This window comes from Gasterosteus aculeatus, chromosome 11 (assembly GCF_964276395.1).
Source record: "Gasterosteus aculeatus chromosome 11, fGasAcu3.hap1.1, whole genome shotgun sequence".
Lineage (NCBI taxonomy): Eukaryota > Metazoa > Chordata > Actinopteri > Perciformes > Gasterosteidae > Gasterosteus > Gasterosteus aculeatus.
In genome coordinates, this window is record NC_135699.1 from 3614074 (window position 1) to 3686162 (window position 72089).

The following is a 72089-nucleotide window of genomic DNA, read 5'->3' on the forward strand; positions in this document are numbered from 1 at the left end:
TTGCCTATTCCGGCTAGGGAATGTGTCCTTACCCCGAGTGAAGGAGTTTGTGTTGAAAGGAGCCAGTTGAGGTGGTTTGGGCATCCGGTAAGGATGCCCCCATCCGGGTGAGGGGAAGATGGAGTGTCAGTTTGGCCAGAGAATTGGAGCAGCGAGGGCGGTACTGCGCTCGCTTTACCGCACCGTTGTAACAAAAGGAGATCTGAGCCTGAAGGAAAAGCTCTCGATCTTCTGGTCAATCTTTGTTGATAGCCTCACCTGTGATCATGAAGGACGGGTCATGACCCAAAGGACTAGGTAACAGTACAAACGGCCAAAATGGGTTTCCTCAGGAGAGTGGCTGGCCTCATGCATAAGAAAGGGAGTGGAATTGCTATTTTCTCTTAAATGCAAGCAGAGGGCCTTTGGTCATTTCACTTCATTTAAATATGTGGCTCTCACATCCACACACGATTTATTCCTGGACATTTCTAGACCACCTAAATACTGTGCAACCTTCTTTGACGAGTTTAGTGAACTGTTGTCTATAGCATGTATTGAATTTGACTGTATTGTTATTGTTGGTGATTTCAATATCCATGTTGATAATCCCCAGGACAGAGGGTCCATAGAACTATGTTGTGTCCTTGATAACTATGATCTGACTCAGCATGTGACAGGACCCACCCACAACAGGGGGGACACTCTCAACCTAATCATCACCAAAATCTAAACATTTCCAAGGTTGTTGTGACTGACGTTGCACTCTCTGATCATTTCTGTGTTTTCTCCTTGCACACAAATGTCCAGACCAAGGTTGTGAAGAAGCGTTACATCACTGAAAGCACCAGTGAACTATTCAGACAGAGGTTTTCCTCCACACCGGCTCTCTCCTGCATCTCTAGACAGCTTCAATTCCAAAGTAGAAAATATTATTGATGACAATGTACCCACTAAAGTAAAAGTTGTCCCAAGTAAGCAAAGATCTCCGTGGAGAAATGCCCCGCTGGCCAGAAAAGAGAAAAGAGAGTGTCGGAAGGCTGAAAACAAATCTCCAGGTCTACTGTGACATATGTAAAGACAGACTTCGTAATTATAATTCTGAACTTAGAAATGCAAGACAGGCCTTCTTCACTGACATAATAACTAAAAATAATACACACGCACCTTATTTGCTACAGGCTAACAAACCCTCCAGTGTCAGTGGCTGCTGAGCTCCAATCCACCTGGGCATGATTGAATTCGCTTCCTTTTTTACTGATAAAATTCAGACAATTAAACAAGCAGTCAGTGCCTTCATATGTTGTATCCCAATCTCAGAATAACATCTGTTCAAACACCATGACACAATTTCATTCAATCAACCATACAGGTCTAGATGACATTATACAACATCTCAAGTCATCCTCCTGCTCCTTAGATATTCTTCCAACACACTTATATCTCAAAAAATATCTCAAACTGCATGGCCATCAATCTTCTAAAAATTGTAAACACATACCTCTTCTCAGCACTTAAAATTGCTTAAAATTGTTATTAAACCATTCCTAAAGAAGGCTAATCCAGACGCCACAACAAGGAAAAATTATAGGCCAGTATCTAACCTTCTTATTTTTTTTAAAAAGCGTTTTTTCAACACTACTTGACCGCAAATAACGGTTTTGATGCCTTCCAGTCAGGCTTTTGACAGCACCACAGTACTGAAACTGCTCTTGATAAGGTTTTCATCGAGATCCACTTAAACACATACAATGGCCGAATTTCGGTTTTAGTTTTACTGTATCTCAGCGCAGCATTTGACACGGTTAACCATGACATACTACTGGATAGACTAATCAACTAGGTGGGACATCTCTGGAACAGAACTGGTTTGAATCCTACTTGAAAGACCGGAAATACTTTTTGTCTGTAGCTAATTACACACCAGAGCTGAAGAAAATTATATGTGGTGTCCCCCAAGGTTCAATACTGGAGCCCCTTCTGTTCAACATCTACATGCTTCCATTGGCTCAGGTTATGGAAAACAACAAAGTGTGTTATCATAGTTATGCAAATGACACACAAATCTATATAACTATATCACCAGGGGTGTCACAAACGGGTAGGCAGAGGCAGGACTCAAACGCAGAGTTTCACAAAAACAATACTTTTAATAAAACCAAAAACCAAAATTCTAAAACACCAGGGAGGGGAAAAAAACGCAGACACGGACGGGGACCAGGAACCCACGAATCACAGGAACAGGATTGAGGATTGAGAAGACATGAAGACTTACATTCAAGACATTCAAACATTCAATGACGCGACAAAGGACAAAAGACACACATGACTTAAATACACTGGGAAGGTGCAGGTGATTGGACACAGGTGGAAACAATCAGAGACATGGCAGACAATCACAGGGGATGACAGGACAAGGCAGGAAGGGAAGTTAACCCAGGGACACATGAGGCAGGAAACTACAAAGTAAAACAGGAAATAATCCCAAAACCATGACCATGATGCCTCCTCCCAGACGGACCTAAGACACACATGGGCGGGGCAGGATGGGCAGAAAACAGGGTTGGAGGGAGAGGGCAAGGGGACGAGGGTCGGGCAGCCAGGGGAACTCCAGTGGACGACCCGGGGGTCTGCCGGGTTGGCGATTTGACTGCTGGTGAACCTGAATGTATCAATATTCTTAACTGTTTATAAATTTCCTTCCTTTATGTTTGGTTTTTAATGGTTTTATGTGAAGCACTTTGAATTGCCTTGTTGTTGAAATGTGCTATACAAATAAAATTGCCTTGCCTTACCTTTGCCTTTGCCTATCACAGGAGTAGCAGGTTAATAACGATAACCAAAGCATTAAGGCTGCGTCGTTGCTTCGACAAACTCGTTTCAATTCATGGTTCTAAAAGGCTTGCGTGTGTTGCAGAGCAATTCACCTCCAGAACAACAGGTGGAGTAACATGTTTTTGTCAAGGACGACCTAGAGAGTCACGTCTTTGTGTGTGAAAGTCGTTGGTTGGTTTATTTATTTATCATAGACTTTATTGCCCCGTGCATCGTCACTGTTGCTTTTCATCGCGGACACATTTGTCCCGTATTGTCCTCCACAACTTTGTGCACCTCTCGACCAGCAAACCGACGTTTGCGGCGATCTCCTTCCATGAATCCAACCCGCTTCTACAACTAGCGTCATCTAGCCAATGACGGGTTGTATAAGCGGTCATATTTACGCATTTATTCCGACAAAAGCTCTTCAACCTGATCCGTTCTCTCGTAAACATTCTTTGTTTTAATAATGGCGGTATCGGCCTATGAAAATGGAAATGTGAGACTCCGTAAAGGATGTAGTTAGCAAACCAATCGCAGCCATGTGCTCTGCGCGAGGCTTGCGACGCCCTCGACGCAAGCCTAGAAAAATGGGTCGACACACGCAAGGACGCAAGGAGGTGTGAAAAGGCACGCAAGGGACACGCAAGGGGGTCTTGCGTCTGCGTCGCTCGGAAAACGCAGAAGCATAAACTAGGCTGGGTTCAATGGGTTCAGCAATAGTAATGGGACTAATGTAATCCCAACCCTTCGACATAGAAAAAGCATCCACGGAATATGAATAATATCAAGAGGAGGAAATTAAACAGGGTTTATCAAGAGCCTCAATGTGTAAAATTACAATGTTATAGATATTATAGGGAATATAAAATAAATGTATATATAAGATATGAATGCATTAAATATTATCAACAAGATGTTTTCACAAGATATGATTTATATAAGTTAAGATGGGAATAAAATGCATTGGTGCAACACTCCTTTACATCCAGTAGATGGAGACACATAACAGTTGCGCTATGTGCACAACTGCTGTATAATGTTATTGTAGCTGGGCTTTAGGGGGGAAAAAGGGGAGATTACCAACAATGCCACCCGGGGAGTTACAGCCCAATAAATACCATGTTTAACAAGCTAAATAAAAAACATAAGGTGACAGAGATCCATCACATTTGTAATGAATAGAATATAATGAAGTGAGGGACGAAGGAAAATCAATATAAACAGGTTTAAGATAATAAAAATGAACCTAGTTGGGTCAATACTATACGTAGTCATTAAAGAGAACCAGGTAAAACAGAACACAGCAGTCTCTCTTCTTTTCTCTGTCTCAATCATGACCGTTTAAGCTATGGTCAAAAGTCAATACGAAGCTGAAACATAACGTTTTTGTTGACGCTATTATATCTTTTCTTCTTGTAAATATCAGAATTAATAATGAGGTCTTTTTTGATTTAGATCAGGCTACTAACTGGCGGTGGTCTGGATCCGGACCAAAAGAAAAGCAGCACTAAACCAGTGTCTCATCTTCTCAGAACACGTTAAAACACCGCCATAAGGCGCAATGTGCTCCTCCACATGAGGGAGAGAACGGGCCTGGTTTAAAATTCTGGCATTGAAAAACTAGATATTAATTTTCCCACTTAACAAAAAAGTGGGGGAGTGGATATATGTATATATATATATATATATATATATATATATATATATATATATATATATATATATATATATATATATATATATATATATATATATTCTATTAAACTGTTCAATTGGTAAAATGTGTTTAGATTTATTATTTATAATTTACTGGGACTGTCAACTCCAAATGTGAAGCAGAAAAGTGGGAGTTCAAGCTTATCTTCCCGTTATTTAATTTTTACTGAATAGAAGCACTTTATTTGAACATGCAGACATTTTCATTTAATTTTCTTTAAATGCAGCCCAACTTTTATTGAGTTAATTGAGAGATTATTATTTATATTTGCAGGCACACATATATCGTCCGACAATAAATATTGGGAAAAGAGTTTTAGAATTGTACTGAATACATTTTTTGATTTGAAAATCAAACAATCAATCATTTTGCTAAAATGGTCCTCTATATTTTTGACACCGATGAACTTCTTCCCAATCAGGTAATTTCCTTTTGGTTTGTATTACTGAAAAACCTTCCCTATCTGCTTGCTATAGAATTTCAAATTTCTTCTTGAAGCTACTTCGGTCTGTCAAACATAAAGTGCAAAGTGGTGTTCAAGATCAACATCCGTGCCACATATAGCAGCTGTTTATTGTTGAATTCCAGAGGTCTTCTTGTTTCTTCTGCCAACCTTAATCCTCACTGCGTTATTTCCCCCAGTGACAATACCAGTCAGGGAGCTTGTTGAGGTTGAAAAGAAGATCTTTCCCAAAACCTCTTACTGCTTAAGCACCCTTGGATTTTATTTCCGTCATACAGGTGACCAACATCCCAGCATACATCTCAAATGCCTAACATGTGATGTTGGTGACAAGAAGTTCTTGCGCAAAGTTCCAAAGATATCATGCTTGAGATGGAAGTGCTAAGTTTGAAATGGTATCACATGAAGAAGTAAAGGTCTGACGTCTAAAGGTGATGTGGCGCCAAATACTGACGATGGTGTTGACGTACCGCAAGGTCGAAATTTTTGTTTCACTTAATTTATGTTTAATTCAAAAGGTATTTCTAAATAAACCTTTAAATTAACAAGTTAACATTATTCTTCCCAAATATCAGCATCTTGCTATTTTCATTATGCAGACACTCCTCCCGTTCCCTTACTGAAAAACTGCTTTGTGAATCACGTTAAGGGGAAACCAGTGTGATCTTGGTTGAGGTTGACGTCAGGATGCCAGTGGAATATAAATAAAGGAGAATGTTGTTTGTGTCCAGAGTGAGCCAAGGAGTTTGATCGCCTTCACATAAGCCAGAACAAACCGTTTATGAAGCTGATACCATCATCCTCAAAGGAACTGAGAATACAGTTTTATTTTATGTAATTTTATAGGAGACAGCTTTGCATCGTAAACCCATTGACATGTGTGCTACTAACATGTAGCTCACTGCACCACTCTAGATAATTCAGTTCAATTAAATTCATTTTGGACAGCTCAAAATCACAGATTTGCTTCAAAGGAATTTACAGTCTTTGCACATGTCCCGGAACCCTCTCATTGGCACAGGAAACCCCCCATCCAAAACCCCCTTTATCACCGAGGGAAAAGAAAGAAATCAGGGAGAGCTGTGGAGGGGGATCCCTCTCCAGGGATGGCCTGAAGTGCAATAGATGTCATGTGTACACAAAGAATAACGTAAAAACTGTACAACACGTTGGATATGATAGAAAGCTATCTAAATCTGTTAATTTATATTTAGATGATCCCACAAAAATAAATTAAGTTCCCAAATGGCGTCTGGTGAAATTGCTTGGTTTTCATTTGATTCTTGGGATATCAATTCTTGAAATGTGTCCTTGAAGGCATGATAAACTTACCATAAAGCACCTAAACGTATTGTACATCAGACATTTACATGTCACCCAGCTTCTTGGTAATATTTGGGGGATGACATTGTTTTCAGTGATGTATTAGATCAAAACCATCTTCATGACCAATCACTACTGGGAGTTAACTGCTCGAAAATAGGTTGTTTTCATGAAATCCAGTCAAACTTTTGTATCGGCTTTTACCTGGCCTCATCTCGTCCTCGTGCCTCTGATGTTCATCCCCAGTGTAAAGTCAACCGCTGAGTCCCACTCGCCTGCAGAGGGGCCTTCCTCTCAGCAAACAGAGCCTCGTCTGTGTTTGAAACCGGAGAGCATTCCTCTGCCCGGGCCTCAAATAAAGATTCTATGCAGGAATAATCCAGATTCCTGCTGGGAACACAACATATCCCTGGGAAGCTGCCTCCCTCAAGGTGGACAATCAGTGTCTTTGTCGAGTTAATGCCAACATTCGGAGCCCCGCACCAGCTCCACCCGGCAGCCCTCAGTCTGCCAGAGCTGTGCAGACGGGTCCACCTCACTTTGAAAAACACTGGATTGTAATGGGACAAATCTAATCATCAATGCTGGATTTTCATTAATTTCTTGATGGATTATTGATCTTTTACATCCCGCGGATTCAACATGTCATCGACTCCTTTGCAATAGCACAACGAGGAGTCCACACCAACTGAGAGGTAGGCCATGATTATTTGTCTCTTCTGGACAAGACGCTTTGTCAGACAATATGTTTTCTTTTTTAAACATTTGCATTTTAAGAGATCATTTAGATTACAGGTAAAATGTCACAGTGCAAATCAGACTAATCAAATCAGTCTTTTTTTGCACAGTTGCATTTTTTCCTCTTCCCCAAAAATTCCCACTCACTGTCTCAATAAGTACCACTCTTTCTCACGATACATCAAGCATTTCTGAGACCATTTGAAATAATCTCTCAAATCAAGTTAATATTCAACCTGTAAAACTGTTTAAAAAAGCTGATTTAATTCAAGTCCTAAGGGGGCAGTCAGTGAGTCACTCAGGGAATTAGGCAGAATTCAAATGTCAGACCACTTAACATGCTTTATTTCAGCATTCAAAATAATTAAAAACATCTCAATTTATTATACATATACAAAATAGGTACAGATTCTTGTGGTGTTTTCCCCCCATGGGTGTGTCTGTCTGCATTGCCTCACAAACTCCTTTCTGATGCCTCTCTTTCTGTGCATTGTTTGAAAAAAATAAAATGAATATGCAATTTGTTTTGTTGAGAAAAATCACCCTTCGCATAAGAAAACAAGAAACAAACTACAACAGATGTGTCTATGGGGTTTGGGGGAGGATTTTTTGGAGGACAGAAGAGGTGGGGGTTTAAAAACATGAAGCCAAAAAGTATGAGAGGAGGAAATGCGGATACGCTCTTCACTTTGAACTCAAACCTGGAGGTTTGAGCATCAGCGCGACCACGGCTGAAAAAGAGAGAAGAAGTCTGTCTCATTCTGGGCGCCAAGAATAAAACAATACGGTGGTTACGTTTTAGCACCAAGAGGTCCCTGCCACGCCAGAGAGACCGTAACACTACACAACAGTATAGCCATACTGGACAGCCAGGAGACCTCAAACAAAGTATAGCACCTTAAGTTTGAGCTGTTTCCGCTTCTGCTAAAGTGTTGGTAAAAGTCGACCACCGCAACGAGAGCCAAAACTACCGCAGGCTTCACTTCACAGACACTGGGCCACCCTTATTGGGTACAGCTGATTTTCGTTGCTTTTCTGAGGTAGCCATAGAATATTTTTTTTCTCTCAAAAAAAAGGTTGCAACCCATGTTTCTCTGCTTGTGGTTTTAATGTGACTTTTCTTTAAAAAAAAAAAAGGGAGAAATAGAAAGGAAACAAACAAGAAAGCAACCACAACAACAAACAAATGACCACAGCCACAAAATCAGCGGATGAGGAAGGGGGAGTTGTCAGTGTTGTCTGTGGCAGGTTGACTTGGTAGTGGGGGCAGGGGGGCAGAACAACAGAGACAAAAATGGCTGTCAGTTTCACCGTTTATTCGTCATCACCTGAAACGTGGTACAAAGCAATTGGGTTCTGTCTGTTGGGGACTGTCCTTTCATTCCTCTCGCCACAGTGGTGTATAAAAAATACAAAAGTCACCTGTGTGTTTCTGTTAACTCCAGAGAAGCCTGGTATGGCTGGATGAAGAGGGGAAGTCAATTTCTTTACACTTTACAGAAGCATATATTATTTTCTTGTTGCCAGTGAAACAAAATGTCTTCTCTGCAGGATCCTTGGTGTTGGCGATGGTAAAAAAAAAACAAAAAAAACAAAACCAAGAGTCAGAAACAAAAAAAAAAAAGTAGTGGTCCCAAACGCGACGAAGCAGATGGCCGCATCGCTGCCATCTTGTTGAAGTGCAGGTTTTAGGCAAAGTGGACCATCGGAACAATGGCCGAATGGAAATTTGTAGAATCAGGAGCGAGGGGTTAGATTTTTCAGAAAAATTGCATTAGAGAAATGTTTTGGTGGGCTTTTTTAGAGAGAGATGACTGCTAGAAAAAATGAAACATACACACGCACACAACAACAATTTCAAGTCCAGATTTCTCTTTTTACAAGAAACAGACGGGTCCAACTTCAAGGCCAAACTCTTGATCTGGAGCACCAACGTCCATAGGAGCGATATCAATGATGGGCAGGCGAGATGTTTTCGATGTCTTGTAGTCAATGACTGTCTTGCCCCATGTACCGGTGTGTGACTGGAGGGAGGGAAGAAAAGAGGGGAGTTAGGACCATCATTTAAATTAGCTGCTGGACTGTTAAAACTGGACTTTCGAAAATGTCTCCAGTTCTGCCTGGAATTTTGTTCAAATCCAACAAAAAGGCAATTGGAGCTACAGTAGCGAGCATGCGTCTTGGCGATCGCACTCAAAACCAAAATTGCTGTGGAGTTTTCTCACCGTGCATCCATCTTCCAGGACGCTGTAGGTAAAGCGGCTGTTGCCCTCGGCTCTGATCTCAATCTCGTTGGAGCCCTGGAGGAGCATGGCCTTCTTGAGGTTGCCGACGGTTGCGTCCATGTAGGCGACGCTGTTCTTGCAGTGGTAGGTGATGTTCTGAGTTGCCTCAGTGGACATGAGACGCAGGAAGGTCAGCTGGATGTTGACATCCTGTGGCTTGGAACCCTCGCTTCCGTACTCAAACTGTGTAGGAAAGAGGAAGGAGATGTTACCGACTGAACAGCGAAGACAGAGCAGGGGCATGAAGCGTAGAAGGAGGAAGGAATTGAGATGGAAGATAGAGAAGGCAGGTAGGGATGTATTTTTCGAGGCAAGATGTGAGGAAGTGCTCTCGTTGGTTGGTTGGTTAACTGGATTACCTGGAAGCCGTCGTTCATTGCCTCTCCGAACCAGACGTGCTTCTTCTCCTTGATGTTCTTGCTCATGTACCAGTTCTTCTTGGCAACCTCAGGCTGAGTTGGGGTTACACAGGTCTCTCCAGTCTCCATGTTGCAGTAAACTTTGATGGCATCAAGAGGGCAGCCCTGGTCAGGGTCGATCCAGTACTCGCCTAAAGAGAAATTAGTCAGGAGAGGAAAAGTTCAGAAAAACCCAAAATGCTATTTTAGATTCCTATTCCTATTTAGACCTGGATGGATGGACTATTGCTGGGTAAAAACTCACCGCTCTTCCAGTCAGGGTTGCACATCTTGAGGTCGCGGCAGGTTCTGGCGGGGTTCTTGCGGGTTCCGTCGGGGCTGCGGATCTGCTCGATCTGCTGGCTCAGGCTCTTCAGGGTTCCATCCACCTCAAGGTCGCGGTCACGGAGAACATTAGCGTCATCAGCGCGGAACATACGGAACGGATCGGGGGCCTTCTCCTGAGGCTGGGAAATGAATCCGAGGTCAAATCCGCCACCAGGGGCACCTGGTGCTCCGGGAGGTCCAGGAGGTCCTGGAGGACCCTGAGCGAGAAGAAGGGCAAGAGGAGGAAGAGAAGAAGTTGGTTATTTTCCCTCAGTTGGGATACAAAAAGTAAAGGAATGTACTCTTATCTATTTGTTTGTTGGTTGATTTGCCATATTTTATTCTAAAATTGTAAAATTTCTATTTCAAAATACTTATTACACATGACTGTGTTTTAATGTTGAGCCAATCCCCAAGCAAAATTCCTTGTATGTGTAACATACTTAGATGGGTAGTTAGGCAGCTAGACTTACAGCAGGTCCCATCTCTCCAGAACGTCCACGAGGTCCAGGAGGTCCAGTGGGTCCAGGCAGGCCAGTCATACCGTCCTTACCAGCAGATCCAGCAGATCCAGATGGGCCCTGCAAACAGAATAAAGGGGAATTCTCTGAATGTCAAAGTCCCTTTAAAGTCCCACCAAATATTAAAATACAAAAATACAAGCACTAGAAAATGTTTGATGTGTTAACTCACTCTAGGTCCAGCAGGTCCAGCAGAACCAGCAGGTCCTTGCTCTCCAGAAGATCCCTATGGGTTCAGAACAAAAACAGTAGTTAGAAATTAAGTATGTGTGTTGTTCATGTAGTTTATGTGTAGATTTGTTTGTGAAGTCACATACGGCTTGTCCAGGAGGTCCCTGCATGCCAGTGAATCCTCTGTGTCCCTTCATGCCTCTCTCTCCAGCCTCTCCAGTTTCTCCCTTGTCTCCACGAAGTCCGACAGCTCCCTACAGAGGGTAAAAAGGATGATGAACATTGTTTCCTATTCTGTTGATTGATTTGATCAATGGCACAAAGTTGTTACTCACAGTAGGGCCACGAGGTCCAGCGGGGCCAGCGGAGCCAGCGGGGCCACTAGGTCCCTGAGATACAAAAAACAGTTTGATGTAAATGCCAGGTGCCTCGAAAGACAATTTGTGTGTTACAATGTTATATATTTCATTGTGATAAAAGGCAACAACTAAACTGAAAAACGGTTTTAGTGTCACTCACAGCCTCTCCACGTTCACCGTTCTTTCCAGCGGGTCCAACGGGTCCGGGTGCACCAGAGGGCCCAGGGGCACCAGTAGCTCCAGATTGTCCGCTCTCACCGCGGTCTCCCTAAAATGCAAACACCAAATTTTTGTTTTAATTCAAAATATTTCCTTGTGAAAATGCTCAAATGTCTGACACCAGGGTGTCACATAGTCTGTCTGTGTTCAATTTCTGTCGCAATAAAGATATACAGCAATGGGTGAAACAGGCCACTATCTAGGCTGTATAAATTATTACGTGCAGTTATAACTCTTTCCTCTGGCAACCAAATTTGTGTTTCTATCATTTCAACAAATGTATTTTCGGGCACAGAAGTAGCTCTAATTGTATGTAATAATGGTAGATGTCAGCTTACGAAGCTGGTGCTAAGCTAAGCCTCACTGGATCTAGCGGAAACCATTATAGTTAGCAAATGATTTGCTAAATTACCTTGCTGGCTGCTTTAGGTTCAGGTCAACCTAGCTGACTCTTCTCAAGTTCAGTTTTGCAGTAAAGGCTGGAACAGACTAGTAAAGTTTACTGTGTCACTGTGACATTTGTAAACAAATCTAGCTCAGCAAACTGTTCACATGGGTGATCATGGGTGGAATATGGGACAGTGCAATAGGCCTAACCATTGTTTGTGTCTCTTAGTAGTTATTTTGTGCCTCTGTATCTCTTGTGACTCTTGCTGTCCCTTTGCAGCTGTTTTGCATATCTTTATAGTTGTTTTAGTGTCTTTATAGTGTGTGTCTCTTTGTAGTTGCATGTGCTCAGTACAGCTATTTAGTGATTCATCTGATGCTGAGGACTTGGACAATGGACAATGATGTCATGAATTCACCTTGGGTCCAGCAGCTCCATCGCGACCAGCTGATCCCTCGTTTCCGGGGCTTCCCTAAAACACATACGCGAAAACAGGTTAACTGGTGAAACTACATCTACACCGGTATCAAAAGTCAGCTAGGTAGATAGTCGACAGGTGCAATTGTTTTGTCATACCTCACGTCCAGGCTCACCAGCGGGTCCAGGCTGTCCAGTGGGACCCGTGGGTCCGGAAGGTCCACGCTCACCACTGGGGCCAGAAGGTCCAGGCTTTCCAGTTTCTCCCTACAGTTGATACAGGCAAAGTCAGTGCAGTCCTAACAACCAAATTCAGGTTTCTAGATTCAAATTTATATTGGCTTGTTAAGAGTACCATGCTCATTCAGACTCATTCCACCATAACACGTTCACATGTAATAAGGCATATAATTGTTCTCGTATTGTATGATACATTTCCTTTTAGCGCCTGTTTCTTTAAGTGATATTATCCCAGGTTGAGAAAATGATTTTCGCTTTTTCCCAATTCTTGCCGTGACATGATTTTCATATATGAAATTAATCCATTTGCTTCTTGTGTCATATCTTCTACATATTAACGAGTAGAAGCGCTATCAAAGTGGAATTTTCATAATATGTCCCCTTTAATGTTAAAGCTTTTAGCCAGCAAGGTGCTGTTTTTTGAAAATAGACTTCCTGGGCCCATAGTTTTGCAACCAGATCAGCAGACAATAAGTTTAATGTATTTACGGGTCATTCTCAGTGGTTTTGTTTTATTATCACGTTATGTAAACAGGATTTTTGATCACTTAATATTTCTGGATTTGAGTGATTGTTTAAATAAAAACATCATATTGGCTGGTTAAACAGGTTTGGGTATTCTAGTTCCATTAGATCCACTATGCCATTTGTAGTTTTGCAGTTTAGAGTTTTTACAGTATTAACAGGAACTTACGGCAGGTCCGGGCATTCCAGAGAAACCTCTCTCGCCTCTCTGTCCAGGCAGACCAACAATACCGCGCTGTCCATTTACACCTTTACTTCCAGGCTCACCAGTAAGTCCCTGCAGAATTGGACAGAGAGACAAAGTGAAAGAAACTTGAGACATTATACATCAAGGTGTGGGAACAACAAAGAATGGCGAAATAATGTCTGTGATGTTACTGAAAATGAGAAAACTCAATTTAGTGCTACTACAAGAGAATAATTTAGTTGCAATGAAAACACCAATCATTTGGTTTTGTAATAGATTTAGATGGAAGGGGCTCCGGATTATATTGATATTGAACTGTAACTTACGGCAGGCCCGTCGCTACCAGCGGAGCCCTTCTCTCCAGGAGCTCCTGGTGCTCCAGCAGCACCCATCTCGCCAGGGCGACCAGCGGGTCCAGTCTCACCACGGTTTCCTTTGGGTCCCTCTTTGCCAGATGGTCCAGAGGGTCCAGGAGGTCCGGAGTTGCCCTATGGGAAAGAACAAAAAATTGCTGCAAACCATTGAGGATGGTGGGCCCTGCACAAGAACGGTGCCAATAACATTAGAGGAAGACTTACAGAGGGGCCAGGAGGTCCGACTCTGCCAGCAGCACCAGGGAAGCCAGTAGCACCCTAGGGATAGATACATGGAAATGAGCTGATTGTGGCTGGAAGCATTTCCGTATTACATTAGCACAATGAATAAAAAAAGGGATGACTAATAAACGCCATCCTCGTATCCATGGCGGATACAAGTAATTTATCAGAAAGAAAAGATGTTGGACAGTGGATTGTCTCCAGAAATATCTCTCTGCTTTGGCCATGGATATTGACCCATCTAAAAACTACACTACATCTTATGATGATGTGAAGTTGAAGGTGGCATTAATGTAAATGTATACTGGTAGAGGAGGACAGAGAAGAAGAGTGGTGACTCACAGGAGGACCAGCGGCTCCGCGGGCTCCCTTAGTGCCAGAGTTACCAGTGGGACCCTGACAAGTAAAAGCACATTTTTAATCAACGTGAGAGAACCAGTTTCCGGGAATGCAGCCTCCATTTGTAAAGTTCACCCTGAATTATCAGATTGTCTGTAAGAAAATATAAATTCTTAGAAACCTGAGGTCCAGGGCCACCAGTTGGTCCAGAAGCACCGGGTGGACCTGCATCTCCCTTAGCGCCATTATCTCCGGCCTCTCCCTTAGCACCGGGCTGTCCATCAGCACCCTGTGGTGGAATGGATGGGCAAAGAGGCTTAGTAAATTCTGTGTTGAAGCGTCAAGCTAAAGAAAAACATTCTTTGAGAGGAGTCAGGAGGAGCGAGGACATTCGTGTAACTTACAGGAGGACCAGCAAATCCAGCAGGTCCAGGTGGTCCAGACTCTCCACGCTCACCCTAAAGAAAAAGGGAAGGAAGAAAAGTCAATCAATGATTGTAAAATTCAAGCAGCTCCCTCTTCTGCTCTGGAGAAGAAAAGACTGACAGGTACTTACAGATCCTCCGCGAGGTCCAGCAGGTCCAGGAACTCCGACAGGGCCAGACTCTCCCTTGTCTCCGGTGGCACCAGCGGGTCCGGGCAGTCCAATTGGTCCAGTCAAACCACGGGGGCCATCCTTACCAGGAGCTCCATCAACACCTTTGCCTCCTTGCTCACCCTTTTGTTATTGGATAGAAAGAGAGAGTGAGGGATGTGTATACTGGAAAGTACGGTTGAGGATTTTGCTTTAGTCGGGCCTTTCATTTAGATTCAATAGGTCAAAGTAATGACAAATTTTACACAATGGGAATGTTGGGAATACTAGGAATATTGTGTTCGTGACTCACTCGGTCTCCCCTCAGTCCTGGAAGGCCAGCGGCTCCACGCTCACCAGGCATTCCCTGCAGTCCAGGAGGACCCTGGGCTCCGGAAGCACCGGGGGCTCCAGAATCTCCCTGGAGAAAACAGGAAGAGAACGACAGCAGTAGGGTCACTTAACAATCAATGAGGTTGAAGTTTGAAGATTTCTTTCTTTCACATTTCCGGAGGTCTACCTTGGCACCCTCATTTCCAGGAGATCCAACGGATCCACGAGCACCAGAAGGCCCAACAGCACCAGGTGCACCACGCTCACCGGGGAATCCTCTGTCACCCTGAAGGGACGAGGTGAAAGAGAGTTATGGAAATCGTCAAAACATGGTCAAAGAAGTCACTCATCTTTGATAAGTCCTACCCCGTTAGCTTGTTATTAGCTAGCTTTAGCCTGTTAGCATTAACATCCATATTCATTCCACTTCCAGCAAGGACATGTAGGTTTGTTTGTTGCCTCGTTCGTAATAATATACTTGGTTAGCAAACTCTTTAAAGATGCTTGGATAGAAGATCTGATTCTACTGGGAGCAGACTGGGAACATTGCAATGGCAATAAGTGACTTACTCTATTTCCAGCAGGTCCTGGGGCTCCAGCTTCACCGGGCACACCCTAGATAAACAGAACGGCAATTCATATGTTATTTCACAGTATGACTATCAATTTATTCAGGTATTTAAATCCACCGTTTCTCGGTCAGTACCTGCTCTCCGGACTTGCCACTCTCACCAACAGCACCCTGGGGTCCTGGGAGACCTTGGAATCCGGGAGCTCCGCCAGGTCCCTGTTCTCCTCTCTCACCAGAAGGACCCTGAGGTTGAAGAGGAGAAGGATTGTTAGTGCAACCATAATATATCCAGGAGTAAGGTATAGAAGTGTACTGTACTGTCAGTAGCTATTAAGTTTAGTTTGTAGTGGGAGACCATCAGGTTTATGGAGTGGGTCTCAATGCGGGCATGGGTGTGTGCATTTTACGTACAGCAGGTCCAGAGGGTCCTGGAGCACCAACATCACCGTCCTTTCCAGGGGCACCCTGGGTAGAGAGATGGTAGGCTTTCAGAAACCCAGGCTCAAAAAGCAGTAAGTCATAGTCGATTCAAAGAGAAGCAGAGTGTGGACAACTCACAGTTGCACCAGTGGGTCCCATTGCTCCTCTCTCGCCAGGCTTCCCACCTTCACCCTACAGAGTAGAAGAGCACTATTATAAGAGATGCTTACTTCTCAGTAGTCGACTGGAGTCAGAAACAAATGGTCGATGATACTTTGCAGCAATTAAGACCATTACTTACAGCAGCACCCTTGGGTCCGGGGAATCCCATGACTCCAGGCTGGCCTCTAGCTCCAACGGCGCCAGGGGGTCCGGGGCGGCCATCTTGTCCAGTTGCTCCCTGGTGAGGAGAATTTATGAAGGATTCATTTAATCAAATGCAACTTGTCTGTTTTTTATTGAGATTAACATTAAATACATTGTCCTAAGCGTGAACTTACAGCAGGTCCCAACTTGCCATCAGGTCCAGGGCTGCCAGGGCTACCAGTCATACCCTACGACGATAGGGCAGAGGTTAGAGGACGGCCTTTGCAGTAATTAGATTATGTTGCTGATAATTATGCGATGGGCAGATGGTAGGGAAACTCACCTTGGCTCCTTGCAAACCAGGCTCACCATTGCGGCCAGACTCGCCGGTTGAACCTTTAGGTCCAACAGCACCGGGGGCACCACGCTCGCCATTGGCACCCTATGACATGGAGGAGTGAGAGAGAACAGCGGTAAAAAGGCAAATCTGATTTGAAGTATCTCTATTTAAGGTACCTAGGTGTGAGTTTATGTTTTATACTCACTTTGAGTCCAGCAGGGCCATCAGAACCAGGGAATCCACGACCACCAGGGGCACCCTGTAGAGAGAATCAAGCACTATAAAAAAGAGAGCTCGATAAAAAAAAAGACACCGCATTCAGACAGGGGTAGCCCATTTTAACTTGCCATGTACTTTACCATTAAGTAAACTCCCTGGTGGCGGCACAAGGTATGTTTGCATTATGTGCACAAAAAAAGCTGTGTCAGTAATATTGTGTAATATATATATATATATATATATATATATATATATATATATAGTCTGCAGTTTGGATGATCGTAATAAGCCGAAAGGGCTTCTGTATCATTTGTGGCCTACACTATGCATACTTGTATTACATTGTTCGGCCATTTCACAACCTTTTCCCTCATTAATGTGCTCATAACATTGATAAGATATTCACATTTGCACCTAAAGGTAAATCAATCACTTTCCTTGCCAGTTAACCTTAATAATGAAGAAAGTAGAAAGTGAAATGCATACTCGTTCTCCAGGAGCTCCACGGGCTCCTGCAGCTCCAGGCTCTCCTCTGGATCCTCTCTTGCCTTCCTCACCGGATGGTCCGGGGGCTCCTTGAACTCCTGCAGCGCCCTGAAGAACATTAACATGCGAATATGGCATAAGAGATGGAACGTGTATTTGTACATTTGTATTACGGAGCTAAGCTCCATTCTGACTGTGGTGAACTTCAACTTACAGCCTCTCCCTTGGCACCGGCCTCTCCCTTGGCTCCTGGGGCACCGAGGTCTCCCTGGGGGAAACAAGCAAATAAGCAAACATAAATAATCAATACTAATTCATCAGTCGTCAAAATCAAACAAATAAGCAATCACTGACTCGGATCTGAACAAAAAAAATAAATAATATGAATAAATATAATCAAATAGCTGTCGACAACAAGAAAAACACTGGCACAAAGCAAAAGTATTTTCTTGTGATACATTCTCTAATTGTGTGCATTACAGGCTGGACAGAAAATACAACTTTTTACTCACAGTGTTACCCTTGGAACCGGGGGCACCGGCAGCACCCTGAGGTCCTGGGGGTCCACGTGGTCCAGGGAAACCAGGAGCTCCGGCAATTCCAGCAGCACCCTGCAGGGGGCGGCAGCAAACAGCAGAAACAGGGTCACATCATGCAGGACTGCCAAACACTTTTTTTGAGCAAGAATGGGATTTAAAAACTCATCCCTGTCGTGCTAATCAGGTAAATGTGATGAGAAAGATACTCACAGGGGTTCCCTTAGCTCCAGCACTTCCATCAGTTCCGGGGTTTCCCTGGGATGAGAAAGAAGGAAATACATTTTCATTGACCAAAAGATTTCTCAGGAATTATTTAAATGCCATTATATTATCAATAAAGTGATCCTATCTAGAACTTGAGCAGTCTGTCATAAGAGGGGTTACTGATTGTACTTACAGAGGGTCCTGCGGGGCCAGCAGGTCCGGGGTTACCGGGCTCGCCTCGGGATCCAGCAGGGCCTTCGGACCCACGAGCACCCTGAGGTCCAGCATCACCCTGGGTAGAGAGGGAAACGAAGAGCAGTCAGACAATCAGTGCACAAAGTGAAAGCAAGGCTGTGATATCTTCACGGGGGCAGCTTGTGGAGGGATGTCAAATACCATTAAAAACCAAATCGTGAGGAAAAGTAAATATGAAGTTGGAGAATAGAGAACTGTATGTTGCGGTTACACAGTGTTCATCGTCAAAATATGTTTAAAACGGCAGCTTGTTATGGTTTCAAACTATATTGAGGAGTTTTCTGATATTTAGTAATACTTGATTAATTACAATACAAGTGGGGCTATACGTTAATAGTGTCCATCAACAGCACATACAAAATAAAATAAGCAAATGTGCTATTGAAGTTACTATTGTTAGGTATCTTTTTACATGCTACTGCAATCCACGGTAAGGTAATCTGCAATCTGTGTTAAAGCTGTTCTAATGTCACCTTAAAAGGACCGATATGTTACAAGACAGAAGTAACTTTTTAATGACAGCTGCAAGCTCTCGTAAAAATGGAAAAAGGGAGCACATATGTGTGGGGTTGTTTTGGATGGCGACAGCCATGGAAGATTGAAGATGTTTAATATAGAATCAAACACGTTTTGAAATAGAAATGGAGGCTGTTCAACAATATTGCTGTGGATCACAATGGTCATCGTTGTACCTTGGATCCAGGGCCACCAGGGAATCCGGCAGGTCCAGCGGGACCAGTGGGTCCCTGGGTGAAAACAATAAGACAAACAGAATCAGACAAATCTGGCAAATCCATTGTTTTTTATTTTCTTCATTTTATAGCAGGAAAGAAAATATGTCTTCTTGTCTGAGAATCCCCCTGGGGTTTAAAACAACTAGGGTCACTGGAAGTTGTACATTAAAAATGTTTATCGTGAGAACAGTTTCAATTTGAGCAAAATGGAAGACTCACGGGAGGTCCGGCAGCACCAGCAGCACCATCGTTACCACGAGCTCCCTGCAGCACACAAAGAAACACAATTGGTTGATTTGTTCATTGACTGACTGGCAGATCGATTAAAGTCATAGCAATTCTGTCAAGAGTGGACTTACAGCAGCTCCAGTAGCACCATTGCGGCCTCTCTCGCCGGGCAAACCACGAGGTCCCTGAAATAGAGTCAGAGTCAGTCAGCTATCCAAAATTGTTGATGGCAAATTCATGGTAGAAGTGATTGTTTTACTCACCATAGCACCAGGAGTTCCATTCTCACCCGCGGCTCCAGTCTCTCCCTAAACATGCATAAACACACAGGCGGGTAAGGCGGTGAAAATGACAGAAACTAGAATTGTTTGTCTACATTAACCTCAATAACCAGCTAATATTGCCCCTGCTAGCGAATAACTAGCCAATATGGCTGCCGCTAGCCAGTAACTGGTCAAGATGGCTGCTACAGCTAGTTACACAAATTAAGACCACAACTGCAAACTGTAAAACTAAGTACATGGAGTTTGTAGATCTTAAAGACAAAACTAGTTGAATTATTCGAAATTAGGAAGCAAGTTTTAGCCAGTTTTAGGCGCTAAAAGTCAGGATAACTCAGCTTAATTTGCTTCTATTTGTATGATTATTTAAGAATCCACCTCTCTTGCAAATGTCACTGAAGGACAGCATAAACAGGCACGGATGACAAACATTACATCTTTTACATTTCTTTATATCCAATACCCTCTCTCTAGTGTCTATTACTTTTTTTATCCAATAAAGGTTTAGGGTGTCGATTTTCCCCATACGGACTTGAGGATGTTAAATGTGTACTAAAGCCTTCCGAGGGAAGTTTTGGGCTCTACAAACTTAATTGAAGATTCAAATTTTTGTTCACTGCAACCCAGCACGGAGGAGTGAGGTATCAAAAGGCAGGCAGTCACCTTAGGACCCGAGGGGCCAGTGTCTCCCTTAGCACCATCCAGACCACTGAATCCCTACAGAAATGGACAGACATACCAACAGATTAAGCCCACGGTTGTTAAAGATACAATCATATTTAGTTTTTCATTTGGGGGTCTAGAGTTGTGACTCACTCTGTGTCCCTTGATGCCGGGCAGACCAGGTGTTCCTGGGAAACCACGAGCTCCCTGAAGGAAAGAAAACAGACAAGAGATTTTTATCTATCATGGCTCTGTTTTTCTCTTTCACTAGGGATAACAAAACAACACCGCCATGGGGACTTACCTGTGGGCCGGAAGGTCCGCGCTCACCACCACGACCAGGTTTACCAGACTCGCCCTAAGAGAAAAGTGAAGGGGGTGAATACAGTGAGTAAGTCATCCTCCACTCCAAGCTAAGATGCAGATGGTAAATACAAGCAGATCCAGTCGACTTACATCCTCTCCGTTCTTTCCAGGTGGGCCGGGGGTACCACGAGGACCCATGGCACCCTGCAAAGAAATACACACACCAAGGCGAGAATGACCACAAGCTACTGAGGCACAATGCAGGCCTCTAGCTGTTGTATGTTCCTAATACTTACAGCAGGTCCGGCCTCTCCAGGCTCACCAGGAGGGCCATTGAATCCCTGAGGTCCCTGTAGGTAGAGAAACACATCAAACACCATTACTACTACAATCACACAAATAAATTGTCAACAATTAATCTAGCATGTGTAAAATCCAAAAAGGCTTTTGCATAGACTTGCAAATTGATTTCCGTTTAATTATCCTTTCTGGTACCTTTCTGGTGCTCGTCAATAGCTCTATCCATGTTTGTCTATGTCTTTCCATTGACTATATATGCAACCACTGCACTATAATTCTGAAAGAAGGCAGTTGTTCATTCTTCAGGCATTGAAATCAATGTTCTATTCTTTTGGGAGTTAGAATTGTTTTGCCACTGTGTGTATATTTTGGAATTTAACACCGGTGCAATAAATGGGAAAAGAGTGTTTGGTGCTGGTTTAAAGCAAAATGGGCACCAAGCTTGGGGTGACATGGTCATGGTGATGAGTATTAAACTATTCGCTTTAAAGAAGGAAGCAGTGTACTTACACTAACACCGGGAGGTCCGGGTGCTCCACGGGATCCCATTGGGCCCTGTCAATCAAACAGAGGCATTGTAAGATTTGGCATCTTGATTTGTGATGAAATAAGTGTCGGTGTGCGTCTTACCATTGGTCCAGGCACACCAATGTTAGGAGATTTATCCTCGTAACCACCAGACATCTGAGGGGAGAAGTTCTGGAAAAAAGAAAATTAATATGAATATGATATAAATATTACATTCCCTTTTTAATGTCACACACGTGACACGTGTGTGGAAATCAACATTCACACAGAAGCAACCAGAAGTAAAACATGCCAGTTTCAATATCAAAGTGCAGTTTGGTTTGCCCATGCCGGTTTATGACAAATACATATATGACCAGAGTAGTCTTTTGATTCCAAGTTCGATATATCATGTCCCATATATTTTCTGTTGACAAACAGGTTTGTCCGCCAGGAACATCCCCTGTCCTTTAACCACATATACTGTTGGTGCTGTAGAATTTGTCGAGCTCAATGAAGGCATTTTGGATGCTACTACTATTATCTGACGACAGAGGCTTTTTTTATACCATTCAATCGGATGAGAGGTTGATGAGGCTAATGTTAGGAGGATAAGGTTAATGTTGGAGTCAGTTTAGCTTGGTCATTTAGAATGGACATGTGTTGTTAGTATATAATGGCCAGTTTGAAGTCAATAGTAAACTTTATCATAGCATGATTGATTCGATTCCAAAACCGTTAAAGCTATTTATGGGAAATAAACATGTGAGTTGTTGGTAAATTCTACCTCAGTATGCTAAATCAGACCAGGGTGGTATGTCAGATTGGCCTAGGATAGAAGTCAATGGTAAAGTGAATTATAGCATGCTAAGTTGTGATACTATTGGTCATATGATGTCAAGCAGTTAGTTAACAATAGCTTCTACATTATGATGGTAAATTAGACTAGGGTAATATGACTTGATAGTCCAGTTAGCATGTGAGGCCATACAAAATTCTACATGGGAATCCAAAATAAGTCTTGGGATGTTGGCTCTACACTACCAATAATAACTACAATTAAAGTCAATGGAAATGTAAGTTCATTTAAAACTACAATCGTAAGAAATCTTAATTTATTTTAATAAGTTAAGATAAAAGTGAAACAAGCAGCAAGCAGGCAAAATTAGATTGTGAAGCCTTTGACTAATCAATTAACCAGCTATCAAACAAGCATTCGGGACATCTCTGCATCCCTTTCCTTCAGAATCTAACTCCAATTACCTTCTGACCTTCTGACCCCAGAATAAAATTCAAACTCCAAGTCAGAGACAATATGTCTTATCCAAAGCCAGCTAGCTGTGAAATGGGGTTCCGTTTCCCAGCTTGTCCTGATATACAGGTGTATTTCAGTGCTTTACCAAAAAGACATTTGGGAATCCATTTTATAAAAGAAGCAATGAGGTGGTATAGGCATGCAATCCAACAAACTACAAGAAAGCACAGTGATTATGGGCAGTGGGATATGAGGGCTGGGAATTACTTTTTCCAGCCACGTTTGGCTTTAAAAACCTTTTCAATCCTAACGAGTCAAATACAAAACAAATCTACAACTTACTCCACCGAGGCCAGGGGGTCCAGGGGGGCCGGGAAGACCGGGCCTACCAGGCAGGCCGGGCTTACCATCCCTACCAGCAGGACCAGCAGGACCCTGCAGGTTGGAGGGCAAGAGATAAAGAAAGAAAAAAGAAGGGGTCAGGATCTGACCAGACGTCTGCCTGGATTTTAAACAGAGCAAAACGTTAGGGGTTGATCTATTCACATGACTGCGTGGACTCTTATTATATTGTCAGAACAGATCGTTGTGTGTCACCTTTGATTTCCTATGTGTGTCGTGGCAGGCTCACCGGCTCCCTATACTGGTGACAGCAGCATTAAACGTGGAGGATGTGCGGTTTATTCCCCTGGGAGACTGACTAGATCACTAACCAAGAATGGAGTGGTGGTCATGTGATTTGGGTAAGAACTGCTTTTATAGGAGTCTACACATTTTATAAAACAAACTTCAAAATAAATTATCCAAATATCTTCTACCTATTACATAACACCATAAATGCATTATTAAAAGCATTACTGAAAAGTCATAATTAGATGAAATGTGATATTATATTGTAATAACGAATTATTATTAGCTGTAGGGTTTGGTTTTGGTGACAGAGATGTCTTTGCAGCACCCTGAACCAATTCCTATTATGATTAAAAAGATCCGTTGAAAAAATATATTAAAAAAAAAATGAATTGTCCATTTAGGTTATTGGCACCACCAATGCAAAAGCAATACCAAATCATTTGTACATCTCAATTTAGATGGAATTACACTTTTTCACAGTTTTTAACATTCCTTTGACCAAGCAAAGTGTCAACTTCCTCCTCACTACCTACGCGTCTCAGCCTGACCTCTGGATATTTTTCCCAGCTCCTCAGTTCAGTTGTTGTGTCATAATGGTTTCCAGACACAAGATATGTTGCTCATATTCAGAGGTGCACATTTAAGGATGTATATGCTTTACTGTAATAGTGTTTTTTTTCAGGGTATTTTTACATCATTCCTTGTATCTGATGTCAGTAGTTACTTTGATAGCAAACTATCTAAATGCCAGATCCATCTCAAAATATATTCACAGGAATCTACTGTGTGACAGGCACTGAACGCAGCACATGGTGACAAGAAAGAGAGAATTGACAATTGTGTGAACCTACCCTTTCTCCCTTGGGTCCCCGTTCTCCCACGGGTCCCTGTGAGTAAAAAAAACATTTTTTTTAAAAGACAACAGTTTACGATCAAACAGAATTATGTAATTAATCTATCTGAATAGAATTCACTGGATGTTTTAATGTATCTGATCTAATTAATACACGTACCACAGATGCTAATTAGTTGAAGGTACAATCTGACATTTATGCATTAACAATACATTTTGTCATCTTCCACTAGATTATCTAATGTCCTACTCATAAATGATACATTCTAATGTCAACAGGTACATAAAACTGATTCCGTATTTCTTTGAAATATATATTAGTTCAAATGTATAGGGATCATTAAATTGTTGATGATATATGCAATAATAATTATTTACCTCAACCTGGGGCTCCTGGAAGCCTGCAGAGAGAGGAGACAAATTATAATAATTGTATAAAACATAAGCAAAAGTGGCAATGACAGATAGCAAGATGGGGGAGTGAGCCTGTGGTGCTAGATGAGAATGTGTGTGTGCATTTGTATGGTTATATTTGTAAAGAACAAGGTTGTATTTTCTTGGTCCGCTTTTTTTGTGAGGAACAATTTGAGTTTTAGTCCTTCAGAGGGAGGACAATCTTTCGAACTTGTGGACAGTTTGACCAAGCCTCACTTGGGACAGACCTTATCCGTCCCGTTTGAGCATTGAGGGTGGAATTCGATTTAGCCTAACAATAACTCCTTAATTTAAGTATGATCACGAAGATCGAGGTACAAGATAGTGTGTTATTGTGTGTGTTATCATCTGTGGGGTTAATCGGTATCTGTGGGGTTAATATTGTTCCTGTTGGAGCAATATATGAAAGAAGGAAAGGAAGGTCTAGAAGTGTTTAAATGTCTTGGATTAGTTTTGTTTTTGTAAGGAAACAAGGAGAACAAGGAACAGACAGTTCAACGCAGGTGACATCAGAGACACAGAATGCAATGTAGCGGAAACACCTGGTTAAGATAGACAGAAGAGAACAGATGAGGTGAAGGGGGCGCAGTACCGTCGTTGGGGCAGATTGGGCAGCACTCGTCGTGGGGAATGAAGGGGTTGGGGCAGTCAGTTGTGTCCTCGCAGATGACCTCATCGCACATTACCGCGCCATTGTCGCACACACAGAGCTGGCATGGCTCCGGCTTCCACACGTCCCGGTCAGCAAACACCTGTCCGTTCAAGGTGCAGCTTCCGCCCGTGCCTGATGGGGGGCGATAGAGAGCGAGACAGGTGAGATAGCTGGACACGCTGGGACTACATGTGAGTAGGTGAGGTCATTTAAAACAGCTGATTTTTATTTTAGATTTCATGATAACAAAAACACAATATTTATCTTTTTAGAAACTTTAAGTTGTGTCTTAACAAAAAGTAAAACTTACAAAAATAACAATATCATATACATTAAGAATAAATTACAATACATATATATATATAATATATACAATTAGAATAATAGAATAATAACTAACACAATTAAAGTTAAAATAAATAAAAATCAATTGTTAATTTTTGATGACAGTTCTGTCTGACTGACTGTTCCATGGAGCTCTCATAGCAATAAAACGCAAAATGCAAACATAGGAAATGGTGACCTAGAAATATCAAGCAGGAGAACTGCGTGTTGTGAAAGGTTTGGAGCTGTTGGCCTCAGAATGGGACCAGAGTGAGGACAGAGGGACGTGGCAGAGAGAGTGCTTCCAGTGGACGCATTTATCCTCAGCAAAAAGATGGACTGACCAAACGCGTCCCCATGTGACTTCAATTCCCTTTAACAACAATAAAAACACTAATCTCTCCCCCAACCTGCAGCTGCATCACCGCCACCGCTGCTGTGGCATTTTCTAAGCAAAACTGAACTCAAAGGGGGCTCCCTGCAGGGGCTAGAAGTGTTCCACAGCGGGGCAAAGTGCTGAGCTTCGAGAGAAAAGCAAGCCGACTGCGCGGCAGACTTTGGCAGCAGCTGGTGGAAACATGGCCGCATGTGTTTGCAATTAGAGGAAACCGGAAAAAATGGGTGGAAAGATGAAGAGGAGGAGGGAGGGAAAAAAAGGGAGGCGGTGTGGGGGGACGTGGCGGCCAGATGTGTACGCAGGTGCCAATTCGAGCCTCTGGGTGGCGCTGTGAGGCTGTTCAAAGGGGTCAAACAGAAGACAGACAGGCAGCTGAGTCCTTTCAAGACAATTGGAACATCTGGAAAAATTGAACTGAGTTTCTTTGTCTTCTTTCAGGAGGAAAAAACGCTGTTGTGTCTTAACCACAACTTCGGCTCTTGTGCTCCCCAATGCACTATCACCCAAATTTGTTATGGAATTACATATGAGCTTTTGTAGATTATCAAACTAGGGCAGAAAGGGGATCATTGGGCTGCCAAGGTCAAATGTTTCTGGCGGCCCGAATCTCTCCTTATTCGACTCTCCCACTTGGTCACCTGGCCAACTTGACACTAAGCTCTAGGCAGTGGATGACTGCCACATCATTCCAGGCCTGAGGGAGAATTCCCCCTTACTGCCTCGTCCTGCCAGCTGGACGCAGCGGGGACGGGGTTTCTTCCTTAAAATAAAATGTTTTTTATCCACTCTCCAGTCTTACATCCACAACTGTTCAATGTCCCACATTTTCCGGCCAGGGTTAACCTTTAGAGGTAGAGGGGTTAAGAGTGTTGAGTTGATAAAATGCCACAAGACATTTATGGCTGTGTCAAATTCAGAAAAAATGCAGATGTTAACCTGAAATTACTGCTATTGTCTAAATTGGATAAAAATGCAATTCTGCTATTGGAGAAGGTTCGCCTGGAGAAAAGCCTGGAAAACCTGCAGCAACTCGCTCCGCATGCACTGGTGGGAGGGGGGTGGTCGAGAGACTGAGACAAACACAAGGAGAAAGAGAGAGAGGGGTAGAGAGGGAGAGGGGCCTCCTTGACATGCCCAATGCATTACGTACACCCTGTACTGTTTAAACTGCAAGTTGCAGGAGCTCATCCATATACCATCTATTTATCTGTTGGAAACAAAGGCAGCAAAGTTTCCACTTCTACTTCAAACTTCTCCCTCTCTTCTCGTCCCTGTCTAAGATCTCAGCAGCCGTCCACCCACGAAGAGAAAGTCCACTTTCGAAAACCAGTGCAAAAAACAAAAAAAGAAGACAAAAAGAAATGGGTTGAGAAGCTCCAGCAAACAGTGATGAGACTTACGGTCGTCCTCGCCCTGCGCCCTGACCAAGAGCACCGCTGCACCGAGCAGCAGCGCGAGCCGCAAATCCACAAAGCTGAACATGTCTAGATGTCACCAGACATGTAGACTCTTTGAGGCGAGTGAGGAAAAAAAAATGCTGGGGGATGTTTTCTCTTGCTGCTACACTCCACTCATACACGGGGTGTTTTTGGGGCAGGGTCCGCTCGTCTGTTCACAATCCTCCTGACCCCAGCAGAAAACTCCCTACTGCCTACACTCACTTTCTGACGGGGTTTTTATATGGGAGCCTGAAGAACTGGGAGGTGCTGGGGGGGGCCTGGACGGACTGGGGACGCACCCTCATTACCCTGCCGCTGCTGCTGCTGCTGCACGTTTAGGGAAGAAGAAGAATGGACCCCTCCTTCACAAAAAAAAACAGAAGAAAAGAAGAAGAAAAAAACCCAACAGTTCCCTCCTTCTATAATTCCACAGCCAAACTGTTGGAACTGGGATCAGAGCTGGAAGGGGGGTGGGGAGGCGGGCAAGCAAGAAAACCTTATCCTAAAGGACATCCAGGGGTTCAGAGGACGGTTTATATTTCTGGTTCTGGTCTACATCCTGATTCCCTTTGATTTTTCACAGTGCTCCTGGGGACCTGGCTTCAGCTTGAGGTCTAGTTCACAAGCAAAATTACAGTAAAGAATTGGTCAAGTTTTATTTGGAGTGTGTTTCTTTCATGTTCAGGTTTAGCTTGTAGATGGGTTTGATATTGCAAATCAATTTGTGATCAAAGTTTTTAACCCCGGGTTGGGAAAGGCTCACTACTTGTGTCCAAACAACTTTACATGAATTAGTTTCATGTTTAGGGTTGTCATTGTGTTGGAACCGCGGCACCGCAGCTCAAAAATGTCTTCTCCCTTCGGCCGCAGTGACAGTTAACTTTACTTACTATGGGCACAAGCTGGAGTGCGAACACAGTGCATTAGAAAGAAGTAGGCCTTTACCACAAAGGGAGCGTCCAGTAAAAAGACGCCATCAGGTTGCATTTGGGGAATTGTAGGATTCATCTTTTTTGGAGCATCATCCGTCCAGGGGAGTAAAGGTAAGGATAGGATGGCCTCTGCCCTCTTTCAAAAATCTGTCTTTTGTGAGTCGTCCAGTTTCATCAAAGTACGATACAACATTTGTTTTAGGCATTGGTGAGTGTCCTCTTAATTTCACTTGGGAAAGTCAGTGTGGTGGGGAATTTATGCTTAAAGTGTCACAGATTTGTGCTCCACAGACAACTTAGATCTTAATTAGTGACGCGTCAACAGAGAATGTCTGTGAGACAACGCCACTGTAGGTACTTTGTGTTGTTGAGTTCTCCCGAATCAACTCTCAGTTCCATATTAGCATGTCAGCTGACCCTGTGGTCATGTGACCTGAATCAGTTCTGCGTCAGGTTATGTGTCCTGGTTGCATGTTAGAAACACTTTCTGAAGTCGGACCTCTGATTGATAATTTGGTAAAAATCAAAGATGGCGTCAACAGAAGGAAAAAGCTTTACTTTACTTTATTAGACTTTTTGTCTCATTTGTGTCTCACTAAAACAGTCGTACACACAGTACAGTCCAACTTCTATCCGTGGATATGTTGTTACATTGTTTGCATATATGTTATAAACTGGCATTGTCAACGAGGATCCAGGCAAAATTTCCAACTTGATGTACAGGAATGTGCTGAACTCTGGAGTGACGTCATTCCCAACTTCTGACTTATGAGGTAAATGGAATGCAAAGTACAGTAAAGATGCACAACATTTAAAAAAAGGAAAAAGCACCACCAATAAATGCATCAGATTTTTTTGTATCCACTCTTCCTCATCCTACATTACCCACAATGCAACTTCTGTGTAGGAGATCCGGGTGTGTGGCCAGCGTGGCCTTAAAATAGCATTGTTAGTTGGGCAGGTTCACTTTCCCAGAGTGCAAGACTCAGTGTTCATGTGTGTTGCTTTTGAGAGATGCACGAATATAAGGTTTGAAACGCTTCCTTCTGAGACCCGGGCCACAAAAATGACCACCTTATTTACATTGTTGTGATGGAAACGGATAGAAATAAGAACTCTACGGTGCTGTGAATTTGTCTCTACGTAATAACGTAGAGCAATAGATGGATCTAACTGACGGAAAGAGGAATAAATACCGTACAGAACGAAGCGGCTGAGAGTAAAAAAAAAAACATATTTCTAAGGAGTGAACCAGATGTTTGCATTTTTTTTTTCAAGCGAGCGACTGCAAACGGCCGGAACAGCCTCTTTTGAAATACCTGCGCAATTGCGGGGTTTGCCGACATTATGGTTGTTATTGGCTCTAAATAATAAAAGCCTTTTTTAGCGTCCCCCAGTCCAAATAAAGGTGTACACGGGCTATTCCTCTGGTTACCCCCCCTTGCCCCCCGCCCTCCTCATGAGATGGCTGTGTGCAGCGCCGGCCGGGCTGCAGGTGAGCTGTAATTAAGCAGAAAGCAGACATTATGGAGCAGAAAGAGCTGCAGGGAGACGCAGCTCTTTCTGCCATCTGATCCAGCAGCAGCAGACACGTTGCACACTCTGGAGCTGGCCAAGCAAGCCTCTAATTCCCTCCTCCTCTCTTTCTCTCTAACACACACACACACACACACACACACACACACACACACACACACACACACACACACACACACACACACACACGCATACACACGCATACACACGCATACACACATACACACTTGCAGATACCTTCACATTATCCATGTGTCTGCCTGTTCCTTTTTTTTCACAGGGAAGAGGCTGGAATGCAATCTGTATTTCAGGAAGGAGAAAGCAAAGCAGAGAAGACGAAGAGGAAGAAGAAAGGGAGTAAAGCGCCACCTCATCATTCCATGATCGGACCTCCAGCTCTGATCGGATTCTTGCAGCAAACAACACCGAATTAACTCGTGGCCATTCAACAATAACTTTACTGTGTTCCTATTCAGTTGACAGGCAGTGAGCAGCCTTCCTTTTGTCGAGTTTGGGCATGTTTAGAAAAAGTATTCCGGCAAAATCTTAGAACACACAGATCTTATAAGTTATATTCGGGAATTATGCATTATAAATTACCAGATGTAGGCAAGATTCTGCAGCCAAAAAGAAGAGCCTCTGGGCTCCATTAATAGACTAAAGCTTAGTTTTGCGGATTGCCATGTTTAAAAAATCCAAAGTTATGACGTAAAGAACAAGCTATACACAACCAGAAGTTGCAGTGTTTCTAAACGCAACACAAAACTGTTGTTTGGAATTAAATGGGTTTGAATGAAGTGGGAAAGTTTAGCACAACTGATATTTTCAAATAGCTCAACTTCATGCAGGTTAAAAAAGGCCAAAAGGGGATCCTAAAACATGAGCTTTCTTTCAGCATTTCCTCTAGACACACTCCTTATGTGAGGGTACAGATCTAGGGCAATAAACTTCCTTCTTCTGTATAGTCTTGACCAAACATGTTGTTGTGGAGCTGATAATTGAGCACTAAAACGTAATGGGGATTAAATGAAAGATTACAAAATCATGTGCATTTGCTCTAAAACTGTACACAAAGGCTTTGATTCCTAAAAAGCCATTCCTAGCAAACATTGCCTTGAAAGAGCTACCAGTAATTAGTCGACTGATCAGTTGTCTTCGACAGAACATTATGTTTGACGCGCTAAACAAATCTACTCACACATAAGTGTGATCCAATTTAAGTAATCGCACAGCTATGAAAAATCTGAGTGACCAATGGAACAAAACTTTTAACTCTGTAATTTCCAATGTTTTCTTGGGAGAACAAAGATGGAGAAAAAAAAATGTTGGAAACACGGACAGGAGGGCGTAGGAAAAACAAACATTTCTGTGATGAACCATATTGTATTAAGTCAAACTGTGATCTTTTCAGAAAGCAGCTCGTGCTTTAAAGGCCATGGCTCTGGACTTGATATTAAAAGCTTTGGTTAACGCAATGAAAATATTGCTCAGGTTTGTCTATGCTGTGTGAAAAATTAACTCAGGATAACGGATTGCTTAAATCTTGATCCTGATTAGTGCAGTCCGTTCTCAGTCTCTCCGGTTTGTTCCAATGAAGTGGTTAGACGATGCTGTGTCTGTCAGCGTTTTTCAATCCATGAGATTTTATCCTAAAAGGTTCTTAAAGTACTTGAGCATTTGGTTAAGGTTGGGGAAATATTCATTACAATGAACGGAAAGTCTTGTCTGGACCTATGTAGACATTTTCTGATAGATAAATGGGAATTAATAGTAATTTTAAAGCAGATATAAATGCAGAATGTGGTTGCACCTAAACCACTTAATTCGGCAATATCTTCTTATGATTGAGGCAATCCATTCGGTTATTTGATAATTGTTTGCTGCTGGCAAAAAATGCAGGACTTACAACAAGGAGACCAACGTTTGTGATGAAAAGAGTTATTGTGAACTTTTTTGGAAACATACTTTAGATACTAGTTTATATATTATTTTATATTTTCTTATTTAAGCCCAATATGATGTTTTTTGTTTGTATACAAAAACCTGTATCTGTATAGACTAAATTATCTAGTAAGGGTTGTTTTTATGATTCTAGTTGGACATGTGTAAATCAAATTTGGGCTAGAAGTAGGCAAATATCAGCACATCGCCTCTTATCTTTCCTGTCTGAACCCCAGGTTGAGAAACATTGGTGTGAATAATGCACTTTTATAATGACTTTATTCATTTTCTTGTCCTTTGAATTTAGGCCTTCAGTTGGATTTTATTCAAAGATGTCCATTACAGTTCAATGTTTTATAAAGTACATTACAAACAGTTGTGTCATTTGGTGGGACGGAGAAAATTATCATTCCGGCATGTGGTTATGCACTTACCTAATAAGCATCTCACCCACTTAAGTGATGGGCGGCTGTCCAGGTGTTAGCACTTTTTTTGCTTTCTGCTGCTCATCTTTCAGCAAAAGCAGGTTACAGGGGGTCCCCAGCTGTTTCCCCCCTGGGAGCGAGGCTCTTCGTCCCTTTAGTTTGCCCGACTGCGTTGTAAAAGAACAAACTCGCTTGTGCAGAAGCAAGGAGGCGGATGGAAGAATGTGGAGGGGAGGGCTGGACGGACGAATGACAAGCCGCAGAAACGAGGAATATGGAAAATGGACTCAATCACTCTCAATAAATCATAGTTACAGATGCAGATGTCTGAACAGGAAATAGCTATACTCATATATTATTACCAGAATTTTTGAGAACCTCCATCAATCTGATTGGCTGGAAATCACCTGTTGTGTAACCCTACATATTTGTCTTTTCACCTTTGCAAGGTAGAATTGAGGGGTAATTCTGCAACATGGAAGAGCGGATCTGTTCTAGCACGGCATGGCTGAAGAACTAAATGGGCCTCTGAATGCCTTCAGTTCTGGAAAACCACATGATTAACACTCTGAACTTGAACTCTGAACTCTCCATACATTTTATTTTCATTCATTCATTTTTTGAGAATAATTGCAGCGCAACAGTATATGTGTTTCTTTCCTTTTTGATTTGGGTTCAACCCTTTGATACACATATGTTAAAGTCCTGCCTCCCTCACTGGGATTGGCTAACAAAAATGAGTAGCTCGGAAACTGAAATAAGTCACACAGTGAAGGAAATCAGACAAGATCTCAGGTGCTGCAAAGAGAAAAGACATCCAAAAAGCTTCCCTTAGTCTTTTTGGATACTGACAATTCTCTTGACAAACCGTTTGATCTCGCTCAAAAACTGAATTATTTGTAACACCGATCAGGATTTAGTAAACAATATCCTGGCTTGTCATCGGAATCCACTGGTTGTATTACAAACAAATGTCACTGCTATATCAAATTTTTAGTACTGGGCAAAGATAAAGATAAGATCAATTGCACGATTTTCTGTGATTAACAGTGATTAATAGCATGGTTTCCTGTGATTAACAGCGATTAATCGCACCAAGCGCAAAATTCAACAGTACATTCAAAACGCTAGTTTTGAATGTATTGTTGAACTGAATGCTTTTATTTTAAAGTAATTTTATCAGAACAACATAAGAGGTACAGATGTTGTACTTCAGACTGCTGTGTGTGTCAGGGAAACCAACAGCTAGTGCTCGTTGTAATGCCGTCAATCGGTTTCATATAACTTGCCTCCCCCAACGTGTATTCTCCTCGTTGGGGGAGGCTCGTGCGCGCCTCATTTGGTGCACTAAAGACGCTTCATTCTTCTTGCGTTGGGTTGTCGACAGTTCTCCCGCACGCCGCATCCAACGTCGTCTGCCGAAGTCTCACTTCACTGGTTTGTTTGGGTAGCTAGTGGACTTACATCAATGCTGTGTGATGCCTTTAAGTGGTACTTCAGGCTCGTAGTACTCGATTTGCAGTGGTTACAAATAGCTTTGTTTTAATCAACTACAGCGTCTGGTTGAGATTTAAAAAAATGAAAATGTCCATTTAAAAGTGCAGCACCTTTCTCCATTTTCTCAGTTCATCTGTGCAGCAGTGTAAAGCCCCTCGCAATGCTCCAAAAAAAAGGAAAAGACATGCTGTAAACGCACGATCAAATCATTGTCGGTGTTAAGGTATTGCTACGTTAACACATTTATAACGCGCTAACGTGTCCAGCCATACAAAATGTATGCCCCCAGATATTCAAGAAATAAGTGATTTAAATTTTTCTGAACACATCACAAGCCATTCTTACTTTAACATGTATACACATGCACATATACAAAATACTTATTTTCTTTCGTTGTCCATCTCATGCATATTTAATTTTATGTTTGTAATTTTATAAACAATTTTAATATCATCCAGGTGGAGGCTTCAAATAAGCCCAGTTGGCTTTTTGCTTTTTCCTGCAGACTGAGATTAATTCATCTCTAAAATGTTTGTTCATTATTAATTTTGTATTGCTTGAAATGTGCAAATAAAAAAAATAAAACAATACAAAAATGGTGAGGAGAGAGGAATTGAGGGAGGCTGTCAATTGTCCAATTGTCTGTCTGATTGTCTTGTGAATATCTGACTGATTGTTTAACGGTTGGTCTGACTCTGTCTGATCGTCTGTCCGGCTGTCTGTCTGATTGTCTAACGGATCTGTTTGACTCGCTGTTTGAATGTTGATTGATCGTCTCTTTCTGACTTTCTGTGCTGCGCTCAAAATGTCCTGTGGTCAGTTAGTAGAGAGGCAGACTGCAGGGTGGAGCTGCTCTTTATTGTAACCACACACACACACACACACACACACACACACACACACACACACACAGATGTGATTCATGTGGATCTGCACTGTTGGCAGGCTGAACCTAAGTATTTCATGATCTATTCCTACACCTAGCTTGGCAGTTATTTTCCTCACCTCCTTTGGTATTAAACAATATTTATGTAGTTTTGCTGCGTAAACACTTATGCGTAGCCTTATTGTTGAAGGAACTGGTGCAACGTTAACTTCCTGGTGAAGATTATGTCTGCAGCACTTGATTTGGTCAAAACATTCCCCTTGAAATCTACTTCAACAACTTGTATTACGTTAGAGGGTCCTTATTTTATCTAAATGTATCCAATACTTTATGACCAAATACCTGCAGAACGAATGGCATTACCATCAGCTTCAGCTGTAAATCAGTGCTATGTAACAATACTAGCTAAGGAAACGTTTCAACATAGCTTCTAAACATCGATAGAACCTGAACAGAATCAGCCGGAAAGAATTCCGCGTCTCATCTCAAATAAAAATAATAAAACAGACTATACATACAGTTGCCTATGTTAGCTGCCTTTTAGCCAGTGTGTGCATGTCCATTGCTGCCGGAAGAGCAGCATTTTTAGAAGCATTTTTAAAAATCAGTTAAAAGCTAATCAGCACTTTAAGCCTAGTTGATGGTTCTGCGTTTTCAGAGAAACTCAAGGACACGCACACGCAAGAGCCGCTTGCTTGTGTCGATCCATTTTTCTAGTCAAAAGCTACGCAAGCCTTAAGGAGCCCGCAAGGCTGTGATTGGTCTGCTAACTACATCCTTTCCGGTTTCATAGCATAATACTGCTATTTTTAAAAGGAAGATTTTTGAAGAGAGAATGAATCAGATTGAAGAGCTTTTGTTGGAAAAATCCGTAAATATGACCACTTTACAACCCGTCATTGGCGGACTATAAGGATGCGGGGATGGCCTCCAATTTATGGAGGGAGATCTCTGCAAACCAATAAACAAACCAACGACTTCCACACACAAAGACGGCATTCTCTAGGTCGTCTTCGACAAAGACGTCGAAAAAACGTTACTCCACCTGTTGTTCTGGCGGTGAATTGCTCTGCAACACACACAAGCCTTTTAGAACCATGAATTGAAACGAGTCCGTCGATGCGACTGCGTGAAAAGATGCAGACGCAGTTGCAGAAGCATGCCAGCGCCTTCACTCACTAAGCACAATTATTATGGTCTTTACTATACTTGTTGCTTTGTACCGTGTGTCTTGTGTGTTCTTCTCAGCACTTCTATTCATGCATTATGTTCGTCCTGTGCTGCCTGTCACAGTGGTATCCTTGTCATGACCTGCCAAGGGACTAGTTGCACATTTTGAACTGTACATGGTCTCTTTTAAGTGAAATTAATAAATAAATAAATATGTGTCGAGTAAGCTGATCTTTTTTCCTTCCTCTTAAAACACGGTTGCTGTGAGATATGATAATCTCGGATCCGTTTAAAACTTTGGACGCAAACAGCATGAGTTTAATCCAAATTTGTCTTCAGCGATATCATTCGATGGTCTTTCACGGCATGATATTAAATTGAGCTAATCTGCGCATGTGCATTGAATTAAACTACACCTAACAATGTACAGTAGCGAGCGGTCGCTTTGATGTCGCCCTGTTGTCGACTTTGCACTTCCTCTCAGGTTGTAAAAGCTTGAACACACAGCTGTCTGTCATCATACACAGCAAGACAGCCTGTGTGTGTGTGTGTGTGTGTGTGTGTGTGTGTGTGTGTGTGTGTGTGTGTGTGTGTGTGTGTGTGTGTGAGAGAGAGAAGATGAAAAGCATAGCCTACCTGCTGCTTTCTCATTATTGCCTTTGAGAGCCTCAGCAATAGTTAAACATGTATGTGTGTGTGTGTGTGTTTGTGTGTGTGTGTAATGGGCTCTTTATGAACGGAAGCTATTGGATGTTTGAAGTTTACCCTACTGGCAAAGAACGAAGAGGAGAGGGGTTTGGGGTTTTATGTAGAGTGTTTTTGTGTGTGTGTGTGTGTGTGTGTGTGTGTGTGTGTGTGTGTGTGTGTGTGTGTGAGTAAAAGGGGGCACCCACTAATAATCATTTACTGCAAGTGTGTGTACGGTAGAAGTGGGAGGTTTACACCTAATAATCGTGCTTCAGCTTGGTGTGTATGTTTGCGTGTCCACATTCCTAAACAGGAACTGACCACCTGTTGATTGGCCAGTCTGGCTCTGCCTGCTCGCCATGCACTCCTCTCAACGGTTGTTCTCTTTGGCTTTTTTAACAAATAAATTAAACCAATTACCACAATGGACACGTATGCGATGATAGCCCCAAGAGAGGGATTGCTGATTGATTTTCTTTGGTTGGAGCGCTGAAAAGCTGATGCTAGTGCAAGTGCTTAAACATTTACAAAAAATTGTACAACCATCTGAAATAAACACAAAGTTTAACAAATGTTTAAAGATCTGATAAGTTAATCATGACATTTATACAGTCTTATTTATACAGGGCTTTCTTTCTTTTTCCTGCTTTGATGTTCTGTAATGTATTTTAATTTGTATCTCAAGTAAGATTCCTTGCATGTGTACACAAACCTTTCCAATAAAGCTGATTCTGCTGGTGATACTGGCAGTATAGAGGGGGAAAGACAAGTGACCGATAAAGAAGTTGTGTCGCAGAGTGACGCAGACATTTTATGAACACAATTACAGTATGAGAGACGTCAAATTGCCCTTAATGATGTATTTGATAATGATGTGTCTGAGAGCGCAGGGTGCAGGTCTGTGGGCTACACTGACTACACTCTACCGCCATCTGTCACCTACTGGAATCATTTACCGACGGAGAGAGAGAGACTGAGAACCAGTTTAATCTCAAAGAACTTCATGAAAAAATCTCCAGGGTTGAAGGAGAGAGCGAGCGAGAGGCAGTGCTGAGACGGAGGCCTTTGTCAGTCCTCACTCTTCTTCTCCCTCCGTCTCTCTCGCAAAAGAAACCCAGATAATTGAAGGCCTCGCTTTGGTTTGGTAATCAAGAGGAGGGACGGACGAAAACGGAGACAAAGTGATTGTAGAGCGAGAGAGAGGGAAGCCACGTCCACATGTGTGACTCACTCTCCCTCCCTCCCCCACGCTCTATAACTCTTCCCCCATGACACTCTACCTCTATCTCTCTCTCCGTCAACGAGGTCAAACTGAACTCAACGTTGCACCGACTTTCCTGTATAATGCTTCCACTAGAATTGATTATTAAGAGTAGTAATGTCAAAAATAGCATGAGGAGTCGCACTAGTTGTTGGGAAGTCACTGCTAACAGCATCGTGAGCACTCTGAATGTCAGGGACACACACACGCTGTCTGTTTTTGATGTACACGCCAAAATAATGTCGAACACAGTTGGGGGGCTCTTACTGTCGCTGTGCTGTTGAATGAGCAGGATGGGCAAACTTCATACCAACTTTTCAGCTGCCTTTGTCCCTGCAGCATCAAAATAGGAAGGCCCGCCTCTTGCTCCATTCGTAGCCAAATACATGTGGCTCTGAAAGCCTCCCTAGACTTTTTTCTTCTGACGTTTACATGCATCAAATGTGCCGTTCCTTGCCTTGTTCTGAAGAAGACAATGTGCGCTGATTACACGGCTATGGCTGCAATCGGTGGGTCGATGCTCTAACACACCGTTTATCTCCTCAAAATAAACAAAAAGTGGAACATCAAGAGGCACTCGTGGCTTTTTGTCTCTGCAGTTTCCAAAGGATACAGACTTGATCGATTGTGCGCCTGTTGAAGTATTTCATAGTGCTTAAAAAAAGGTTGTGTTTTGCTTTCATGACCAGAAATGTGTCTTTGCAAGATATTGACTACATGGTTTGTAAACCCAACAACGTTTATATTCTGAATGTGCCGTCAAAAGAACACTGGTCGGGTCGCCCCCAATATATCATATCCTTTTTGTTCCAGAAGTGACACGCTGACTGGAGAGGGACGCTGTAGACGGACAGATGGACCAACGTCTTTTTTTCCTCTCAGCGTCCGGAGCGGGACACCCTCCCCTCACACGCAACACCCGGGGTTACATCACCCATCTGCGGCCAATCACACGCTGGCAGTAGACGAGTAGTTGAGAATGTTCCTACGTTCGCACGGGCAGGTCTAAGGCCTATGTGGCCCTCGGTCCAGACACGGGCTCCTCATGCAGAAAGAAAGGGAGACATCAGGGAGTGAAGGAGAGTCCGGTATACGGGATGTGTTGCATTAAGAAGAAGGGACGAGGAGGCCAGCTGAGAGGGAATTAACGAATGGAAACGCAGACTGGGGGAGTGACTCAGGAGAGAGAGGGAGAGGAATGTTTAACACACTTTCATGTCTCTCTGTTGAGACTCACTTTCTCTGTTTCCCAACATGCAGAGAATATCAAACCCATCCCCCTCCCTTCTCCTGACACACACACACACAGACACACACACACACACAGCAGACGGGCGGAGGATGGAAACTATGAGCACGGCGCTGCTGCCAGACGGCAGAGAGAGAGAGGAACGACCCACAGAAGGAAAAATATCCAGCAATGCTCTGACTCGGTTTGTTCTATTCTTTTCTGCTCTGTGTTCGGTTTGAATACGAGAGAAGGAGTGTGAGCACAGCGAGCCTCTGGTTGTGGATGTGGAGACACTAGACCTTCATTTGGGAGTAGAAACCAAGTCATGACATGGCTAACGTTACACATCCAGAGAGCGCGGGCATAAGGTGCCACTAAAGAAAATCTAACCCGCATTAAATGTCTTCTCATTGGAGGAGAGAGTGGAGTGTTGTGATACAACACACACACACACACACCTTCATCAACCACTGACTATCAGATTATTGCAAAATGCTACAATAGATTCATATGATTATGCATCTAAATATGTTTTTCTAACTTGGAGACGTGTCACCACTGCAAAGATTGAGTATAGCAGCACATGTGCGAGTGCTCTCACACACACACACACACACACACACACACACACACACACACGTAGTTGTACGTCCACGCGGCGGCCATGCGCAGTAGCTGGTCCTGCAGCACTTGAGCGCTGTTCAGGCCTGGTCAGAAGACCAGACTGTTTGATTCGGATTGCTAACGTAGCATGTAGCATCATCCTGTTTTATGGAGACACAAAATGAAACACTGTGAATCGGATCTGTGGCTCAATTGAAATGTGTGTGTGTGTGTGTGTGTGTGTGTGTGTGTGTGTGTGTGTGAGAGTTAATGACGTGCCATAACTTCCTAACATCCTCCATTTCCTGTGTTGTAAATCCGCAGCCTCCAGTCTCCCGACTCACCTGTGTTGTGTGTGCTTGTGTTTGTGTGTGTATGTTTATGTGCGTGTGTATTCTTCACCTCATGGTGCGCTCAGGCGCCATTCGTAGCCGTTTAAAAAGGAAGCCCTGCGGTGTGCTGACTCAAAGAGGCGATGCTACATCTGGGTTGGACTGATGAAGCTACGCTAACAAGCTATTTAAAAATGAGCAATATAGTCCGATAACAAAAACGAAACAAGAAGCACTGTAAACTGTTTGGTTGCTTCTTATACTCGTGTCTAAAGGGCAATAATACCATGAGGCAGGATGGTACAAGACTGGAAAGATAAATCACTCAATATTCAGTACAGATTTAGATTTAGACCGTGTTGAAATTGACTTGAAGAGAACGACGGTTCATTCAGTTATTCCTTCAGGTTCTGTGAAAGTCGTTCCACTGTCATTTTGTGAAAATGAGTTTTGGTCGAAGGAACGTTATGACGTTATAATGATGTGCTCAGTGATCTGGTAAAATGTCGTATTGGTTTCAAACTCAAATAAATACAGTTGAACTTGATATTCAAGATGAATTATGTCCTGTTTACACTAAGTAAACAATTTACAATACTGCATCAAAACTAACAATGATAAGATTTATTTATAATCCATAAAAATACAACATTTCATTTTTATTTTCATTTCATAAAAGGGGGACTTTAGGGTGACTTCAAAGCAGTTTCAGGGGGTCTTTCTCGATCAATATGGACCCCACCGTGATGCAACAGAGTTCTCAGCCCTCCAGCGGGCCTTCAGCTCTGTTACCTCTGCCCTGCATGGCTCTTACCCAGACCCACAGCCCCCGGAGAGGAAGAGACACAACGCATATCATTCATCTATACCACCTCCGTGGTTACACGTCAGCCCAAACCAACACAAATGTCCCTCATCACTCAGCGGGGAGAAAAGCGTGTCGGTCAGATAGCATTGCAATGTTTACTACACTTGTATCAGCGTGTACTGCTGCTTCCCCTTCATGTAAGACTCCACACTCAGAGTGTGTGAACGCAGTGTGGAAGTAACACTGATCTGGGGTCATTTTCATCTCCTGAGTGAATTCTGTGCCGCATGAGCTCACTCTCTCACCAGTGCAGCGCAACACAACAGCATTAGCTTTTTTTTTTTTTTGTCCCCTCTAGGATTTTACATGCAGGACATCTGGAAACACTCAGCCCAGCGTTGCCACGGTAGCGACCAGGAGGTGGACGAAGCGGCGGTTTTAAATCCGCCTCTGTCCCTGGGATGAAAGAGGGATGATGGGAAAGCGAGGATAAGAAAAGACGGGGGGGGCAAGTCAAGAGGAAAAAGGATGTCCTAACTGAGGGAGTGTTTGTGTGTACATGTGTGGTGCTACAAACTTCCAAATGAGAGCAGGATAGGTCACTCTGAGAACCATGACTGCTCATCCCCCCCTGGTAGAGGTCAAAGGTGAGCTGTGGTAAAGAGTCTGACAAGGTAAACTCTTTAGCAGCTGCCTCAGCTGCAGGCTAATTCTTTACCGTTGGCTTTATCGTAACCCCTACAGGGCCAGGTGGGCGGGGCGTTGCTGTATGAGGTCCTCGTGGCATCAGATGAGCTGAAAATGAGCCGCTGATCCCAGTTGTCTAAAAAGAACTAACTCCTCCAAATATGTTGGGGTCTTCGATGGTCTGTCCATCCGGTTTTGTGAACCAGGCCTCCCACTCTTCCTGCATGTGTTTTCCACATCCATGCCGAACACTACGCCTCATTGGCTGAGAGGTCGGCGACCCCGCCGGTCCGTGAAAACGCACGGGATGTCGAGGTGCCGCTCCTCTCCTCTGCTCCACACGCTACAGCGAAGGTAACTACGTTACCCAGAAGGCCGTTCTCTGAGGAGGCCGGATTCAGCCCAGAGACCAGATTTAAAGGGCCAGGCTGCGTTTCTACACGTGCTCTTGGGGTTACTTTTATTATCTTTTAGCACTTTGTTAAATTAGGTCCAGACAGCATTTTTTTTCAGTCCTTTTTTTCCTCCATCTGTTTTTGATTACCATATGAAATAAGAACGTTAATATCGTTTGTTTCTATGGGATTTTCACTGTGGCCGTCCTTATTCTTCACACACAGAGTTACATTAGGTGATGATAACCAAAAAGAAAGCCTACAAAGCTGCCCTGCCCAAGCAACGCTTAGAATAAACCCCATCACTCGTTTCAAGTCCCTCTTCTCTGTCTTCCACATTTACACTTTCTACTCTTTGCCTTTAAACTCTTGTTTTCGCTCTCTCTCACTCTGGCATTAAAGTGACGTTGAGCTTTTGAGGTTTTGCTTTAATGTCTATAATGATAAAGCTACGGCCTCAAGCCTCTATTTTTTTCTCTCCACGTTTTTTCATTTGTCTTTTGCTCTTCACCGGCTGCCTTGCAATTCTCATGTCTTTCTCTGTTTCATTACCTCCCTTGACCTCTATCTGTGTGTGTATGTGAAGCGGTGAGAGAGAGAGAGAGCGAGAGAGATAGAGAGAGAGAGAGAGAGAGAGAGGGAGAAAGAGGCCGACTGCCCATCCTCAACGTGGCAGGGTGACGTTTCAAAAACCGAACCTCCCGAGCTCGCTGAGAGCTGACAGAGAGAGAGAGAGAGAGTGAGAGAGAGCTGTATTTTCTTCGGTGTTTAATTACTCAAAGTGGGAATCTAACACTTTTATCAATACAGTTTTGGACAGAAACTAAGCAGAACTGTGTACTTTGTGAATCCCTTTTGTAACCCTGTTTGGAGGGACAGAGACAGTAGACACACATGTCAAAAAACATATGCAAATAACACAAAACTAAGGTTGAAACTAATATGTCCAATAATGAATACAAGCACTTTTATTTCACTGTTTCATGAAGACTAAAACAGGAGGTCACAGCACCTACATCACTCTATCATTCGGCACAACACAAAACCTCTGAGTTCGGGTTTGGGTTGTCTTTCGCAGTTTGCAGAAATAGGAAATACAAATTTTAGGGTGATAAAGGGGTTGGGCAGGGACGAGCCAGGAGCAATCACAGCTGAGGACACCCGAACACAGCTGTCAATCATGGAAACACTCCCAAAACATATCCTCCTCAAACTCATTGAGTGTGTTCATGTGCTCACATAAACCTGTAGGCAAAAACGTTTCTCAGCCATCTTTTGCTAGTTTTGCAAAATGGCTGAAACTATTAATATGTAGGAGACATTTTGCATACTTAACTATTGAATCAACTAAACCACCTTAGCCATGCTAATGACATGGCTAACGGATGTTAGTGATGCTCATGGATGTCTTGAACATGAACACACTGTGCTGCAGGACTTCTTTCCCAATCAATCCACTGAATGTTACTTTGGGGTGTAATGACTTATATGACTCTATGTTTGTATTCTGTTTCCTTTAATTAAGTTTCCCCTTTTATCGGACAGGATTGCAAATGTTTCCAAACAACCAATTTACACATGGCTCAAATGGCACAACTCAATTTAGTTATTATGAACCCAGTCCGTCCTTTACACTACAGCTTTGTCGGGGATTTTTGACACGTTAGGCACATACTTTGAGAGAAGTGCTGCAAACAGAAAATAGTTCCGTTGTGCGAAAATTCTGCTCACTGAGCTGATAAAGAAAGAAAAGGAGAGTAACGGGAGAGATGACAGTAAAAAAAAAAAAGAGTCTGGGTCGAATGTGGGGAAAAAAAGTTTTCCCTCTCTTTCCCTCCCTCTCTCTCTCCGTGGCAGTTTAATCTAACCAATATGTGTGTGTCTGACACATGAGGGGAGGAGACGGAGGGAGAAAGAGAGAGAGAGCCTCCCTCCAAGAGAGAGAGAGAGAGAGAGAGAGAATTTGCATTCTTTTCCATTGAGGTCAATGTTTTACAGATTCTTTGACCACGGCCTGCAGAGTCTCTCTTGGTGTGTGCATGTGTGTGTGTGTGTGTGTGTGTGTGTGTGTGTGTGTGTGTGTGTGTGTACAATGTGGACGGGTGAGAAATATGTCATTTGATCCGTTGTCACTAATCAGATTGCAACGTCTTTTACTTCACTGCTGCGTCGAAGCTGACTCTTTTGTTGTATTCTCCAAATGACGTGTCACCATCGTCCCACAATTATGACATCACTGCCAGATGTGTTGAAGTATTTTTCCTGTGATGTGTTCCGTCCCAGCCTTTAAGAACTTTACTTACTTACTATGTTGGTGTGAATATGAATCACAAATAATGCCAGTTACATTCAATTCAGAGCTTAATGGCATTGTCATGGATTCATATGATTTATAGTTGATTGTAGTTGATTTTTAAGAATTTTATTTAAGCTTTTTGAATGTTTTATACTTTAGCTTTTCCCTACATTTCCTTCCCTCTCTCCTCCCACAGTGTTAGTCCATCTTCAATCTAGCACTCCCTCCGTTTTTTCTCTCCTACTCAAATTCCCCAGTTTATTCAGATCCAAGTCCTCAGTAGGTTCCTCCTCCTCCTCCTCCTCCTCCTCCTCCTCCTCTATCCACACCTCACACTTTATCTGCAACATCTTCTCCTCTGTTTCATTTTTTCCTATCTCTGTCATTTTGATTCTTTCCTTTTGTCTAAACTTTTTTGTCTCAGTCCACTCAGGCTCATCTTACCGTCCGGATCCCAATTTTCCTTATTTCTCTCTCTCTCTCTCTCTCTCTCTCTCTCTCTCTCTCTCTCTCTCTCTCTCTCTCTCTCTCTCTCTCTCTCTCTCTCTGCTGTAAATCTTCCTCAATTTTCAAATAACAAAAACATGCAGAAAAAAACATTGTAGGCCCCTAGTGTGTGGATGTAATGCAGGCTGCAACCTGCCTCAAACTTGCATTCTCTCCAATGACCATCTGGGGGCGACTCCTCTGCGTGCAGAACGAATCGGATTGTGTAGAAGTCTATGGGAAAATTGCTACTTCTATCTCGATCAACAGGTCAATCAACAGGTAGCTACGACTGCCGTATACAGGGTCTCTCCACGTCGCTCGCCCGTACTGCAAATAGGGTTACTTCTGTTCACCTGTTTCCAGAAAACCAGATGGCGACGGCCAAATTGCCAAACGGCGGGCTGTTCAACAAACAACGAGAGACGTCACCAGGAATCCACTCCTTGATGTAATGTTAATATTGCTTTAGGACAGGAGCTTTAATGTTCAGTATTGTGGGTGAATCCAGCTTCTGAGTGATAACACTGAGCACTGGTATCTGCAATAAGTGAGATAGTCTGTTGTTATGTTGCTGCAGATCACACTGACAAGGGAACTGGGTGTGAACTTCTTCACTGTGCAGAAGCCAAAAACCTGTGACCATGCTCACTGACAAAGATGGTGACCACTGTTGCTTCAAAATGATCAGAGGGCATGAGTAAAAGGTGACGGGTGTGGAGACGTGGCACACGTGCACACAGACAGTTTATACCAGTAGCCGATGATGGAATACAAAGAGTTTACCTCTCTTTAGACGGGTCCTCTCCTCTCTGGTTTCTCTCACCACTCCCTAACATGAGCTACAGTCCACCGCAGCACTGTGTGTGTGTGTGTGTGTGTGTGTGTGTGTGTGTGTGTGTGTGTGTGTGAGTCCTTCCTCTCTCACAAGCTGGATTTGGATACTTGCTGAAATCAGCTGTGGTGCGTTTATTTCGTTTTCAAAGGTGGAGAGAGAACCAAACTACATAAACCTGAATCAGTCACATTGATTTGATTAAACTTCCAACATCGTAATCATAAAAAAAATGTTTTGTTCCCCTCACACACAAATCCTGTTTGCTGACGTGTGACTGCAGTTCATGATTTTGCCATCAGCCATTTTCTTTCTCTCTTTCTGTCCCTCACCGTTACTTCCTGGCATGCCTTTCGTTTTCCTTCTGTCTCCTGTTACTGCAGTCTGCATATTCACTCTGTGTGTCCTCTCTCTCTCTCTCTCTTTCTCTCTCTCTCTCCTACACTCCTTAATCTCTCGCCCACATGACCACCTATTTCCTCTTATCCTTCTCTTCCTTCTTTCTTCCTGTGTTTACTTTGACTGCAGTTCTGCAGTCGCAATGTCGTTCTCCCTCGTTCTCTTTCTTGTATAAAAACAAATACCACTCGTAGGCTAATGCCATTCCACCATCAACCTAGTTATGCTAACTACTGACAGTTTAACTTCTCATACGCTCAAATTTTTAGAGGGTTTGATCTTGTTCTTATTATTTATTTGAGTCAAGCTGAGAATTGCTGTTGACATGAACCAGTTTTGCCTAATGAGGAACTGAAAGGGATACGCGGCAATATAAATTGACTTGACTTGGACTGACGAACATAATGTCTTGGGTATGATGTTGGGGTGGACGGCACAGGATAAAAACCGAGGATTGTGTCTCGTCACAACCAACCATCAACCATGAACACATGGGTTTTCTGACCTTTAACGAATAGTTAAAACCACCCCATCTACAGAAAATGTGAAACTAACACCAGGGAACAGTTAGCTTAACTTAGCGTGAAGACTGGAAAAAGGAAATCTGCCCGCTGTCTACCCGTGTCCTGCCTTTATGCTAAGCTAAGTAAATTAGCTGCCAACTGTAGCTTTATATTTACCAGACAGTTATCCGTTTTGCCAAGCAGCTTTAGCTGCCTAAAACAGCCTAAATTCGCTTAGAAATGAACAACTTTTCATATTAAGGTCAATAGGATTTCTTAAAACCTTTCGGAGACTAGCAGATCCCAATTGGGGCCCAAACAAGCCAGATCATGGGTGTGCCATTTTCGGAGCAGAGGCCAAAAAAGAGGCTAGTCTCATACATAAAACAAACTACAGTTTAATAGCTGTATTACGAAGGGCGTAACCACGCCTTCTTTGGGGGGGTTGTGTATTTTCTCAATATTGAGAAAATTTTCAAACTTTCCCCCCCAATATACAGCAGAAAATATGTAAAATATATGTTTCCTTCCTCTTATGAACCGTTTGTTAAGCGGAACGCACCGGGACTCTGGGGCCGTAGTGTCCTCGCAACCCCCTGTCGACCCCAACGTCCAGCGGACCCCCCCAATGTCTAAACTATGGTTACTTGTGTATTACCATCCTTTCAACTGTGAACATGTTTTTCTAACCTCAAAGGAATAGTCGATACTACCAGAGAAAAATTAGCTTGGAAAAGGGAAGAAGCGTATTCCTCAAAATATCAAATAATTCTTTCAACAGAGCAGTTTCAGTAGCCCAAACTAGCCAAAGCTGAAAGATGCTGATCAGAAAAATGGTCATTTCTGCAACATAAAAAACAGGGTAAGTTTGATACTGCACAACTGTGGGACATCACATATCAAGCAGACAAAAGGACACAGAAACGCAGCTTACGGCTCAACAAGGTTGCTAAGTATGAATTTAACCATCATCAGGTCAAAATGTTGCATTCAGGCGCCGCTATGTTTATGATGCTCTTTAACAGCCGAGCTCACCGCTATTTAAAAACTGTATTTCTTGAACTAAAAATAATGATACTCTTTTAAACACATTCCTCAACCAAGCCTCACCTGTTCTGTTAAAACTCTTTAAATTACACGTTTCTCCGCACCCCTTAAAGACCCCCCACCCCCTCCCCTCTCTAGTTCCTCCTGCACCCCCCCACACCCAGGCCTACCCTCTTCCTCCACCTGTGTGCTCTGAAGCAGGTGTTTCCCATGATGCCGTTTGGTCTGTAATATGTGACATTATGGAAGCAGAGGGGAGAAATATACGTGGTTTTATGATCGCCGTGACACCCCTGTTATTTTCGTATGATTGAAGGTTCACCCACAGGAAACGGTGTGTGTGTGTTTCTTTGTGTTTATGAGGACGAGGAGAGGACTTACACTTACAGGTGAGGGAAGGGTAGTTTGTTTTTTTCATTCCACCTTGAGATGGATCTGCCACATTATAGATGGAGAGAAGTCACAAGGTCAATCCTAAATCCCAACACACACGCAAACACTCAACACCGCCTTGCCCTGTGATCATGCGTTGTTGGGTTTTCCGATTAAAGGACGGTCGGGGCAGACAAGAAGAAAACGAGAGACACACAGAGGACAATAATAACTGAGGGGTCAGAAGATTTCTCCTCTCTTTAAGGGTGAAACTACACAGACACTCAGGGCAGCTCACATGCATGGTATTTTATAACTGACCTTTTCTTTCCACTTTTTTTTGTCAAAACCAAAAATCAAAAACCCAAAAGGCAACAACGGACATACTGTACGTCATGATACGTCTCATCCCTTTGGTGCCGTAGAGCTCCAGTTTATGAGCTCGACCTTTGCACTGGCTGACATGTTCTTCTGCCGTTTGCTTTGAACTTCATAGAACTTCCCTGTGCCTAAAACACAAAAATGTGTATCAATCAATTCCAAAAAACAGTCCTCAACAAATGCTTTTTATTCTACATGTGATTGGTTGACAGTGTGAAAAACACGAAATGAAAGAAGAATAAAAGGCCTTTACACATCAGACCCTTGACGAAGGAATAAAACAACCCACAGAAAAATGATTTTCTATGTCTTGCGCTTTATTGTCAGAAAAGAGGATCACATCTGCTTTGGTCAAGGCGAGAACGAGTAGCATTTGATCTCCTCATTCAAATTATGGCTCATTGTTTTTACAAATAACAATTACATTGTGCATTATTCAGCTGGAGAAGAACAAAGCGCGGTTCATTTTTTGTCTTCAAAATAACCATCCATTGTGAGTCTTACAATATCATAGGGGGGCACTGCTGAATTGATAATTCTTTTTCAACAGAACAGTATCTAAACTGGGAAAAATTGCTTGTGTGTGACTCAGAAATGTGTTTGTGTGTGTGTGTGTGTGTGTGTGTCAGCTGGCTGCCTGATTGAAAAACCTGCTGCTTTTTTCCCACCATGGAACGGTGGCCAATGTGAGCACTGGAGGACTTACTCTTATCTGCGTGCTTACGTGTGTGTGTTGATTTGTACATGTGTTTCAAAATGTCCAAATTGAAGGAGGCCATCTTAGCTTTTTTGTAGCTGCTATTGGCCGAATGACCATTCAGTCTCTGCGGACAATAGACAATATTTCCAAGTTTCCAACATACAATATCGGAAACCTAGACTTCCTCTCATGTGTCATCTTCAGATTAGCGAGAAAAAGGGGTTAAAATGTCCGCTGATGTTTATAAATAGATACCTGCATGCAGATGTAAGTTATCAAAATGCTCAATCAAAGTGAGCCTATAATCACTTTCATTGCTCTCCACAGAGACGCAGGCGAACAAAGCTAGCTCAAACGTGATTGGTACTAATCGCACTACAAACGAATATCTTACTTTTGACCGATTTGACACTTAAATGCAGATATCTGTTTATAGAAAATATGCAATAAGGCTGGAGTCGAGGGTAGAAAGCAGATGAATTTCACTTTTGGGTGTTAGCAGACGATAAAGAATGATGTAAGGTGACAGTAGAGGTGAGTCTGTGCATAATATGTGTGTGTGTGTAGCTGTCAGTGTCTGTGGCGATTTCCCTAAATTGGAAGGAAGTCGTAACGCTGATATCTTTGTAAACCAGGTCACCAATGGAATTTTGGACAAGGCCAGGTGTCACAGAAACACACACATACACCCACACACACCTTGCAAGCAAGTCTGCTCATTATTGTCTGAATTAGAACATTTTGTCCCCAATTTTTTGTCTCCTCCAGTTCCTCTTTGAGGGATGAGAAGATGTCATGGGACAGATATGCATGCCCTCCAGTGTGTTCCAGGTCTGTCCTTTGGTTTCTACACAGTTGGACAGGAAAGTCTTCTTAATTAGATGCTCCAACCACCTTGACTGGAACATTTAAACACCAGTTCTACTCCCACCATCTGGACGTCCATACTCTTTTTTTGCATAGCACCTTTACATACCAAATCACTAACATGCAGGCGCTCCAACTAACATTCACGGCAATCACACACCTCCAATCCTCCGATTGAAGAACGACCATGCTCCACCACTTCACATTAACAAAAAAGACAAAAAATAATTATAAAAGAGTAGGAATTATGACACGTTATACTTTCTGTATTCAATTGGTAACAATGAAGTGCTTACATACATTCTAATTGTGTTGCAAACGATGTTATTAGTAACTGAATCACTGCTACCAATGCAGTTTACGACATGTATCTTTTCAGAATAAAAGACTCCAACGATTCAGTGTGCTAGTCACAGGAAGGGAGTGAGAAGGCCGGGAATAGCAGCATGTAATCACGCCTCTACATTTTTCTCCATCCACCGTGGCATGGAGGCCACTCAGACCGCTATAAATACACATCAAATTAGAGACTCCCTTTGAGTGTGTGTGTGTGTGTGTGTGTGTGTGTGTGTGTGTGTGTGTTGGGGAACCGATGGTCCTTGGGTTCAGCGATCGTGACAAGTTGTGTATGCGCCTGTGTGCGCATCGATTGCCGGTCTCTTTCTTTCGTTCTTCACTTTTATTACAAAGAAAATACTTTTTTTATTCTGAAATGCGCTCTCAACCACTACATATGGGAATAAAAACTCAAAACCGTTGGTCAACGCGTAACTTGCTCCTATTCTACTTTGCCGCTCTGCTTTTAACATATTTTGCCTTTGGCGGCAGGTGTGTCAAGGCGTTTAAAAGCCTCCGACCTTTTCATTTTGTCAAACGGTGAACAGAAGAGAGGCGCTGTGTGTTTAAGCTGACATTCACAAAGCTACCATTGACATCACAACCACAGGTTCTCCTCTTTTAAAAGAAAACTTCTATAAAACTCGGTTCAAAACAGCTGTCTTGAGTTTTATTTTTACATATAACAAGCAGAGCAAAGATAATACGTTTTCGGTGCAGGAAGAGGCAGAAAGCCAACTTTGCTTATGGAAAAATAAATAATATTTCAATATTACAAAATGATACACTGTAAAGGAATATACATAAGCTGTAAGTAGCTCCTGTTGACTCTGATAGCAAGAAATGTGGAAGGGATCCTAAAGGTCGAGAATTAATTTCACTCAGACCAAATAAACTGCAAGTTACATTGAAAACAGGAGAAACAGCTTCTGTCTTTGAGGAATAGTTAGTTTATTATTGCTATATTTCCAAACAACAATCATGAATTATTTATTAAAAACCAAATGCCCCATACATTGACACATTGACTATGTGTTGCATAGAAAAATGAAAAGGGTTTTCCCAAATGTGATTTGGGACCTGGTACATCACAAAAGGTTTGAATCAAAGCTTTTACTAAAAACAAAGAACAGATGGGTCTTTGGCTCTCTATTCAGCTTGTTGATGCAAGGCATTCTGGGTAAGGTGAAAGTGTGCTAATCATCAAAAAGAAGTGGCGAGGGATATATTCACATCCTTCAATCACTGCTACAACACGGTTCTGTACCTTTTAGCACCAAGCATCTCTTTAAAGCTGGGACTGATTCAGGTGTGCACGTGCGTGTGCACTCTCACCATGCCTGGTGTTGCTGGCGGCGGCGGGTTTTTTACACATCAAAAGATCAAGAAAGAGAAGCGGTGAGCATGGTGGGATACCTGGTGCGTTTACTGCTTTCTTGAAACCAAAACCTCTTATTGGGCTGTTACTGTTTGTGTAAAGTCAGCGATGGAGAGAGAGAGAGAGAGAAACCAGCATGCATTTCTCTCACACTGTTGGGAATCCAGTATGTATGTACCTTTATTTGCTCTCTGATCATACTCTTCTTGATTTTCCCAGAATCTTTTTAATTTTTTTATTATTTTGTAATATTCCACAACATTTTATATAGTTGAACCTTATAGTTGAACCTTTCCAATACAATACAATTCCAAAACAATACAATAGACATCTTATGATGTCATTTATTCTGCAGTGCCAAAAATACATTTCATGTGTCTTTTTCTAAATAATCCTTGGGAATCAGGGAACTGAGTTAAATTTAGGCAACAAAACAGATTGCGTTAACATAACCACTGAAGTGCCGTATTAGAAGTATAGAACTTGACTTGACAAAAACATCAAAGTTGCCTTTTTGTTTTCACGTGGATGACGAACTTACGGTGGCCCTGAAGTGCAAAACACAACGGCAAATAGGAAAGCACAACGACATTAACTTTTTACGGAAAGGGTAGGGCCTTATAGCAGATAGCAGAGGACGGACCCTTCTGATTGGACAGACGGACTGTCTGTCTTATAACCCTCTTAATCCAAAGCCTTTCAACCATCAAAGTTTACGGACCAACGTCCAGTTTTGACCTTTACAACAGTTATGTGTGCAAAGACGTTTCCATTTAAGGTGCGCACAAATTTGAAATAAACCATAAAACAAAGCGCTTTTAGTAATCTGACTAAACTAGTTTCTTACCGGTCAGACTATAAGACAGCTGTGTCGCTTCATTCTCAGATCTTTGAATTCAGAGTATAAAGATACAATCTTAGATGCTATGAGTAAACCCTTTGTAAATGGAGGTTGGCTTCATCCATACGAGTTCGGCTTTGATAACCGGACAGACTTTTAACCCTGGCCGTATGACCTCAATAGTCTCGATGACAAAGTCCAGCATCGGCCCCCGCCACAAGGCCAGAGGAGGGCCATCTTTAAATGCAACTCAGCAGTACCTTGATGAACACACACAAACGCACATACATCGGGCCGAAAGATCAGCAGCTACCAGCTTGCCGCGCTGGCAAGTCCGAAACAGCTAAATGTGTTTATGGAGGGGTTTTAAAATGCCCCCCCTCCAGCGGTTTCCACTATGACATCAGGGGGGGCCACAAGTCACCTCTTCCTTTCCTTTCTTCTCCTCTTTACATGTCCCTCTTCTCTCCCTCTCAGCAATTTTTATATAATCCTTCTTTCCATATTAGCTACTCTCAAACACTATTAACGACCCCCCCCACCCTCAATCTGCACACCTCTAAACTCGCTGCTGTTTTCTGTTAGCACTTAGCCCCGTTAGCAGGGCTGGCTCCATATGGGCGAAGACGAGGAACTGCTTGAATAGGACCTGCACGTTTTTGAAGTTTTATGGTGGTGTTTTAAATTGGATTTCTGGGGCTCCACACTACAAAAGTTAATGGCGGCCCCCCTTCTGCTTTGTTTATGGTGGGACTCATTTTCCTCCTTGTCAGGGAGCCGGTAGCCAGGGGCCCAGGTTTCAAAACCCAAGCCTGGAGAAGAAGCATTTGTAAATGTATGGCTTTGAGCACTCTTTTACTAAACTTAACCGAAAGTAGTTTTGTTGCCCTCAGGAGCGTGGACAGGTGCACTGATTGTCATGTTTGGTGGACATTTGTAGAAAAAAACATCTTAAGACCTTCACCAGAATCGTTAATATGGTAAAACTGTGTAAGGACACGCTCAGGTTGCCGGGCTTAAACAATGGTGGGTCAGAAGTTGCTATGGAAGAACAGGAGTTAACTGAAATGTTTGCTTTGACTTCCCCGGGAGCTGCAATGTACAGGGCCTTGTGACCCCCCCACTGGCTAAAGGCTGGACAATTGGCCAGATGTCTACTTCAGCACAGGGTGGAGAAGCGGACCACTTTGTCCAGAAGCTCCATGTGGTGGACCCAGCTATGGGTCTTCTCCCTCCTAAGAAGTGCAAGCAGTGCCTCAAAAGACTGCCCAGACGGGCGGAAGTCTAACCGTATGTTTTTGACACATCCGGATACACTTTTTTTTTGAGACATTGAGTGAAATTACAGCTCAATCTGCATCATCTTCCCATTTCTCTTCACAAGGCCATGAGCCTCCGTGGACGGGCCCTGCTGTGAATCCTCCTCTGAGTTCGATGCACAGTGAACCCTACGGCAGCAGCCGCAGCAGCATGCTGAACATCTCCTGTTTTGCTCTCGGTTGTGATGCTCCAAAGCTGCCATTTTCGAGGCCGGTAATTGAAAATGGTCCATTGGGATGTATACTAAACAGCTGGGTAGATAGTCATTGAGTGCAGCAATGCTGACCCCTTTTATTCTTAGTCGTCTTTCTAATTATCATTTTTTCAACCAACATTATAATGCTTCTTTGTATTCCATCTTCAGAGAAATTGTAGTTTGGCCGCTGCAGACTGGCATCACTAACGTGTGTCTCTGATGCTACCACCACCATGTTTCTCTGTTGGGATGGTGTGCTCAGGGTGATGGGCAATGTTGGGTTTCCATCTGACCAGACCACCTTCTTCCACATGTTTGCTGTGTCTCCCACATGGCTTATGGCAAACTCCAGACAGGATTTTTTACGGTTTACTTTCCACAGCGGCTTTCTTCTTGCCACTCTTCCATAAAGGCCAGATTTGTGGAGTACATGGTTAATAGTTGTCCTGAAGACAGACTCTCCACCTCAGCTGTGGATCTTTGCAGCTCCTCCAGAGTTCCCATGGGCCTCTGGTTGCTTCTCGGATTAATCTTATTATGCAGAGAAATACATGCTAAACATCTAACCAAAGTACACAACCTGACAGCCCTGTTTTCTTTCTACATCTTATTGGTTACAAGCCAGTGGCGTCAAACAAAAAAAAGGAAACTTCCTCATGAGCAAACGGTTTGATTTGCAGTGGAAAGAGCAGCGAGATATTTTTACTTTGAGAGAAACCCGTCGGAAAAGAAGCCTTGGAGCAGCAGTTGCTGCTGGGCGGGAGCTCAGATATCCACCAATCACAGCAGAAACTGACCAGCCATGATTGCGCTGTACCCAAGCAGGTTGCATCCTATTGGCTGCACCAGCAGTAAGACATACGAGCTGCTGGAATCTGTGAGAGTTGATGAGATCTGCAGAGGACCAACACACACACATACAGAACCATGGATTACTCATCACAGCCGACACTGTAACAGTTATGTGGCCTGGTTTCCTCTCTGCTGCTTTCTCTGTAGGCAGTCCTCCCAATCTTCACTGTGCCTTCTGCCCTATTAGAGATGTTCATTCCTTTCTGAGAGTAAACCTCATTGTTTTAACGTTAATACAGTTCTGGTGGACCTGGTCTTTTATTATGACCCTATAATCATCTCTAACGTGTGATTTCTACTTTTGTAGGGCACCTCCTCTTGTATATTTAACTTTTCCCATTTGCTTCCCATATTGGACACTGGTCACGTTCAACAATCGTGCAGTGTGGTGTTGTGGTTTGGGTGGTGAAAGGGTGTGTGAGGTTTTAACTTCTGATTGAACCATTGCCAAGTGTCTTAGCCTTTAAGTCTGATCCGTACCGAACAGACATTACAGGGAAAAAGAAGGTGCGGAACGTCCGCCACACCAAACATGATGCAGGAATTTCCAAAAAACGTATTTCAATATCAAGATGATGTCTGATATGTTGGTTGATTTTGTTGATTTTGTTATTGTTACTTTCTCACAATTAGACAATAACATAGGCATCACTCTTGTGTGATTTACTTTCGGTTGCTGTATAATTACTCACGAATACATTTAAAGAGAGATATGAGATTTCAACCACATTTTCAGGGGATTTCTTATTTTGGTACTTTAACGTACAACCACCTGTACAGCTGCTTCAATTTCATCCACACTCCTTCATCCCGCCGTCGACACTCCAATTGGCTCTGCGGTTCGGCCGCCGGTGAGCACGCCATCAGCCCTATGCGAATAGCTTATCAAAAAAAAGGGAAGATGTAGACGGTGATTCAAAAGTCTGGAACCAGTCTAGGCCTTTTCCTAATACACAATTGTATACATTTAGCTGCACTTTAATCTCACTGTGTTAGGCGGAGATCAAGTGACGTAAAAACTACAGACACAAGCTCTTGCAGAATTATTAGGTTATGTTAGACAGTGGGAAGAGATTGCTGTAGTTTTTATGGTTCAAAGGATCTCAATAGCTCTACTTTGATAGACCCACCTGTCCTGGCGGCCCCTGGTGGTCAAACTGGGAAACTACACTCTTACAACCAGAACTCCCATTCACACACACAGACCCTGGATCACCAAAGCTCCTCTGACAAGGTGCTCTATTGGGATTACTACTAGTACTGGTCTTGCTTGTGGACTACTTTGCTGGTGGTGGAACTGGAATGAGATAACATACTCGATAACTCGGCCAATGTGAGCAGACGCTGGTCCTGAGAGAAAAACACGATAGATGTTGAGGTGTCGGGGGGAGAGAGAGAGAGAGAATGGTGGCTTAGGGTAGAGCAATGGGGAAAGCAGGGGGCATGGCTTTTCAGAACAAAAGGGTGGAGTTATGAAACAGAAGGAGGTGTCCTGTTTCTTGTATGGAAAGCAAGAGGAGGCAGAACGAAACACTCAAAGATGCTGTTTTGCCTTCAGAGCGTATCCTCGGGCAGGAGACAACACTGCTACAAACTGGCTCAGGGGTCAAGGGTCAGGAGTACAGACACAACATTTACTTTACATCAAAAATACTAAATCTATGAAGTGAGTTGCTCAGCAATGAAAGCAGTGCAAAGACGTTTGCTGTGATGGTGTTGAAGATGCAAAAGAATGCTGTGAGCCAGGGGTTGGAAGAAAGCCAGAGCGAGTGCATGGACCAACTGTTGTACCTTGGAAGGCCCAAGTGGATCCAGCTGATTACCCTCTCCCACCACAGAAAACTTACAGGGGAGCTTCTGTTTTCTCCCAACCTGTATCCCCCTTTACAGGCGACATCATCAGAAAATCAGAAACATATTTGCGCATGTTGGCGACAGAAGTGGCACATCACCCCGGCTGTCAAACCAGGTACCAAGCATTCAAACATTCAATTCAAACCGTTTTTCTACAACATTTTTCGGGTTGTTTCACTTTTGGTTGTCAGATTCTAAATTCCAAAAGAAGCCTACAGAATCCGGATGAGGTCTCGACTGCTCCAGGGTAGCAGCAGGTGTTTCAATTAATCCGGTGACCCAGTCAAATGGAGACTCTCCGCCGATTGCGGCCATAGTCACTCGTAGTGACTGGTGTAAATGGTTGGCTGAGATTACAAACACAGGTGCGGGTGTGATAAAAAATTGAGAGCTCTCAGAGCGTGGAAGTACCAAGCAGAATCCCCGGTGCTGCTACCGGACTGCTGCAGAGATCCAAGGAGGTGAACAACATTCTGTGGAAAGACGGCAACGTGTATTTTCTGCTTCCACCCCATAACGATATACTGTATATGCTGACCTCCGCTTTTCACCAGAGGTGTGAGGAGTTCTACAACGCCTGGATCGGCAACGTAGTTGCTAGACAGTATTACAGCCTCTGGATACTTCTTCCACCACTGGTTTTGACATCTTGTAAGACGGGCGACTCAACCTTTCCAGTTAGCTGATTGGGGACCAGCTGGCTGTACAGTTCTCAGGTTAGAAATCAGAGCGACTTTGTCTTTCTATCTGTTTCTCATATGTTTGCCTGTTTATATGTTCAATGTTTCACTTGTTGGCTTCGGGCTTCAAATTGGATTTGTGAATAAGAAAAGTCTGAGGAGATTCATTTGACATAAAGACACAATCCCGCACAACAGAAGCACATTAAAACCTTGTGAAGCCATTTGGTCGTCATTGCACATTCCACCGGAGTTCTCTGGCTCGGGGGGGAGGGACCCTGACACACCCTGTGGGAACGGAGGGAGGGAGGAGGCGTGTAAGTCTGCCCCCACGCTAATGCTTTGGTTCATGACTGAAACGTTTTTCCTCATCTGAACTGAGGAGGAGCCTAATGTGCAGGGTTGGTCTGTTTGGGGTAAGTGGACTGTACATGTGTCCTCCGACCACTCAAAGCACTTTAACACTACCGAACACACTTGTGACAGGGCCCATCAGGTAATTTGGGGTTGAGTGTCTTTCCCCAAGGACATGGACTAGCGGTGCCAGGGTTCGAACCACTGGTCCCCTGATTGAAGGACACTACTCTACTGCTGAGTCTTGCCAACTCAAACAACTCAAATACCACTAACAATAAGATGTTACTTTTGACATGGTGAAAAGCTAAAGCAACTTTATGACGAAAAAGCCGTGAGCAGAAGCCTTTTATCAGTTAATCTACCTTTTATTTATTACACTTGTCCGCAACAAGAAACAATATACATGTATATGATACAACACATACCACAAGAATTCCATATAAATACTATATACACACTCTTGTGTCTGGAGCTTGATGTTCTGCCCCAAGTTACCAAAAGCGCCAAAATGACTTTGTAGGAAGTTAGAGTTTAATGGCAGTGTACCAAGCAAAACCAGCTTGTGTTCATTTCCTGGTATGACCTGGTGAATCTGCTTTTTCCATTCTGAGGAGACAGACGGGGGATGGGAGTGTGTGGTGTGTACATGTCTGACTGAACGAGCAAAAAGAAGAGAGGACGGAGAAAAAGTCCAACACAGACAAAGTGGAGAAAAGGAGTGAGAGAGACGGATCTTCTGCCCAGAATGAACATCGGTCGTCATCCAAAGGCAGCCAATCTGAGACCTACTCCCCTGCCTCACACACACACACACACACACACACACACACACACACACACACACACACACACACACACACACACACACACACACACACACAGCGGCTCCACATCAATGGCTGAGGAACTTTTCTTTTTGGTCAAAGCTCCTCCCACTCTTCCTCCCTCTTTCTGAGGTTGATACAGTCCAGACCAGCAGAGAACCCACCCAGACACACACCTCCCTTTTGTGATCGCTATTTCTCTCTCATATTTTAACATTAACTATCATGCTGAGCCCTGTGTAAAAAATATGAAAAATAAACAGTGTCCTGAGGCTACGAGCAGGGGGAGATTTCCGTTTTTTTCAATTGCTAAAAAGCATTGCTGAAACCATACTTTTAAACCCCTTCACATATTCTTCATTATCAATATTAATTTGGGCCAAACAGTTAATGAAACCTCCAAAACAACTAATTTGTTTTCGTGCACATCTGAAAGGTTTCAGCCTCTCCCTCCTCTCTGAGCCAAACGTTGGGTCCTAAAACACAACAGTTACTGTATTGTAACAGGTTTCAAGATTTAGACTATGTATTGTACTGTAATATGTATCATCTCACTTGTTTTGCTGGAAAATTTGTACTATTGACGCAACTGTTGAGCAGTGCAGATTTGGTTGCACCCTTTGACCGGCCTCTCTCAAAGTGAGACCAGTGAGACCAGTGAGACACAGAATTGTCTGCTGTGATCCATATTTCTAAACAAAATCAGTTCCAAGCTATTGGCTTTTACTGAAACATGGTGATGAGAGTAAAGCAGGACACCTGGATCAGCTTTGAGCTGAAATTGCAATTAGCTGGGACTGATTTTTCTTTCTATTTTCTATATTTCTAAATAATTACTGCAGAATTTTTTGAAATTTGTCATCATTCTGATTTGAATGTGTTTTTATCAGTTGATTTTGAAAACTGTGGTAATTGAATGCATTTTGTCTGAAAGCAATGAAAAAGGATTTTTGACCAGCAATTGTTGATAAAAATGTTTGTTTGTTTTTTGGTAAGGTTCAGGAAACAGGTGGCATTAAACTAGCAGAGGTAAAAAAGGACCAATAGCACTGATTTATGAGGAAGAACAAAATTATGAATAAATTATACTGTATTATAACTAATTCTATCAAATTAGTCAAGTCCAAGTGTTAGAAAATCAAGTTAGAAAATCAGAGTAGTAAAACAGATAGACCAAGGAGACAAAGGAGGTAGAAGGAAAGGTCTTTTCCTCGGCACCAAGGCGCCACAGCAAATTCATCCGACAGGGAGCAGGACAGGGATCCAACGTCAACTCAAACTGAAAGTCACGAGCCATTAAAACTAACAATGCAGGGCAGCGATGAACACACAAGGTTGGACAAAGACAACGTGGCCCCAGAACAGAGAAAGCAGGGCCGTACAGATATTCTTAATGATGATAAGCACCACGGCGCTCTATTCACCTCTCTACCCCTCTCTCTCGCTCCCTCGCTCCCTCTCTCTCTGCCTGCCTGTGCCTGCATCCAGCATACCTGAAGTTCCAGTCCATTTCTTCGAAGAGTCTCCCCCTACTCTCCCATCCCACTTTTGCTCAAATTCTCTGTAGGTGTTTTAGTTTGTGGGTACAACACGTCTCCTGTACAGTATTGATGTTTGATACGATAACAAACACACATAAAAGTTTACATGTTCATTTAACATCACCTAGAGGACAGGAATACTCTGAGACCAGCCAAGCTTTAAAACACACGCACACACATATACGCACACCTGGAGGCCCATTAAGTTACACTCGTTTGACCTCTGCCTATACAAACTCATCCACACAAGCCTGGACAGGCATTCTGCACACATTGGTGCAGGACATCCTGACACACAAATGAGTATTAGAAAATCCATGTATTAAACACAGCAGTGGAGTTCAAGTCCCTAGAGTACACAATAAAAACATGTATCCTAAAGAGATTACATGTGAAAAATAAATAGTGTGTTTTGCTTACACATACATGGAATTTAAATCCACTTACAAATAAAGTAGAACAGGTGAAGGTGAATATTAAAGAGCTACGCAATATAGATATAAATATGAAGACATCCAAGTATAAATAAATAATAGTTAATATAATAGTATAATATAATGAAGTGCAAATGGAGCTGCAGTGTGACTGGTTAATTGTTCATAAGAGAGACGGCCTGTAGGAAGAAGCAGTTCTTGTGTCAGGTGGTCTTGGCGTGTAGAGCTCTGTAGTGCCTGCCAGAGGGGAGGAGTCTGAACAGGTTGTGAACATGGTGTGGAGGGTCTGCAGTGACCTTTCCTGCACGTGTCCTGACCCTGGAGGTGTCAGGTCCAGTGTGGGGGGCAGGCTGGAGCCGATGATTCTCTCTACAGACCTGCTGACCCGTTGTAGAATAGGTCATGATTGATAGATGTGTAGCAGCTCTGGCCAGGCTTTCTAGCCACGAAACTAAAGGCCATCTGAGGGCGACTCCACTGGTTTCAAAATGAAGTCAAGATGTCCAAAAATCTATGAGAAAAGGACTCTACTTCTCACTTGATATATCCCCTCAGTAAATAAGAATCAAGTGTTGAGCATTTCATTATTTTGAAAAGCGCAATATAAATAAAATGTATTATTATTATTATTAACATTGTAAGAAGGAATTTACGGTCACAAAATTTACTTTAAAGCCATATACAGTAACTCTATGTCACTCCTCTGCATTCCAAATATGGTCACATCTGTTCAGTAGATGCAAAAATCCAAAGTAAAGTATCAAAGTAAAAAAAAGAAACAGTATTGCAAAGAATCTAAAACCACTCCCCCTCCTTTTGGGTCTGTTGTAAAGGCCTTTCCCCCAAAACACACAAATGCACGCTGCTTGGGTTGAAGCAACACAAAGTCCTGTGTTGAAAAGATCTTTTTCTCCACAATGAAAATTTCCCTCATGCCAATATCGCTGTTTGTGGTAACTGCAGACCATCCCTATCTAACTCACACATTTGAATTATATTAAGATCTTTGGCAGTTTGGCAGACTTGACGGTGTGTCTGCTTTATGTGACAGGTGGGTGCCTTCCCAAGTGGCTAATCGCCAGTTGTTCTCACTGCCGTATGACCCGGGCCTTTCCCAGCACCAACGATCCTCTTCTTTTACCCACTTTGGGCTGATGGGAGTTAGGCGGTGTCGTCATAGCCAGGACTAGTCCTCCTCAGAAACCTCTGGGTGCCGTTGCACAGTCTATGGATGACCTGCCCATCCAGTCTGACCTCATCCCTGAGAGGACTTCTTTAAATGAATCACGACACACGAGAACATGTATTTGTGATTGAGATGTGGAAGAAAATATGCTTCCCTCAAAACAATAAAAACAATGCCGTTTTATTGCATTGGAATTTGTTTTTTAGGAGACCAGGCAGGTCAGCCATCCAATGATTTGTTTTTTTTGCCTAAAAGAATATACTACTAACAAGGGGTCATTGTCCCTAAAATATGGAGATGGCAGGCTGAAATAATCATTGAAGTAATCCCTGAGTGAAGTGGAACGGAATGAGAGAGGTTTTAGCAAAAGGCTCACAGTTTTACAGGGATGGTTTCCTAAACTCCTAGGTGACTTTAAACTCCCCTCTATGGACTCGTTGGGGCCAATGGAATCCAGCTAGGCACACATGGGGTGCACTGACTGATCTCATCGCCCCTCAGAGTCGAAAACGTGGTGACGGGTTCAGAGCACGACGCTTTGTGACCAACCAAGCATTTTGAACCTTTAGCTGGATTCGAATTGTCAAATGTTCTTAGGAAGATTCCTAACTGAGTGAAATGACCCGGAAGTAGTGTAAATGCTGCCATGATAAGAGCTGTTTGAATTCTCTAATGCTGAGAAGGAAAGGAGCTTCATTGCTTCCCTACTTTAGCTTCTTTAGCTTAAGAAGCACTGGACCATCCGTTAAGAAAGGAAAGGAGATAGTTTGTCCCACAATTCCGGCAATATTTAAATAGTGAAATATCGTTCGGCTGTTCATGTGCAATAATGATCATGACTGAGAAACGCAGATAATGTAACTAACCTTTAGCATAACTCATTCACGCTGCAACCTTAATTTAATGAAGTAATACTTTCAACCTGGTTGTCTTACGTCGTCTGCATGACTCTGCACTGTGATAGCACATGGACGAAGGCACCTAAGATGCTTCTTTGTAGTCCATTTTGAGAGAAATTATAGTTTGGCCACTGCAGACTGACGTCACTAACATGCATCTCCCGTCGCATCAGAACTACGTAACTTAGTGAAAGTGGAGTCCGATTCCCTAAACACCCGCAACCTCTCAAAGACCGGATTAAATCAGGATGTATCACGTTTGGATTGCAATCAAAAGTAAGGAAAAGTTTTGATTCATAAGTGACAATGTGGTTTGTGAGTTTGGTGTTGGTTTTAGGGATGAAAAGGTGGAGGTCTAACGGAGAGAAATGATAAGAATATTGCTAGAATCTTTGTGTTCTGGGCTATATTACTTATATTAACTTTTCTTTGGTAGCGTGGAGCAGTGGGTCCACCAAGGTGCAGAGTTATCATCAAAGTTATCGGCTTATAGCGCAAAAAGGTCCCCTCAAGGACCCCCGCAGCTGCTAAAGTGTCGCCCTTTTAAGTAAGCGTCTAATCCGCTGAACATGAATTACTTTTACACTGTCAAAAAAAAGAAAATAATCCACATGACGGTAAAATGTTGGCATCCTTTGTTCTCCAGTTTTGGAAGTGCAAATGGCCTCTCAGCTTTTGGAGGTACATTTCTCCAGCAGCCTTCATCTAATTTTTAACAGGCTGAATTAGTTGAGGAGAGATTGGGCATATTATTATTTAACCCCGTTCTCTTTTAAGCTTTACTGATAGTGAATGTAGACAGGCAGCAGGCATGGGTAGTTGGCTACAATCAAACATTGGACTATTCCAACAAATGTTCAAGACTAGACAAGACTATGTTCCAACAAACACGCACACACAACAAATGTGTGTGAATATTTGCAATGATAATAAAGAAAAAACATTGAAAATACCTTAAAGGTAAAGATGATACAAATACACACAATGCAAACACTACAATAATTTCTCGAATTAATTCTTGCCAGTCTGTACTGTATCAGAGCTCCATTATTGTACAAAGAGATTTCCATGACTTTATGAATATATAAAGCAGATTTAGTTGCAATGTAAATAAGAATCCCAAAAAGCTATGTATAAATGCCGACTGTTGTTGCAGTTTGCAACAACACGAATATACAGTAAAAGATGCAGCTAAACACACACAGCAGGCTGGGCTAATATAAATGGATTTGCTAAAGTTAGTTTCCTCCAAAATAATTTATTTCATGTAGCAATTTCAATCATCTCACTTTCTGAACTGTGCTCTATGAATAAACGTTAATGCTACATAATTACAAGCCACATGTGTATGTCTGGGTTTTGTATTGTCGGTTTGTCCCTTTGGACTTTGCTCGTCAGGTGATGTCTCATTAAGTCCGGCTGTCTCTCAATCAACCTCCATGTAGAGCCCCCTCTGGTGGATTATTGCCTGTACTTATTGGTGATACACGTGTACTGTTTTCTCCAGTCGAGGGAAAAAAAGAAAGCAGCCGAGTTGGCTCACTAGCCGTGCATTATGGGAGCTCTGTGTATGGCGTGGAACAGACTGTGAGCAACAAGGTCAACTGGCTGGAACTCGTCAATGCTTGAACTGAATGTGCTGTCGACCTCATCTGTAATTCTATGTTGCAGTAATCACACACAGGGATGTCTGCTTTCAGTATAGTGGTTTTCCACAAGCTTTTCTGCTTTATTGTACATCCAAACCAAAGTAGACGAATGTACAGACATGCACGGTAAACTTCCTCATACACTCATTTTTTAAGGATTATGCAGATTTGACTTTAATTTTCCCTATAGTGCAGGGAACTAACAATCTGATACATTTCAGGCTGTATTTTCTAAATCATATTTCTTATTCAGTATTGTAAAGCATCATAAATAATTGGGTGTTTGGTTGGACATCAGAAGTTTGTGTTCCACATTTTGTGGATTGTTGCGCCGGTCTTTCCCTCTGAAAACATGGTAATGGTAAATGGACTGTACTTGTATAGCGTTTTTCTAGTCTTCCGACCAATCAAAGACTACATGACATCATTCACCCATTCACACCCATTCATGCACTGATGACAGGAGAACCATCCACAGTGACAACTGCCCATCAAACACCTGCAAAATCACTACCATTCATACACTGTAGTCGCAGCTACAGAAGCAATGTTGGGTTAAGTGTCTTGCCTAAGGACACATCGACATGCAGGTTAGCCGGGGCTGGGATTTAACCGACAACACTCTGATTGGAGGACGACCGTGCTCCCCACTGGCCCACAGTCTCGCCCATCCATGGAAAGTATGCAATACACAATGCTGTCTTACTTGGATTATGGAGAAAACAAATTCATAGAGAGACAAAATGAATGACAAAAGGAAACAAATGATAACAAAGACAACCACAATTACAAGAATTACTCCATCTAGAAACAAAAAAAACTACAAATAAATACAAAACGACTTTATAGAGACTCAAATCAAACACAAAGAGGTGATCTCTGAGGAGGAGCCGAAAGTCTTGCAGGAAAAGTGTGCCTCGTCAAGTGATCTGTTGAAGCATTCTGGTGCCCCCTGGGGGCCGTGTTGGAAGATTACCGGGAATTTTTATCACTGACGCCCTGAAAAATGTGACCAAATGTGACATTTACATAACAATCAAATGTGTAGAAGCAAATTCATGACAATATTTACAGATAACAACTTTAAAGTTGTTGAAACACTTGTAGAACATGACAAATGAAAGCAATGGACACCATATAACATGAGCAAATTTTATAGGTATCCCCACACCTTGGAATGTCCAGGGATTCGGGTGTTTCCAACCCGCCTTCTCCCTCAGGTGCACTTGCAAATAGGAAGTCCAGAATGGCCTCCTGGGGCCACAAATCCTTGATCAGAGACTTGCGGACCTTGCCCGCTCGTGCATTCATGCAGAAAATGTATAGGTGGTAGTTTATCACATATTGCGGTTTTTCATTGGCAGTTCTACTACTACCCCGCCCTCAACAGGTCGATCGCCATGGACCATTATTGAACCAAAGAGATGCATTTGTTAGATTATGTTAGTACACAGCAAGAGCTGTGAAGGCCAACACGTCAATGGATACTGAACCTGAAGGAATGGGAAGCACCCAAAAATAGCTACTTCATTCAATGCCTTTGAGTTCATAATCTGTTCAGGACATCTATATATAAGAATAGAGTGGTAGGAGACACAATAGGCAAAGAGGGCAGTATGTACTGTAGCATTGGGGTGTAGTCCGTCCCTCGTGTCCCGGTTGACATTGGGGAGGCGATCCCTCGGTACGGGGCAAGCCGGTCTCTGTGTAGCACCACTCTCCTGCCCTTAGGCGCTAGCTGCACCCGGTACACAACCTCACCCACCCTCTCTAACACTGTGCAGGGACCTGTCCAATGATTGTCCAGCTTTGGGCACTGACCCTTCTTACGCTGGGGGTTGCAGACTCAGACCAGCTCTCCCGCGCGAAACGGCGTTCCTCTTTCCCTCATGTCGTAGTTGCGTTTTTGTCTCACACCAGCACTCTGTTGCTGTTTCCGGGCAAAAACATGGGCTGATTCGAGGCGGTCCTGCAGCCTCCTGGCGTACTCGGGGCCTGGGGGGGTTTCTGGGGGCTCAGGAGGGCGTCCAAAAGCCATCTATGCCGGCGTGCGGAGCTTTCTTCCCAGCATGAGCAGGGGGGGAGAACAGGAGGAGCTCTCCTGAACTGCAGAACGATAAGCCATTAGCACCGGCAAGGGCAGTGGACCAACCACGGCCACCCTTTCCATGGAGGCCCCACCGGGAACTGCTGCAGCAGGGCGTGGGAGCGATTTGGGGGACCCTTTCGTGCCACACAGGTGTCACAGTGGCGACAGAAATCCTCCACGTCCCTCCTGCGTTGGCCCCAATAAAAGCCTTGGCGGAGACGCCTCAGTGTTTTGTAAACCCCAAAATGTCCGGACCCTGCAGCTCCATGCATGGCTTCCAGCACCGAAACCCGCAGGACCTTGGGAACCACCATCTGCCACCTTTCCTCCCCTGTTGCTGGCTCCTTCCAGGCCCGCTGCAGCACGCCCTGACTCAGGCTCAGAGACTGAAACTGGGACCACAAACCTTTGGTTGCTTTGGAGAACACTGCCTTCTCTTCCCAAGGGGGGCGCCGCTGTGCCTCCAGCCACTGCACTGCCGGCTGTCGGCCCACATCCCGTCCCTGGTGTTGCCTCCATTCAGACAGGTCCACTGCCTGCCGCTCCTGGCTCCCAACCTCCTCCAGCCGCCGAACTGCCACACCGTCCCCCTCCTCCTCTTGCAGTTCCTGCTCGCGGGTCTCTCTCCGGTCACAGGAGGGCACCCTTCCGCGACACACGGTCGTCGGCATTAGTGTGGCGTGTCCCAGCCGAGTGCACCACGTTGAAGTCGAAAGCCTGGAGCTCCTCCAACCACCTGGCCACCTGCCCCTCTGGCTCTTTGAATGACATGAGCCACTGCAGGGCCGAGTGGTCTGTCCTCACCGTGAAGTTCTGGCCACATAGGTAATACCGGAAGTGCCTGATTGACAGCACCACTGCCAAGAGCTCCCTGCGGGTGACACAGTATCTACGTTGAGCCTTGTTGAATGCCCGGCTGAAGTACGCCACCACTCGCCAGAGACAGCACTCCCTGACCCCTGATCCGCTAGCATCCTGGGGTCGGCTGGGGCAAGCCTGGGAGCTGGGAGCCTCTACCAGGACGCACCGCAGGTTATTGAATGCCGTCTGACATTGCTCCGTTCAGGAAAAATCCCTGTCGTTCTGCAGCAGCTGGAACAGGGGTGCAGCAGTGCCAGCAAACCCCCATACAAACCTCCTGTAGTACGAGGACAGACACAGAAAACTCTTTAACTGCTTCTGGCCGGTGGGTGTGGGCCACTTTGCAACCGCCTGCACCTTTTCTGGCATGGTACCAATGCCTTCGCCACTTACCCGGTGCCCCAAAAAGGACACCTCTCTCTGCATGAAACGGCACATCTCCGGGTGTAGCTTCAGGCCGGCCGCTCTTATTTTTTCCAGCACCAACCACCGCAACGCCAGGGCTTGCTCGAATGATCTACCGTGAACCAGGATGTCGTCCAGGTAGACCAGGCACTGTTGGCGGGGGACCCCCGCCAGTACTTTGTCCATCAGCCTCACGAAGGTGGCTTCCCCTTCTATGCGGACCCCGAGCCGTTTCTCTGATACTGCTTGGTTTGGGGCACTCCCTGGCCAAATGCCCCGGTTGGCCGCAACCCCAGCATACCCTGGGTCCGGGTCGTGGTCGGTGTGATTGTTGTAGTGACACAGCCCTAATCAGCTCCGTCACTTCAGTCATCCACGGTGGTCTCTGTGGGGCCCGCCATTGCTACCCTCACCATAGGTGGTCCCTCTCTATGGTAGTCTCCAGCGGCTGCACCACACACATTCTCTCTCTCCACGGCCATCTCTAAGGCCGCCTGCAACGACTGTGGGTGCTGCAGCTGGACCTGGACCCACAGCTCCGCTGGGATAATCGCCCTAATGAACTGGTCCTGCGCCAACTCGCTCTGTACTTCAGGGGGCATGTGGGAATACGCCCTCCGTGACAATCTCATTGGCCAGTGCCCGCAGCGGCTCCCCCGGTTTTCTGCAGCAATTGTTCAGTTCATTGCGAAGAAGTCCCGGTTGCGAACACTGTCCATATCGCCTCTGGGGGGCCCCCACCAGCGCTAGGTAACACCGCAAATCCTCCGGGCTCAGCAGCAGCAGGCATGACAGCGCATCCCCCGTTAGACACAACGCCAGCTGTAGTGCCTTAGTCTCTGTGGACCAATCCCCCGCATGCGACAGCAATTCAAATTGAGCCAGGAAAGCTTCCCAAGGCGCCCTACCGTCATATTTCAGCGTTTCCACCGCCAGGACTGCACATGAGTGACGGGCGCCGCCATTGTAGTTTAACGCTACATTCCCCGGAGAAACCACGGGAAACTCCGGTGCGGGACTCATGCTGGCGGCTCTAGCCATCCTCACCGTAGACTCTCTCAGACATGCCCTTGCGTCCCTCGTAGCTCCGTCGAAACTTCTGGCCATGTCCTTTGACCACCCGCCAGCTGACTGACTGACGTGAATAGGCAGAACCCACTGCTGAACAGGGTCGCTACACTACTTTATTTTAAATGATGTTGTGCCCAGTATAAGAAAGAAGGCATCAGGGACACAATGAGAATAAACTGAAATGTATTTTGTATAATTTATCTTATCTGTCTAGATCTAGTTTTACATTTTTATTTTAAAAAAAGGGTTTTTTCCACAATATTTCAAAAATTCAAGGGGTCGACCTATCAAAATAAGTTTTAACGTCTTTGAAATGAACATCTGTACCATAATGCCCAGGTCAAGGCATAAAAGAATGAACTAGTTGAGTGGATGGTAATTAATATTTGAGTTAATTGTGTATTTGTATTTTATTATCATCCACAGACCTCCAGCAGCTGTTTGTGCCTAAAGAAGAGTGGCAGGACGACCCAGAGCCCCCCTATATTAAAGAGTATACAGGTCCAGATGGACCTTCAGTACCAGAACTGATGCGATGATTTGAATGAGACCAGAGATCCTCAATCAGGTTTAAACTTTCATAATAATGATGAAGCTTTTGTTCAAGCTAAGCTCTGTTAAGCTTAATGATTCAAGATGTAGAACAAGTGAGAAACTTTCGATCTGTTGTGAATGTAACAAAACCTTTGGTTGCATTAAAAAGCTGAAGAGACACATCATGACCCACACATCAAAGAAACCTTTCAGCTGCTCAAACTGTGGTAAATGTTTCACTGTAAGTCGAAATCTGAAGAGACACATTAAACGTCACACAGGGCAGAAACCTTATAGCTGCTCGGAGTGTGTAAAATGTTTCACTCAAAGTGGACATCTGAAGACACACATGAGATGTCACACAGGGGAGAAACCTTTCAGTTGCTTAGAGTTTGGTAAAAGTTTTATTATTAGTGGACATCTGAAGCGACACATGAGATGTCACACAGGGCAGAAACCTTTCAGCTGCTCAGAGTGTGGAAAATGTTTCACTCAAATTACAAATCTGACGACTCACATGACGTGTCACACAGGAGAGAAACCTTTCAGTTGCTTAGAGTGTGGTAAATGTTTTATTATTAATGGACATCTGAAGCGACACATGATATGTCACACAGGGAAGAAACCTTTCAGCTGCTCAGAGTGTGGTAAATGTTTCACTGAACGTGGAGATCTAAAGACCCACATGACGTGTCACACAGGGGAGAAACCTTACAGCTGCTCAGAGTGTGGTAACTGTTTCACTCAAAGTGGACATCTGAAAATACACATGAGATGTCACACAGGGGAGAAACCTTTCAGCTGCTCACAGTGTGGTACACGTTTCATTAGAAGTGGACACAAATGGGGGGGCAGGGGAGAAACCTCTAATTGCTTTGCATGCGGTAAATGGTTAACTAAAAGGGGAAGTTTGAAGATTCATGGGATTTCATACAGGGGGGAAACCTTTTTAGCTGCTCAGCGTGTGGTACATTTTTCATTAAAAGGCAATGTCTGTAGAAACGCATGAGATGTCACATAGGGGAGACACCTTTCAGCTGAATAGAGTGCGGTAACTTTTTCACTCAATGTCGACATCTAAAAGTTCACATTAAAACTCAGACGAGAATCCCTTTTTGCCTGGTTTTAAATCCCATTTGCAGAACTATAATGATGGATAGATATTCACAGCTACTTTTTAAGTTCACGATTACATAACTGTGAGGGACCTCCTTCCAGGGATTCATGGTCTCATTGATGCGACCCTCTTGTTTTTTTTTTTCTTGTGCCGATGTGAGGGTTTTGGCTTTGGGTCAAATGGTCTCATGTGTACAGACAGTAAAGCTCTGTCAGGCTTATTTATGATTTTGGCCGTTAAAATAAATTAAGCTAGCTCATTAGCATTAAGCCTTCAAACGGGTTGATCTATCGCACCTGACCTTCTTCCGTTCCTTACCTTTCTCATCAACAACGCTCTGTCATCTGGCTGTTTTCCCAATTCTCTGAAGGAGGCAAGAGTCAACCCTCTCCTGAAGAAACCCACCCTCAACCCTTCTGAAGAAAACAACTACAGACCGGTCTCTCTTCTTCCCTTCCCTCTGTCCAAAACCCTTGAACGTGCTATCTTTAATCAACTCTCCTCTTATCTCCACTGTAACAACCTCCTTGACCCCCACCAGTCAGGTTTCAAGGCAGGCCACTCCACAGAGACTGCTCTCCTTGCTGTCTCTGAGCAACTCCACACTGCTAGAGCCGCCTCTCTCTCCTCTGTCCTCATCCTTCTGGACCTCTCTGCTGCATTTGACACGGTCAACCACCAGATCCTTATTTCCTCCCTTCAGGAACTTGGTGTCACAGGCTCTGCTCTCTCCCTTCTCTCGTCCTACCTCGATGGCCGCACCTACCGGGTAACCTGGCGAGGATCTGTGTCGGAACCGTGTCCTCTTACTACTGGAGTTCCTCAGGGTTCCGTGCTGGGTCCCCTCCTGTTTTCGCTTTACACCAACTCTCTTGGCGCTGTCATTCGCTCGCATGGCTTCTCTTACCACAGCTATGCCGATGACACCCAACTAATTCTCTCCTTCCCTCACTCGGACACCCAGGTGGCGGCTCGGATCTCTGCCTGTCTAACTGACATCTCTCAGTGGATGTCCGCCCACCATCTGAAAATCAACCCCGACAAGACTGAACTACTTCTCTTTCCCGGAAAAGATTCGCTTACCCAGGACCTGACAGTCAACTTTGGGAACTCCGTACTAACGCCCACTTCGACTGCTAAGAACCTCGGCGTCACACTCGACAGCCAACTCTCCCTGACTCCCAACATCACCGCGACAACGCAATCCTGTAGATACACGCTCTACAACATCAGGAGAATACGTCCCCTTCTCACTCAGAAGGCAGCGCAGGTACTGATTCAGGCTCTTGTCATCTCCCGCCTGGACTACTGCAACTCCCTCCTGGCAGGTCTCCCTGCCACCGCCATTCGACCTCTGCAGCTCATTCAGAATGCAGCAGCTCGACTGGTCTTCAACCTTCCAAAATTCTCCCACACTACTCCTGCTCTCTTCACTGGCTACCGGTGGCCGCCCGCATCCAGTTCAAAACACTGGTGCTCACGTACCATGCTGTGAATGGATCGGGTCCAGCTTACATCCAGGACATGGTCAAACCCTACATCCCAACCCGTACTCTCCGCTCTGCATCTGCAAAACTACTCGTCCCTCCCTCACTGAGAGCCAAACACTCGACTAGGTCTCGACTCTTCGCTGTCCTTGCGCCGAAATGGTGGAACGAGCTCTCTGAAGACATCAGGACCGCAGAGAGCCTTCACATCTTCCGCCGCAAACTAAAGACACACCTCTTCAGACTCTACCTCGACTAAAGACTAACAAATTGTAGCACTTAAATTGTACTTGTAACGTCACTCATCTATAGCAAATTGTAAATTGGCTTATTTGAGGAAATTGCACTTTCTTGTTTCTTGTTCTCCTGAGTTTGTACCCTATGGTTGAATGCACTTATTGTACGTCGCTTTGGATAAAAGCGTCAGCTAAATGACATGTAATGTAATGTAATGCCACGTACCAGCCTGCTTCAAGGCCTCATCCCTGTTCCCAAGAAGCCCAGGATCACAGGACTCAATGACTACAGGCCCGTCGCCCTGACCTCTGTAGTCATGAAGTCTTTTAAACGGCTAGTCCTGACCCACCTGAAGTCCCTCACCGACCCCCTCCTGGACCCCCTGCAGTTCGCCTACA

General features: G+C 43.6%; 2 protein-coding genes and 2 long non-coding RNA genes across 4 annotated transcripts; 3 read left to right on the top strand and 1 right to left on the bottom strand.

Annotated features, from left to right (window-relative positions):
- The first annotated feature begins 6754 nt into the window (after positions 1-6754).
- LOC120827781 (uncharacterized) lies at positions 6755-20558 on the top strand. The gene is made up of 3 exons (XR_005713448.2): positions 6755-6997; positions 17744-17984; positions 20437-20558. It is a non-coding gene; the product is annotated as an uncharacterized LOC120827781 (long non-coding RNA).
- col1a1a (collagen, type I, alpha 1a) lies at positions 7363-29688 on the bottom strand. The gene is made up of 49 exons (XM_040190879.2): positions 27228-29688; positions 25047-25238; positions 24398-24420; positions 24018-24053; positions 22876-22968; positions 21402-21470; positions 21282-21326; positions 20768-20821; positions 20622-20675; positions 20470-20523; positions 20319-20372; positions 20166-20219; positions 19485-19529; positions 19353-19406; positions 19213-19257; positions 18952-19005; positions 18198-18296; positions 18011-18055; positions 17774-17872; positions 17476-17529; positions 17262-17369; positions 16762-16815; positions 16560-16658; positions 16411-16464; positions 16212-16310; positions 16049-16102; positions 15902-15955; positions 15626-15733; positions 15490-15534; positions 15107-15205; positions 14900-15007; positions 14569-14730; positions 14417-14470; positions 14194-14301; positions 14016-14069; positions 13656-13709; positions 13404-13565; positions 13060-13167; positions 12285-12392; positions 12127-12180; positions 11262-11369; positions 11078-11131; positions 10889-10996; positions 10744-10797; positions 10524-10631; positions 9989-10268; positions 9685-9875; positions 9266-9508; positions 7363-9064 (listed from the first exon to the last, which is right to left on the bottom strand). Exons 1-49 carry the CDS (start codon positions 27307-27309, stop codon positions 8918-8920), a joined length of 4344 nt encoding a protein of 1447 aa, XP_040046813.1. The 5' UTR covers positions 27310-29688; the 3' UTR covers positions 7363-8917.
- Positions 20642-27237, top strand: LOC120827782 (uncharacterized). The gene is made up of 3 exons (XR_005713449.2): positions 20642-20699; positions 23159-23276; positions 27108-27237. It is a non-coding gene; the product is annotated as an uncharacterized LOC120827782 (long non-coding RNA).
- Positions 29689-69034: 39346 nt separating the features above from the next.
- Positions 69035-69979, top strand: LOC144384607 (uncharacterized). The gene has a single exon (XM_078084443.1). The coding sequence runs from the start codon at positions 69035-69037 to the stop codon at positions 69857-69859; it is 825 nt and encodes a 274-aa protein (XP_077940569.1). The 3' UTR covers positions 69860-69979.
- Positions 69980-72089: the final 2110 nt, after the last annotated feature.

What these genes read in the sequence shown, in the direction of transcription:
- col1a1a (XM_040190879.2), bottom strand. Translation starts at nt 27,309, where the DNA reads ATGTTCAGCTTTGTGGATTTGCGGCTCGCGCTGCTGCTCGGTGCAGCG. An exon ending in CTGGCCCCGCAGGACCCTCT is followed by an intron (nt 18,056 to 18,197) that starts GTAAGTACAATC and finishes TTCTCATCCCAG; the next exon opens with GGAAACCCCGGAACTGATGG. An exon ending in CTGGACCTCGCGGAGGATCT is followed by an intron (nt 14,471 to 14,568) that starts GTAAGTACCTGT and finishes CTTTTTCTTTAG; the next exon opens with GGTGAGCGTGGAGAGTCTGG.
- LOC144384607 (XM_078084443.1), top strand. Translation starts at nt 69,035, where the DNA reads ATGACCCACACATCAAAGAAACCTTTCAGCTGCTCAAACTGTGGTAAA.